This window comes from Opisthocomus hoazin, chromosome 3 (genome assembly GCF_030867145.1).
Source record: "Opisthocomus hoazin isolate bOpiHoa1 chromosome 3, bOpiHoa1.hap1, whole genome shotgun sequence".
Lineage (NCBI taxonomy): Eukaryota > Metazoa > Chordata > Aves > Opisthocomiformes > Opisthocomidae > Opisthocomus > Opisthocomus hoazin.
Window position 1 is genome coordinate 7,694,509 of NC_134416.1, and position 72,089 is coordinate 7,766,597.

At 40.7% G+C, this 72,089-nt stretch overlaps 1 long non-coding RNA gene across 1 annotated transcript; it reads left to right on the top strand.

Annotated features, from left to right (window-relative positions):
• The first annotated feature begins 29,058 nt into the window (after nucleotides 1–29,058).
• LOC142360812 (uncharacterized) lies at nucleotides 29,059–53,325 on the top strand. The gene is made up of 6 exons (XR_012763368.1): nucleotides 29,059–29,527; nucleotides 29,954–30,075; nucleotides 31,066–31,125; nucleotides 39,603–39,785; nucleotides 41,079–41,173; nucleotides 49,224–53,325. It is a non-coding gene; the product is annotated as an uncharacterized LOC142360812 (long non-coding RNA).
• Nucleotides 53,326–72,089: the final 18,764 nt, after the last annotated feature.

The window sequence follows — 72,089 nt, forward strand, 5'->3', positions numbered from 1 at the left end:
GAGATGTCATCCCTCTATTTGCTTTACAAGCAGGGCATTTTGGATCAACTCCAAAAAAAAGGACTTAAATGTCCAAAAAGATTAGTGGTGAAATTTAGGTGGTTAAGCTGCAAGCTTCTGCTCCTAGCAGCTTCACATTCATCTCCTTCTAAAACCTGAAGGGACATGAAGTTCATTGCTACACCAGGCTGCTGGGATTTCCATGACTCATAAGACAGAGATCCTCCACAGAAGGACCTCAGTTTTAATAGGATGGAGCAGTTGGGTGTGTGGCATACATCTCAGTCTGAGTAGGCTGAAGAAATGAGGGGTAGGACTCATCAGTCTCAGCTGAATTCCAGTGCAGACACCTGCATTTGAACTGGTTATCTGTGCTTGCGTTATCATCAATAGAAATCTGATCAATTCATTTAATGGAGTTTAGGATGCAATTCCTCTGAACAAATGTAGGCATCTGTTTAGGATGAGATAAATCACACCCTAAATTCCACTGTCAATATTACTAGATCTTCCCTGACAGTAAAGAGAACTGAAAGTGACTTGCTGAAATGCACATTAGCACCCACATTTAGTCAGATGAATCCTGTTGTAAAGGATGCCTCCTGAAAGAAGTAGTATTCTAAATGTTCCCAAAATGTGCCTAACCCAACCTGATAGAACTGTGCAGGTCACCAAATGGCTGCTCTCTTTTCATCTCATAAAGACAGAGAAAGAGGACTTTCCTCTAATTTATTTTCTCTGCAATGTGGTGGAAGAAAAGATGACACTTGAGACACAAATTCAGAGAAATTACATGATGTAGGTATCCACAAAAAAACAGACTCACCATATGAAAATCTGAGGTCAGGCCACTCTCAAAGAAGCAACACATTTTTTTCTGACATCTCCATGTTCTGACATCTCCTCTTTAGGAAGAGGCCTAAATAATTTTTAAGTGTTTTCCTATACATATGCAGTCGCCTTCAGAAAATCAGGCCAGCATCACTTCCTACAGGCTAATTTGTGTTACAGTGTCTATGCCTACAGCATAAACAGGCTGAAAATATTGCTGAGTAATTACATAAAGCAGGGAGCTCCAAGATGGACGTATCCAAGGATCTGAAGTAGAACATCCTGTCTAGCAAGCGGAGGGTCAAGCACTTAGCTCAGATGCTTCAGCATCTTGCGCCACACAGTGTGGCAGATTCAAACTATATTCGTGCTCCCATGACACTTGTACTGATCCATGCCAAATATCCCTCGAGGCTCATGTAAACTGCACTGCCTGATAACCTGGTAACAACTTGAGTTCAGCTGAGTGTATTGAAAAACCATGGTCACATTCTCTTAAGGCCATACAGTCTTATTGCACATGTGTACCAGAAGAACAATCTCATGTCTGTTTTCATCTCTGCTTTCTTCCCCCTTGCCCCTTTTTCTACTTAATTCATGAGGTAGTAAAAGAAATTAGAAGACACTGTTTTTTCAGCTGCCATATTCACCCTCTAATATGTCTATATTCTGAAAACTAGAAAGGCTTAGGAAGTGTATACCAATGGTTGTGATATTAAAGCTGAAATAAAAATAAAATTAAATTAAAAAAAAGAACCTGAACTATGGCTGGATGTACAGGGACATAAATATCACTCAGTATTTAACCAGAGCTTATGTTGTCTGGTGTAAAAATCCAATAAACCTGCCTCTTTAAAGGCAAGTTATTTACAGTGTTTTTCCTCCCTTAGGGGATACATTTACAAGCTCAATGCCAATAATTCTAGGCAGGAAATATTGTGATTACATCTGAAAACAGTGTTCAGCAACAGATGAATTAACTGTCCCTTTTGCTGGCAGATAACTCTATTTGTGTTCCTATAGCTATTGTTTCAGTTAAAAAGTAATTTTTAACAGTTTATCAGGGATTAGATGAACACAATGTCACAGAGACATAGAATAACTTTGGCTGGAAGGGATCTCTGGATGTCATATGTTTCAACCTACATGTCAAAGCCAGTCTAGTTGCAAAATTAGATCCACAGACATTCAAATATCAGAGTTTCGGGCATTCTGAGCACCTGCCAAAGACCTGTAACTGTCCACAGGTCAAATTCCAGTTCTAAGATTCTTTTGTATAAAATTCTTTTTGGTTCGGTATCCAATCAACCTTTACTTAAGGATTTGGAGAACAGATTGTAGAGGGCACTGCTACTGCAAGGTCTCAAACAACTTACATTTCTAGCTTAGTCTCCCAAAGATTTTGAGTATCCAGATGTGTTTCTGGAATGTGTTTCTGATTTGTACTTAGCAGAAGGAAAGACTTCTATCACCAGTCCTAAACAACAGCCCGTGAGAAAGAGCTTGAAATGTAGAGTGGATATTGGTCAGAGTCCTGAGGGAACCTTTCTGTATTGAATTTGGGTTTGACATCATTCCTAGCATGCAAAGCTTAAGGATGAGGTAATGATGCCTAAGGTGCCTCTAAACAAAACCAGTTTATGTTATTCACATGCCTAATCAAAAAGGCACATCTAGGCAGCCTGAGAGTCATCGGAGAGCAGCCATGTCACTTCAGCCTGCTTTCATCATCCTTAGATCCAGTTTCCAACTCTGCCACAGGTACACTTGGCAAAAAACCTAGTATGAAGACACACTATTGGTGTTTTGAGCTCTCCTTCTGTAGGCTCTGATGCAGAGTAGTCATCCCCAAAATGCAGGTTAGCTTGTGATAGAAGCTGGTATCTGAGTAATTGGATATGAGAGTGCATTTGGTTTATATGGCAAGGTTTTGGTAGTGGCAGGGACTTCTGCGAGAAAAGATCAGGGGCTGCCCCCATGTTGGACACAGCTGGTTCCAGCCAGCTCCAATGGACCCACCACTGGCCAAAGCCTACTTCATCAGCAAAGTTGGTGATACCTATGTGATAACATATTTTAAAAAGAGTAAAAACCACTGTATTTTGATCTGAAGCTTAATTCTACCCTCAGTGACGGTTAATCAGAGAGTCTGTCCTCAAGGAGACACTAAAAAATCATTGCAGTGAACAGATGTGACTGTCCATAGCGATAAATTTAAAAAGGCCAGGTCAATGGCTTGGGTCAACTAGCACTTTATTGAGTAATGCCTGAGGACGGTCAGGAGTTAGTTAAGATCATGGACTACTGCAACTAGGCACTTAGAACAGGGCCTCACTATTTTTAGTAAAATCACTGTTTTATAGTGTAGGCATGAAAACTGCTGTGCCAAATTACCTCAGTGCCAGAGAATGTACTTTATTCTGCTTTATTTACCAGTTTGGGTGATTTCTGTGTGAACAGTTAAGTTGCAGTATTTGTGTCACAGTGAAGGTGATCTCACAGCTTGGTCTCTCTCTGCCACAGGAGGTTCTCACTGCCTTTCTCTTCAGGTCTAACTTCCATTTTCATCTCCTCCTTCACATCAGTACTGGGGCTTGTTTGATCTCTCAGAGAAGCAGTTCAGAGAAAGCTGTACATTTTTCTACTGTACTTATTCTGTGGGTCACCTGAGGGTTTCATGCCCACAAGGATCACACTTACACAATTGCTTTCACAAAGGAAACAACCCACGGGTGCACTGGGCCACAGAAGGGAAAGGGAAAAGCAGTATGACTAGGAGACACTGAATCACTATTTCTTTTATCCCTGTTGTCACAGTGCAGCCAGGGGGGGAAGATAACCTAGAAGCCTGTGCTAATTTAAAAATGCCGGTGCAGTGGTGAAGTGTCTGGAGTGGTGTCCCCTCCTTCTGCCTCAGCACTCGGAGCTTTCAGTGGTGTGTTTTAGCCTTGCCATACAGTGAGCCAGATCAGGTGTCCACTGGTAACCAACTCTGCCTGGTGGGTTAGCCTTGGCACCCTTCCCCAGACACTTTCCTCCTCCCCCAGACACTCTCTCCCACCCCCTTCTCAACAGGAGAGGGGGAGAAAACAGGATGGAAAAGCTCATGGGTTGAGATAAAGACAGGGAGATCACTCACCCATTGCCATCACAGGCAAAACAGACTTGACTTGGGAAAAGTAATTTAAATTTTTTCAGTTAAAAAGAGATTTGGATGGTGAGAAACAAAGATGAGAACTAAAATATCTTCACACACCACGCCCTTTTCACCAGGCCCAGATTAACTCCTTCAGTTCAGACTCCTCCCCACCTCTCAGTAGGACAGGGACTGGGAGCTGCAGTCAGAAGAAGCTCCAAACAGCTTTTTCAAGCTGTGCCGTTTGGTAAAACATCATACCCCCCATAGTCACAAACTATCCTGGGAGTGACAGGCAGGAGCAACAGCCCCACTGTCACCACTGCTGGTTAATTCGGTTGGATGTCACACCAGGAAGTCCTTTTCCACTGAATACTTGGTGCTGCATTTTGTTTCAAATTCCATTTTATGACAAAGAGTCACAATTTTATGAAATGTCTTATCCTGTGTGCTTTCATACTGCTCTCTGATTGGCTGGCAGGACCTGATGCCAATTGTGATTTTCCTAGAAGTACGTTGTAACCAAAAGGCATGCCCACCATATACACTAAAGCCGCCATCTTTGACGATATCATACACCTATGTGTTTTCATACTGCTATGTGATTGGTTGGCTGCGATTTTTTAAAACTCTTATACTCACATGATCTCAGAACATCATGTGATTTGCTGCCCTATTTCCTTTGATCTGGGAAGTGCTCATATATGTCAAAATATAGAACAATTGTATATATTTATATGTATGTATAAACAACAGCTTCAATTATCTTTTTGTATATAAATACAAAAAGAATCCTTGTCTGGAGTCATCTCACTGTTTCATCAGTGCAGAGACCAACTGGAGTGTGCCTGGGCCACCCTAAGAACTAAAGACTGTAGTGCACTGGGTACCCAGGGTATATCCAGCCACACTGGACTGGAGCTTCTCTCGTAGGAGGAAAGACTGAGGGAGCTGGGTTTGTTTAGCCTGAAGAAGAGAAGGCTGAGAGGGGACCTTACAAATTCTTACAAATATCTGAAGGGTGGGTGTCAGGAGGATGGGGCCAAGCTCTTTTCAGTAGTGCCCAGCGGCAGGACAAGGGGCAATGGGCAAAAACTGAAGCACAGGAAGTTCCGTCTGAACATGAGGAAGAACTTCCTCCCTCTGAGGGTGACGGAGCCGTGGAACAGGCTGCCCAGGGAGGTTGTGGAGTCTCCTTCTCTGGAGATATTCAAGACCCGCCTGGACAAGGTCCTGTGCAGCCTGCTGTAGATGACCCTGCTTCATCAGGAGGGTTGGACTAGATGACCCACAGTGGTCCCTTCCAACCCCTACTATTCTGTGATTCTGTGATTCTGTGACTTTCACCTTCATATCTTACTTTTAACTTAAATTGCGTAGCTCTTGACAGAGTACTAGAGTACAACTCTCTTTGCTGACAGTAAGATACAGCATGAGTCCCTGTGGCTGGAGATGGCATCCCTCTCAGATGAGGCCATGCCACCGGTCTGTGCCCACAGACTGGGCACATGCAGCAGGTCCCAGGGTGCTCCTTGGCGGGGGCTGGGTACTGGTGCGATCACTGGGGGCTGCCTGCAGATCTGGCAAGGAGGACTTTGATGGGCTGCAGCAGTGCTGACTCTTCAGGGCCGGCTGTAAGGATTGTGTGACCAGTGATGTATCCATGAGCAGTTTTGCCTTTGGTCTGGCCCCATCTTGCCAAACCAGCTGCTGCTCACCAGTGCTGGAGAGCCAGGGAACTGAAGGCTGCCTAGTTGGTGGTGCTGGGACTGGCCAGCTCTGACTGCCTGCTGGAGGCTGTAAGGGAAGGCAGGAGGCCTACACCCCCAAGCATTTCCCCCGGCCCTCCCAGGGGTAGGAGTAACATGCCAATCCCACCCTGCGTACCCACTAATTCAAGGGCTGGAGCACCTCTCCTATGAGGACAAGCTGAGAGAGCTGGGTTCTGGAGAAAAAAAGGCTCTGAGGAGACCTTATTGTGGCGTTTCCGTGCTTACAGGGGGCTTATAAGAAACATGGGGATAATCTTTTTAGCAAGGCCTGTTGTGACATGACAAGGAGTAAAGCTTTTAAACTAAGGAAGGTTAGATTTAGACTGGATATAAGGAAGAAACTTTTTACAATGAGGGTGGTGCAATGCTGAAACGGGTTGCCCAGAGAGATAGTGGAGGCCCCATCCCTAGAAAAATTCAAGGTCAGATTGGATGGGGCTCTGAGCAACTTTATCTAGTTGAAGATGTCCCTGCTTACTGCAGGGGGGTTGAGCCAAGATGACCTTTACAGGTCCCTTTCAACCCAAAGTGTTCTATGATTCTATGCTATGATTGCCAGGCCTTGCATGGCCCCTGACTCTGGCCTGGGGGCACCCTTTATGAAGGCACCCTTAATGGACAACATTATGGATTTTCTGCACATAAATACTTGGGTCATCATCTATCCAGTGACATAGCACACATGTTGGAGGAGGGAAAGCAGATGCCACAACCACTGAGCATTTCCTTGGGTCTTTGCAAAGTGTCCTGGAGGGTTTTTTGCCCCAAAGGCCAGATCTGTTCCACAATATCATTTCAGGTTTTGCAATGATTTTCCCTGGCCTGTAGCTACCACTCCAGAAGGGTGCAAGCTGGACATGAACATTGTGCTTCCTCTCTCTTCTCAGTCTAGGTGTTTGAAATACTCCACAAACTCTCAAATGACACTGAATATTTATCTGTAGGTAACTGAATGGTCTCTGTACAGAATAATCCAGATGCTTAAAGTTAGGTGTTTAGTACTCTTTTAGAGTATCCTGTCTGATCCCAGCATGTCATTTCTCAGCCAGACATACAGAATGCCCTAGGCAGGGTGGCAATGTGAGAGTCCATTTAAATGTTTGACAAAAGAGGCTCATAGTCTCTGAAGACTGACCTAATATAATTCACGCTGAACTGTGTCCCATCTTCCAAGCCAAGTTTCCACTTGGCTTCTGTTCAGACCAGCAGTTTGTTTTTCCGTTACTTCATCAGGGATTTGTACCCCCAATTTTCCCACCTCCCCAGGACCATAATCAATGTGTTTTAACAGATGTGATGTTATAGACATGTCTGATGATATGCTGCTGACCACACATATGCAAGAAATGAAACGCTGAGCAATAGGTTTCGCTCAGGTGTAAAAAAACTTGACTAACAGGTTATAAGGGGCACTGGATCCTGGCTGGGCTTACACGGCCTTTGTCCTTCTTTGCTTGAATGCTGCTGTCCTTCCTATGCTCCTTCTCCTTCTTTTGACTGTTTCAAGTATGTGAACAGATCACAGCACACGTCTGTTTTCTACCTCCTTTGTTACACAGACAGGGCTTTTTAAAGCTTTCCATGAGGTCAGTGACTTGAGCATAAAGATTTAACACAAGCCTCCTCCCGCATCCACCCTCTCTGCGTAAAATTTATCTCAAAATGTAGTTTCCAATTCACAGGCCCTGAAGAATTGGTCATAGTTAAGATAGTCTTGTGAGATGTTTTGTACATTATATGGGGGTGATGGACCTTGTGTGGTCACAGAGAAGCACATGAGAATGAGAGAATGAGAATGCATGAGAATTCATCTTAACAATCTTCAAAAAATGGTGAATATTATACTGCTTTAAGAGTGTGTTTAGTGGATGGTTTAAAAATTCTTTTTCCTGATCTAGTCTGCAATGTCTTAGCTGTGTACCTCTGCTAGAAATTTTTTTAAAAGCACTGGCTGTTTCAGTCATTTTGACTTTTAGACCAATTGCCCATGCATTCTCAGGTACTTAAGATGTACTTGGGTAATGAAGATGTACTTAACACTAGTGCTGGGTGGCAAGCCAAGTTGCCATTTGCCTTCTGTTCAGATTGGCAATTCACTTGTTAGCAGCTTCAGAAAGAAGATTTTACCCCCCTAAATCTTCTGACTTCCATCAAAGTAAATGTCTTTTAACAGAAGAGATAGCATAGTCATGTCTACTGATATACTGCTACTGATCACATATAAGAAATGAAATCGTGGACAACCAATTTAACTCATACACAGAAAAATGTTATCAAAAGTATATGGAATGTGTGAGTAGTTAATCAGACTTCTTCAGCCTTTTTTCTTCTTTTCTCAAAAGCTGCTGTCCCTTCTGTGCCTGTGCTACTTTCTTTGAATAGTGTGGGCCCAGACAGCAACACAAATAGGTCAAGGCACACATATGTCTTCTAAGGAGTTATCCTTATTTGAAACCCTCCTGAAACTGCACCCTAATTTGATAATTTTTTTTTTATTTTATTTGCTTTGGAACTGAAAGAGGGAAATTCAGTTAAGACTGCTTTCATTCCATTCAGAATAACCACATAGTAATTTCGTGTGCTTAAGCAATACATTTTCAAATAATACCTTTAATTCAAATTATTTTTATTTAAAGTCTCTGTGTAGGCAAGCTTAAGAACTCAGTTGAGCAACTATTAAGAAAATTAAGGAAATCTGGAATAATAGACACACATGCAAAATTATATACTTGAAGTCCATTTCATCACAGTAAAACAGAAGATAACAAGAAAATTGCATATCTACTTATACATATATGAACAGAGTTGCACTTTACCCTGATGCAATGCAGTAGCAGATCACAACAGAGCATACCAGAATTCTCTTCATTTAAAAGCACTGTGAAAGAGCAAAGCATCAGGAATAATAGGAGTCCTTTAACTTGATCAAGAAGACATGCTGACAAAATGAAGACTGGAGTTAAAAAAAAAAGTAATACTGTGGAGATTACTTTCATATTGTTGTAATTGGGCTAGTCAGAATTCGAATCAGTCATGCCAAGAAACGAAGTCATGACATCTCAATGGAGTGTCCTGTGCACTTTGTAATGGTGCTTAGTTAAGGCCAAGAACGTTGGGGCGTTTTTTTAGGGGGAGGCTCTTTTGTGTGTTTTCATTTGCAAATAGCTGCTTATTTTTTTTTTAATGAACAGGACACTTCATTAAGAAAAAGTCTTATCTGTAGAGAGAATTGAGCAAGAAGGGCCCCATCCCTGGAAACATTCAAGACCAGGGTGGACAGGGCTCTGAGGAACCTGATCTAGTTAGTGGTGTCTCTGCTCGCTGCGGGGGGGGTGGACTAGATGACCTCTAGGGGTTCCTTCCAACCCAAAACTTTCTATGATTTCTATGATATACCAGAGTAGCGGGGCTGCTTCCTTAGAATGTAAGAGGTTCAAATACATTCCTTCACTCTGCCTAGTGCTGAGCAGTGACTGGAATGTTAGTTCTGCCACCTGAACCTTTTCCAAAGTCTTTTGGAATGTTTTTCAACATTTTTCAATGTTTTTCATCTTAAATGAATGACTTTGTTTATATAGTCTGTCAGAGCTGTTTTCTCTGGCCTTGTGAGAGACTACAGGTTTAATTCCTCGTCCTTTGCGTCTGAATCTGTTACCCTGTTAGGGGATTTTTTATGTACTTTGCACCTGTCTTCACAATTTTTTTCTGGGACAGACTTTGAAAGATGTGACTTTTCACCTGATTTGGAAGAAAAAGGTTTTAGACTTTATATTTTGAAGTCATTTCTTGCCCATCTGTAACCTAGAAATACCTAGAGCTGTCCCTAAAATAATGTATGAAATAGTAAGCCCAGATGAGTAAGCTTGCTTTCTTTCCTGTGCCCTTTCTAGATGAGCTGTTGTGCTTGTGTTTATTTAAATAACCATCTCAGACACTTTAAAACCCTTAGATGAGGGATATTCTTATGAAGAGTCTTCACATCCAGAGGTAATCCTTTGTGGAAGTATGATATCTTTAAACAGTAAGAGTAAATCCAGGAAGTCCCAAATACATGAGGGAAACGGTTACAGGGAGTTAGCAGGAGCTACAAAGTGGTTCTGTCAAAGAATCAATAGATAAAAATCGGTTAGCAAGCGGATATCTATCATATGTGGGGGGGGTGGGAAGGGTATGTAAAACTACCGATATTAAAGAATTTTTCTATTAATGTGTTTGCATTTGAAATATTTAATTCATAAATATAAAATAAAATAAAATAAGATAAAATAAAATAAAACAAAGTTTTATATTTCTTAGCTCAGACTTTCACTATAGAAAAAATCCATCTGCAGACTTCATGTTATCAGTTATGACTAAATCAGTCCTACAAAGATCCCACGTACTCTAAAAGCTGAGTTTTCAGTGTCATGTTGTTCACTGAAAAGTACTCAGCAGTTTTGCCCTTAATCTCTCAAGCCTCCACTTTGCAGCACATTGCACGGTGCAGAGGAAAAGACACTAATTCACATACACACATGTATAGCCTTTAAATCAAAATGTTAATTGAATAAAATGACTGTGGGGACCTAGTATGCACCAAATTGATCCCTCATTGAATTAATTCTACTTCATAAATAAAATTTAGTCTTAAAGGGGGGTAAACCCAGATAATACCTTCAATTTAAACTCTCCTAATACCTAGCTGTTGTGTAAAAGTCAATTAGTCATCTTCAGGCATATTTCCTCAAAATATTCCCCTTGGAAAATATATTTAAAGGATAACTGTGATTGGCATGTGGTATAAACAGATGGACACTAGTTTTCAAGAGCAGTACTTGTAAGTGCTGTGCGAAAGAGCTTGATGAATACCATACGTCAACATTTTATAATGAATCTCATACAAAAGTGGAGTGTAGAGAAAAGATCTTTACTCAACGTATTTCAGAAAAACGGGGGAGTTTTCTTTTCTTTTAATTTTTTATCCCCTCCTTTTCTATTTTTAAAAGTTATTTTACAGTTGAGAATAAACATGTTGAAGAATCTATGCACATACGCCCAGTCCAACAGAATAAATAAAGAAGAAAAAACTAAATAAGGTAAGTTTTACCCCAGATACACTAGAAAAGTAGAAATTGAATATAATTTTCATTTGAATAAAGAACATTTTCAATTTAACTTTTTGCCTCTGCAGCGCAGAATTAAACCAAATTTCATCCATGTATTCTTGGTCCATAACATTTTGGTGCACAAACAGTAGACATCTGCACAAGGTCCAAGTTTCTCCCTTCTACAGTTTAAGGCAAGATCCTGATCAGCTACTTAGATGTCTTCTTCTGAAATGTTCCCTGTCTTAAAATTAGGTTCCGATTGGCAGAAGGAGTTGGCATTCAATGTGTCATAGAATCATAGAATGTTTTGTGTTGGAAGCAATCTTATAGGTCATCTCATTCCACCCCCTTGCCATGGGAAGAGACACCTTCCACTACACCAGAATTTTCAAAGCCCTGTCCATCCTGGCCTTGAACACTATCAGGGAGGTGGCATCCACAGCTTCTCTGGGCAACCTGTTCCTGTGCCTCACAACCCTCATAGTAAAGAATTTTTTTCTCATATCTAGTCTAAATCTACCCTTATTTAGTTTAAAATCATTGCCCCTTGTCCTACTGACACTATTACACTGGAATATAGAATAGAATCATAATGTCTTAGAATCATAGGTTGGAAAACACTTCTAAGATCATCAAGCCCAACCATCCACCCAATGCCACCATGCCTACTAAACCATATCCTGAAGTACCACATCGACATGTTTTTTTAAACACCTCCAGGGATGGGGACGCAACCATTTCCCTGGGCAGATTATTGCTGTGCGTGACCACTCTTTCAGTAAAGAAATTTTTCCTAATATCCAATCTAAACCTCCACTGGAGCAACTTGAGGCCATTGCCTCTTGTCTTATCGATAGTTACTTGGGAGAAGAGACCAACACCTGCCTCACTACAACCTCCGTCAGGTAGTTGTAGAGAGCAATAAGGTCTCCCCTCAGCCTTCTCTTCTCCAGACTAAACAACCCCAGTTCCCTCAGCCGCTTCTCAAGAAAAAGTCAGAGGCAGTAATCGGGAGAGTGGGGTTGCCCCCGCTGCTCTGTGCTGTAGCAGGCCATGGCGCCAAGGCAGCGGCGCGGCAGCCGCCCCCACCCCCCCACCGCCAGCAGATGCACCAGTCCCGGCAGCATACTCATGATGGTGGTGGCCACTTCCCTCCCCTTCCTGCGACTGTTGGGCCTGCGCCACTCCACACAGATATAGATTCTATATTAAGTATCAAGCACTTTACAAGTGGCCTTGTAACTCCATTTTCCTATGCAATTCAGTGGGTTCCTTCCTCCTCCAGACCCTCATGACCAGATAATGGGAATGGATCTGTTACAATATGCTGACAAGATGCCTCAGGTATTTCCAAGGTTGTAAGAAGCAGTAGCATGACTCAACAACTGAGTGATGTATGCTAGCCTTATTGAAAGGTGAATTTCTAGTAGCAGAATGTCATCAAAGGACTTCTCCCTTAATGTGACATGTTCATCACACATTCCTCTGTGCCTTGTGGCCAGACATACAGAATGCCCTAGGCAGGGTGACAGAGTGAGAGTCCACTTAAATATTTGACAAAAGAGGCTCATAGTCTCTGAAGACTGACCTAAAATACTTCACACTGAAAACACCTGGCTATTCAAAGCAGTGAACTGACTGCTCTCAGCTACCTGGTTGTGTTTGTCTTAGTCAAGGTTATTATACAGCTTCATCTTTGTAAAATCCTGATGGATCCATATGAACAGGCTCCAGACTTTTTACATGAACCTCAAAAAGGAGCTTCTCCTTGTTGTTTTTCATAGTCACCTTACGATTGAGCACTTACTGAGAATGCATGAGACCTGTTTGATTTCTTTCTCTGCCTGCCTTAAACACATACATATTTTCTTGACAGTGAACATAAGGTTAGGTCCTGCTCCTCTCTAGAGGACAGAAGGAAGATGCCCTTTAATCACTTTACCAGAGGAAGGACACTGTAGGAAATGTTATGAGATCAGCAGGATACAATTTATGGGGGAGCATCAAAGAACCACAATGATCAGAGCACTTTTCCCCTCTCTCATTCAGAAGAAGGGAAATCTGATTTTGACTTTGCTCACTAGTTCTTTTCCAGTTGTAATGAGAACCTAGATAGTTAGATCAGGTGTAGACAGTGGCACTTCATTTCATCCTAATGATTCCTGCTTTTTTGGATTTACTGTCACCTTGTTTCACCTGGAGACAACGTGGTTTACTTCTTTCATATAAGCAATTCTGCAACTTGCTTTCAGATTAGGGTATTCTTTAGAGGAACAAGAGTTACAGGTCTGATTCTCTTTAATTAAAAGAAGGCACTGAACATGAGCTCTCATATGTTGGGTTTGATGAACCATCCCTAAGTTACAGAGGGGCTGAATGACGCAAACAGTTACAGCAGTAGCATCTGGTCATTTTGATGGAAATTTGATGGAACAAGTACTGCTGGACTGCAAAAGACAACCCCTAGGTATCTCTTCCAAATTGGCACTCTCAGTTTAGGGATCTCAATCCCTTATCTCTGGATCAATTTCTGATCTGGCTGTGGATGCACCTCAGCTTAGCTGCTTGCAGTAGTATGTAATCTAAACTCATACAGCTCTTTTTCCTTTTTGTCTCCATACTAGTGGTAGATAATAGAGAAGATATTTGAGAAATTTGAGCCAGTTGGTTGACTGAAATGAGCAATGACTTCAGCTTTGCCTCTGTTTTTTCAAGTTCCTGGAATAAGAGAAATATTTATGAGTTGGGCCAAATTCTGATCTCACTTATTTGGGCATAAAACTAGACCAAAATCATTGACCTACTTTTGACCACTGTAAACAGAGCTGAATGCTAGCTGATGAGGACAAAAATTAAACCATCATACTATATAAAACAAAATAGCAAACTTCATATGGTGATAAGTACACTCAGTACATACCTTATAAATATACTATAAATCTGGTTTGGCAGAAAAAAAGGCCCAGAAATGGTGCGCACAGACACACAGAAATTCAAAGGAATTAGGAGAGTGGAGAGAGATGGATCTAAGTAAATAATTCTCAGAAAAACACTTATTTATATAATTTTCCTTTGTTACGGAGCTGTTTGTGAAAAGACCCTAAAATCATCTAATATATTAGGTGTCAATTAAAATAAAATTTAAAAGGATCAAGAAACATTCCCCTTATTTAAAAAACAGACTAACTACTTGATGAAAATATTCGCACACTGTAATTTGTTTTTAGCTGATGATATGCAAAGCTGACAGATATAGAGCTGGATGCTGACAGAGGAAGTAAAAGATAAGGACAACAGCAGGACATGAAAGGCAATCCGAGGGCAGAAATAATGAGAAGAGATGGAAATAAAGACTCCTTAACCTTTCTGCGAATCTTCCCTTGCTTTTAATATATGTGCATTCTTACCCAATTTCAGGGAAATTTGAACAAGCAGGAAAAGAAATATTTCACATTCTCAAACAAGTGATTAGGATCTTCACTTTTTTTCTTTGTAAGTGAGCTTTGTAAAAAAGGCTTACTGTCAAAGCATCACAGGTTTCTCATTGTGAAGTTTCTGCACGATTCTATTCTCAAACTTACTTAATTTCTTCACCTGAGTAGATACTTCTAAAATCTTTTTCGCCCTATGTTATCCAAGGTGAAAAAGGCAATAAGGCATCATGATCCAATTGTCATGATCATTCTCCTAAAGGAGGCGAAAAATGCCTATAGTATATGCAAGTATATCCTGAACACCTAGAAAGGTGCCTCCTCTTGTTTACCAGGCCAGAGACAGAGGTTGCCTCCATGCTGTGTGCAAAGAGGAGGAGGACACCTGTTTCCAGCCCATCCATATGTAGAAAAGTTCGGGAAAATGCTTGGTTATCCTAATACTGCAGTTTGTCCTGTTTATTCCAGCAATTCAGAAATCTAGTGTTTCGGCTTTTTTTTTTAAACCCTCACTTGAGTTTAACTCATTCGTTTAATTTCCAAACACATTCTTTTCATTATAGATTTTTGTTTTAAAAGTAACAAAAACAGTGTAGCATAAAACATCAGGACCAAGATTTCTCACCTCGCGTCTCCTCTGTGAGCTATGGGATTGCATACAATTACGAAACAGAATTGAAATACCTCCATTAACACAGTATTGGTGTTTCAAAATTCGTTTTTGTCATCAGCAGTTTTTATTTATCATATTGGACTACAGCCCAGATACTCAAAGGTCTTTGAGTATGCAACGCCTATTGATTTCACAGCAAATAGTTTCTTTCAATAACACTGAAATCCCTTTTGAAGAACATAGGCCTCATTCCTGCCAGAGCCAGGTCTCTGTAGGACAGCAAGAATCCTGAAGCTCGACCAGCTTTGCATAAGTTCTGCAGGGTTTTGTTGTTTCAGAGCAATAACCTTTTGCTTTATCACAGCTCTTTTAGTACTTTCCAGTACTAAAGTGTGCTTTCCAGACATACACTCTCCTGGGTGCCAATTGGCTTACACTCTTCATTATTCTGCTACTACGGAGTGAAAATGCAGTTCATCCATTCTTAAAGAGTCCTATTTTGACACCAGCTCATAAAGTTTCAGTTGGCTGAATCCACTTCCTTTTTCTTTTCTTCATATGGAGCGTGGTAAAATTGAGTGTCTGTTTGGTCTAGGGAGCTGAGGAAATCACATCAAGAACTTTCACTGTTCATGCAGATAAAAGGCATTTTTTTAAATTGTTTTTTTAACAAGATTGAAAAACTCTGCCTTATGGCAAACTGCTAGTACTGAGGTGATCCTTAGACATCGACTTATGAAGAAGGAAGTGTGTTGTTTTAGGGGAGTACATGCAGACTGGCTTTCTGACAGTATGAATGACAGATTACAGTTTCTCTTTATCTCCTTCCGTCACTGAATGCTCTTCCTCAGATTACTTACTAAAACTGTTGACCAATGTCCCTAAACTAGTATATCCCACCCAGCTTGTCATGAATGGTCTCCCTTCTCACTTGGGGCTTTGGTACCACTGGCATTACTCAAACCTTTACTCTTCAGCAGTGGCACATAAAGGGTGTTGACTCAGTCAGTCACTGTTGATTTTATTTAGCGCAAATGTGTCACACAGTATGTTCCTCACAGCCTGTAATTTTGCATATTGTGTCACTACTGTTCATAGTAGCCAGGAACTATTACTTCCATGGGAAATCACAACAGCGAAAACTGACATCTCCCATGTTCTTGCTCAACTCTTCAGAGCATTATAGTTCTCTGATAACATAGAGGATGACACGCCATGACATTTTCCAAAAGCCACAGGGAAACAAGTTCTCTTCAATCAATGATATTCCTCTCCTTTTTTTTCCTGATCCTATATATAGATTTCCTCACACACATACACATACGCTGAAATTTAAGCCAGAAATTTCCCAGAGTAGAACCATTAAAATCCTGTACTCTTAAACATGATTACAAAATCAGACATTTCAGCTCAGACTGGATTCCATGAGTTACTTTGGGGTTTTTTAAGAAATAGGGAAGGATAAGAAGTGTGGACTTTGCCTCAGACGCTTTACAGTCTAAGACCTTGACTGAACAAACCTTCAGTTTGCTTCTTTGGTTGGGGTTTTTTTGGTATTGTTTGTTTGTTTGTTTTCTATTCTTTCAGACCAGTTTGCATCCTTTTTTTCCCTTTGACTCTGGATTTTTACAGCTCCCTTAAATCCTCACAATATTTCAGTCGCTGACCTTTAAGGTCCTCTTGATCTTTTGTCCATGAAGAGTAGCCCCATTTTTGTCTGTTTGTCCGTTCATTGATGAGTCCAGAGACTAGATACCCATCTGCATCTCTGGACCACAGCTGTCCTGTTACTTTCTCGTCCAGTGTGTCCTAGCAGTCAGTCTTCTCTGTCTCATCAGCCCTCTGGATCTGGACATCAGATTTCACTGTGTCTTCATTCCTCATGAAACCTCCTTGAACTCTACATTAAATCCAAAACAAGCTACTGCCATGTGGCACAGCTAATCTTGGTATTAATGGCCAGACCTTCAGCCAGTGTAACTCCAGTGATGTCAATGAAGCTAAACTAATTGGCATAATCAGATAACCTGGTCTGTTGTTACATCTTAGACAGAAAAGCAAGCTGTTTACCAAGTTTTGATATCTCTCTCTCCTTCAAGACATGAGTGACTCAACACGTGAAACATATGTAGACTTGTCAGCATCCTCTACACTTTCTGCCTTATATATTGGCAGCTCTGATCTTAATTTACGTGAACAACTGAGATGAACAACGGAAGATGTTTCAGTAACGACAACATTTGTGCTTCTCAATCAAGGTATGATGAGATTTAGACTTACTGGAAAGTTGGAACTAATCCCTCTGTTATCACAGTTTCTCTCATCCAAAAGATTTTGGAACTTAATGATTATGATGATCACAGAATCAAAGAATCACAGAATGGCAGGGGTTGGAAGGGACATCTGTGGGTCATCTAGTCCAACCCTCCTGCCGAAGCAGGGTCATCTACAGCAGGCTGCACAGGACCTTGTCCAGGCCGGTCTTGAATATCTCCAGAGAAGGAGAATCCACAACCTCCCTGGGCAGCCTGTTCCAGTGCTCCGTCACCCTCAGAGGGAAGAAGTTCTTCCTCATGTTCAGACGGAACTTCCTCTGCTTCAGTTTGTGCCCATTGCCCCTTGTCCTGTTGCCGGGCACTACTGAAAAGAGCTTGGCCCCATCCTTCTGACACCCATCCTGCAGATATTTGTAAGCATTTATAAGGTCCCCTCGCAGCCTTCTCTTCTTTAGGCTGAACAAGCCCAGCTCCCTCAGCCTCTCCTCGTAGGAGAGATGTTCCAGTCCCCTCATCATCCTTGTAGCCCTCTGCTGGACTCTCTCCAGTAGCTCTTCATCTTTCTTGAACTGGGGAGCCCAGAACTGGACACAGTACTCCAGATGAGGCCTCACTAGGGCAGTGTAGAGGGGAAGGAGAACCTCCCTCGACCTACTGGCCACACTCTTCTTGATGCACCCCAGGATGCCATTGGCCTTCTTGGCAGCCAGGGCACACTGCTGGCTCATGGTTAACCTGTCGTCCACCAGGACACCCAGGTCCCTCTCCGCAGAGCTGCTCTCCAGCAGGTCCACCCCAAGCCTGTACTGATGCATGGGGTTGTTCCTCCCCAGGTGCAGGACCCTGCATTGATTAACTTTCAAAGAATGGTGCTGGGCCTTGGCAGAAATTTTCTGTTGAATGTTTTAATTTCCTGTCAAAGTGTTAAAATTATGATTTTTCAGAAAGTTTGAAAGAAAGCAGGAGACTCTATGGGAGGTTATTGAACCCATCACTACCTCAGTCTAAAGAACAATCAAAGCTATTTCAATGATTTTGAAGAAGATCTACTACAAATAAAATAAGTTTAAGATTTTCAAGGCTAGCCAATTAATTAGTATTAACCACAAAAATCAGACATCAGAAATACCTCTGTGTAAATGTCATTTCCTCTTAAATACATTTTATCAACATTCACCTTTCTTTAGTAGGGCGTGCTGTATATCAGTGTTTCTGGTTCTGATGAATAAAGCAGAAAACTCTACTTACACTGCAGCTTCAAAGGAAGAATGGTCATAGGACAGGAAAGGACCTCTTAGATCAATGAGATTATTCCCCTGCCATCAGAGGCAAATGCATCCAGATCATGCACCCCCACTAACAACATTAGCTACGTTCTTATTTAAACTAAAAACATCCTGCTGCCTAACTATAAGTTTCCTAAAGTATAGTCTAAGCCAGAACAGGCTGAAATACCCTCTAAACACTCTTGTCTTCCTCATTAACTGGATAATTTAAATGGAGATTGAAATGACTGGAGGTACCTAGAGGATTAGCTTAGAATAATTACCTAATTTTTAGATGATCAAAATTATTAGTCATGAAAATTATGTCATAAGTTTTTTTATCCAAACTATTAATAGAAAACGAATTCAGAAATTCATTCTTTAGATGGACTGAAATGATTCTTACACTTTATAGCCTATTATTTGGGGTTGTTTTTTTTTGTTTACTTTTAGTTTTAAAAAAAATTTATCAACACTCTAGACAATCAAGATGCTCCCAGATTTTCATCCTGAATCCCTTCATAAAAATGGCTTTAAGCTCTTCCACATCCTTTGCCTGGCATTCTGGCATCTACCATTTATTGCAATTGAGGCATTATAGCATCATCAAAACTGTCTTGCTACGTTATAGTTTTGAATTTTATCAGCAATGAAGCTGTCCATTAAAAGAAATTGGTCAATATTTAAGAAAATATTTGTGTGTTATAGAGTTACTAAAGGAAGGAGTGGAAAGACAGTGGTGATGGGATGGAGAAGATAGCTTACTGATGCTACAAGGACCTGAACTCATTATATTCATATCAATAGATAAAATCATGACCCACGTGGCTCACCTAGCAGCATATTCTGTTCCAGTTTGAGAAAGCAAAAAGCAAAGACAGAACAACCACCTCCTCCTCTGTTGGCGAGATGAATATCCTCCTGCTTGTTCTGCGTTCAGTCAGTCACCTGCCTAACCAGAGATTTGGAAGCAGATTATAGTGTTCACACCCAGTGTTAGTTCAGCACTGTATGCATAGCTATATCTGCTGTATTCTGAAGCAGAAATTCTGCATTTTCCCAGAAGTGACAGTGCTCAGTGATTAAGATGGAGAAGGACAGTGTTTTTCAGGTGTGTTTAGCACTCTTCTAAAAGTATAGATACTAGAAGGTAGCTTACAATGAGAGGAGAGTTATGGTGTGAAGATGTCTTTCTCTTTGAGAAACTTGCACTAAAACCTATGCATTAAAGCCAGTTGATGAGAAGGCAGCATGAGAGATATGCCCAGGCACCATTCTCCCTCATGGACTCTTTCTTCTCATGTTTATTAACTTGCCTGTTATATTAAAGACTCCTTGTGGTTCTTGGCTGTAAATCAAAGTTCTCCTTAATCACCACCTAAGAACACACCGGAGAGTTTCCCTGATGTGTGATGCCAAGCAGCAGTTTATCCAAAGCTGCAGATCACCCTCATGTACATCGTGGCACCTGAAAGATTTGCAAGTAAGGAGCATACAAAATAAAACTTAAAAGCTGTGAATAAAAAATGGTGGTGAATCAAAATCACTTTGAAATCAGCAGAGTTTTGTAAGTTCAGCCAGCCTTTGATCAGATTCCTAAAAACAAAACAAGATGATGTGTTAATGTCTGAAAACTGTGTTGACATTTCCTGGCTAATCATAAGGAATAGATTAATGGTAATGCTATTGAAGGCAAATGATTTCAATGATCATAGGTATTACCTATGTGGTTTTTTTACATAGAATTATTACTGAATAGTTGTCATTGGATAAAATAAGACTTGGATTCCCTTCTTGGCTCTGTCCCTGACTTCCTGGACAAATCCTTTAAGCATTCTATGCCTCAACATCGCAATTCATGAAATGACATAATTGATGGTGACTACTCTGAGATAAATTTATTAAAAGCGCTGTGAAGAAGCTAGTCCATACTGCTAAATTGATGGAGAAATCTGCTCAAAAAAATCACAAAAGATGTCTTTAAACATCCTACATACATCATTTATTTCATTCTGTAGCAAGAAGACAAAACAAGCAGGCAGTTATTACGGAGGATCAAATTACTCAACTGAATCATGTGCTAAATTCTCTTTGATGACAACAGGTTGATAAGACTTGCAGTTCTCTGGCAAACATGAACAGTATTTTCCTGGTTTGTATCTGCCTTCTGTAAAACAGGGATTGGAATACCCCAGAGTAGTTGGTGACACTGGATAATGAGTGCCCAATATCATGAGTGTGTGTGTGTGTATAAGAATTCAACATTCTGGAACCATTTTTCAGAATATTGGCTAATAAGAAATGCCAAACAAATGAACATTCTCTGCATTTGGTGCAAAATCTTCTTTCCAGTCCATGGTCAAATATCCAAAGGGAAATTTGCGAGCTGTAAGACAATCCTATGTGCTAAAGAAACCACTACTGCTCCAAGCAGAACATCACATTTTAGTGTAATTGGCTACTATGCTTCTACACTATTATCAGTAAGTAATGACCAAACAGCAAGTGGAAATGTTGATCATGATTTAAAATGGCATTTTTACTGAAATTCTGTAATGAAAGAGGAGCTACATGGAGGATGTTGTATGTTGAGCTATTTAAATAGAGAACCATATACCTGGATAACTTTTAACAAGCATTTAGTTGGCTCTTTCTCACTGACTTTGTTGTTGTTGATGAAAAGAAACAATACATTTTGTCTTGTATAGAAAGGAAGAAGAGCTATCTGATAGTGACACTGGTTCAAAACAACTGGCTTACATTCTCAGTTTAGCAGCGTATTTGGGTGAGCCATATAAATTGCTCTTTCCCTAAAATTTCTGTTGTTGAATACATAGATTACAGATCCCACACAACCAATGGTCAGCGTAACCCCACATTGCTTGAGGTTCATTAAGAACCTTACCACCAGTGAATATAGAAGATCAAAGTCCTCTGTGTCAGCTTGTCTGTTTCAGTATTGCGAGGCTGAAAAACAATAATACTGGTAAAAATAAGGTAGAGCCAGCCTCTGAACACAAGATAAATTTTCCCTGTTTTGAGAGGTGAATCCTTATGAATCATCTACGATCCACATAGCTCCTAAGCAAACAAAGCTGTGTTTATTTAGAATTTGGTCCATGTTTATCACAGGAATTTTGAATATTGGATATACTTCAGGTTTGTAACAAAAGGAAAGATCAGTATCTTTCAGACTCCAAGTAACTTCTATCTATGGATTAGCAGGAGTAGCTTATTATATTGAAGAACTAAGAATAATATAAAGTGCATAATTAGTGCCCAAATATCTTCAAAGCCAAGTTTTCAACCATTTTTCAGTCATATTCTGATTTTGCTTACAGTTAGTCCCCTATATATGCATGCATGGACCTATATTTGTTTTCTCAATTGACAACTACAAATACCTCCTTATGGGCAGGTGTGTTTGAGTCCCTGAAAACCATGATCCTCTGTTTGTTTGTTTCCAATTTGTCCTAGTTCTTTTACATGCCTATTTTTGTAATATTTCAGTGGGAAAAAATTATCCATACTCAAAGCTTTCTAAGACTGTGGAAAAACGCCACTAGTGATTCAGTCTCTATGGCTTAAGCTTATCTAGTGTTCCAGTGTGTAAATCTTCTGTCTTCATTGTATTGCTCAGTGCTTTATTCATGCAAAACTCTCAATCATCCCCTTCGCGCAGCTAAGCAGTTGCTGCGTCCAAAGCCAATATAAAAATGAACAATTGTAGTGTGCTTAGGTCTGTTACGTCTCCCTAAATACCCCTTTCAGGACCATTTTCTAAACAAAGCTCTGTGGACACCTTGCTTATGAAATGCTACTTCATTCAATTGTTTTAGGGAACTTTGCTTGATCTATGCAGCTGCAAGAGTATTATTAAGAAAGCATAAGTCATGCTTTTGAGAGACATGAGCTGATTTCCTGAGATATGCATGCATTTGCATAGAAAACTATAGAGAAGAGTCCAACAGAGCCAGTTCTGATTCAAAGAAGCCTTTAAAAGTGTAACGCACTGCATTATCTGGAATTAGGGAAATAAAATGACCTTTTTATTTTCCTTCAGGGTGATTTAGTGTGGATATGTTAGACTGAATGACAGAAGCTGGGCAACAGTTCATCTAAATAGGGGTAGACATACCTTTAACCTCTGCCAAACACCCATGGCCTATTCAGCAAATTGCTAACAATTTTCTTCTTCATGTTTCCTTCTTCTAATTGCCAGTCTAAATGTGTTCTTATATACAATCACTATGAACAGAGCAATTACCAATTATACAGTCAATTAGAGTTTACCATGTTTTGAAAAGGCCAGGCAGAATCATCATCTTGCATAATCAGTTGTATTAAAACATTCCTCTTGATCAATTGCCCTCAAGATGCTTTGAATAAATCACATGAAGTGAAAGAAAAGAGCACAGGTGTCATTGGTGCCAGCAGCCACTACAGAAAGGTATGAAAAGGAGACTGAAGGGGAAAGGTTGCTATCCTGCTGTCCATTGCTGAGTGTTTCATAGCCATGATGGTGTTACTGAATCTTGAAATGGAATTCTCTAGGGCAAATAGGCTTGCGATACTCAGATTTTTATAAAGGGGAAAGTGTTTTGCTGTGGGTTTTGAGGTGTTTTTTTAAACTCCAAATATTTTTAAAAAATGAATTCTGTACTAAATTATGTTATCATTAATGTGATGCACAGTTCCAGTCTAAGTACCATGCTGTTCCCAATGCTGTCAGCTAAACCACCAAAGAGCAACATTATTTCAAATGTTCATCAAAGAATGTAGCACTGAGAGTGTGTAGTTATCCTACAGCCATGGAACTGTAGTACTGCTGAACTGAAGGCAACTGAGTGAATGGGTAACATGGGACACATCTTTGGGATCCATTTCAACCTCCTAATGACTCGAGAATTCCTTTATTTTTCTCTCATTTATACTAAAATAATTAGGAAGAAGTTCCTGGAATCCTCCTCGCTTACACTGATGCATGGCTCATTTAAGCAGAGTCAAGTCTACCTTTTTGTATATTTGCATGCATGCAGAGACTCAGTGACACAAACACTGTGCAAATACGTGTGTATAAACATAAATATGTATGTACACACACACATAACCAGACATAGTATATCTTGGAGTTTAGCACCAAGAAGTTTTGTCTAGAGGATTCTGCACAGGCAAAAAATTGTGTGCCCATACAGACTCTGCAATAAAAGTGCAATTAAAATTTTATGAATATTTTCATTTTAGGTATACTGAAGTAATAAAGCACAGAATTTGATCTGAGCCATAAACCCAGGAAAATAACCTTTCCACTGCTGTGGAAAACTCCCTTTTGAAATCAGAAACACCAAGGTGCCCATTAAGAAAAGAATGAATGTCATTCCACAGAACTAAATTGCTCTCCATGCTTCACCATCCTTCTGTAATGGAGGTGCAGGTTATACGCTTTCTGTCAACCACCTTGTTAAGAAAGAAATTGTCTGTGTTTGTGAAACAAATACCTCCCCTCATCTGTCTTTGTTCCTGATCATGAAAGAGTCATTAGTACTTGAATCCAGGCAGGAAGAATCTTCCCATCTATTTCTTCTTCCTAGAGCTTCTTGGAACCACCAGAGAATCAAAAAATATCTTTTAAAAATTTAACAAACTAAGCAAGTAAGTGTAAAAAACACTAGCACTCTGAGAATCGTCAATGCTTTGGGTCTCCTCTGTTTGCTCTTCCCTTCTGTTTTTCACAGAATATAATTTCTCATTCTTGCTATTAGTGGGGAGCAGAAAACTAGGGACAAAGGAGCAGTTGCTCAAATGATCTATGTTGTTTGTCATAATTATTGACAAGCAAAGAAGGTTAAAACTTAGATCTCACTGAATGTCTGGGTGAGAAGACTCATGTGCACTGGGCACAGAGAATACAGAAGAATTGATTCCTCCTCGCTGGATTCTCCCTCCAGCTGCCGTCACCTGTGCCTTTCCGCTGACATGCTTATTCTAGCTGAGTGAGATACAGGCTGTTGCCAAGGGCAAAGTCAGGTGATTTCAAATAGGTGCCCTATGCTCTGAAGATGGGACTGAGGACCCTCTCAGCTCCTGAAGCCATTCCTAGAGACCAGTCCTCAATAGCCAGTCTGTGTTGGAGTTGCATCGGTGTCTCAATCCACATGAACCGTACTGACGGTACCCAAAGCATAGTTCTCTTGTTCATCATGATTCTTCTGATTAATAGCTCCATTCAAGAAGTTAAAGAATATTTATCTTCTTGGCTGTCATCCTTACCTCATCCCTTCTAATGCAGATGTGCGTACTGCCACAAGAATTTTGAACACATATTAAGAAAATGTCAACCATAAAGGCACAGGTATAAGGAAAACCAGCTTGCTCTCTGTTGCAATGAATTAGGCATATTTGCATAGTTTGTTACTGTGTCTCGTTTTAGAACTGGTATCATCTTGCATCTCCTAATGAGCCGAATGGATGGCTAGTCACTGCTGGAAAACACCTGAAAACAGCATATAGGAGTTTATTAACAACCTGTTGATGCCCCCTTGATCAGGAAGCAGAGAAGAGTGTCCAGATGGTAAAAAAGATAAATCAGACTATTCAATCTGCTTGAAAGGCATGGAAAGCGTTACTTCCAAATGAAAGGCATTAGCTCACTTGATCAAGATGGCATTGGGAGAGTTTGTTCCTTCTTTTCTTTTTCAGGTGATACATATGAAGTGGAAAGCATCAGGTAATGAAGAAACTTGAACAAATTACTTTCCTTTTCAGCACATGTGCTGGTGTCAGCCCCAGACGATGAAACTAGCAGATTCTGATGAAGAAAGCAGAAATGTTGATTTTAATTAGAACAGACAAAGGCATTTTTCTTCCTGGATCCCTTGTTTAAAGGTTGGCTCTTGGCAGGCATGTGATAGCTCAGTGCACTAAGAGCACTGGTTACCAGGGTGTCCGTCACACAGGGGATGTGCAGCAAGTTCAGAACCAGACTTCGTGCCTGGAACTGAAACGCCTGCCAGAAGCAGATAGGTCATTCTCTTCAAATGATGACAGAATAATTACCTCCCAGTGGAGGGCTAAAATCTGCTGGCAGAACTTTTGGGGATTCTGCAGTTATTGCTTATCTGCCTGATTATTGCTGTACTGAAGTAGATCTTAACAAGTTATCCAAGAGTCTTCTGCATGACACTAAACCCAGAAAGTAAGCAATTTTGGAACTTGGATCAAAGACTAAAACTTAGCACCAGGATCCCAAAATGTAAACGACAAAATCCAAATGTACAAACAAAGACTTTTCTAAGCATTTTCTAAGATTTTTCACTAACCAAGCATAGGATCTTCCTAAGAAATAATGAAAGTCATACATGTGAAGTAACCCTTTTTATTTTATTTGCTCTTGGAGTGTCTAACATTAGCAGTCACTGGCCTTATGTCATTGGTTTTGAAGTGGTATAAGGGACAAATGCAAAAGAAATTAAAAATAAGAGAACATTCATCAAAAATTCAGTTGAATGACTGCCCAGTGGCATTGGGCCTACTCCAAGTGTAAGTGTTCTTTCTCATACTTTGTTTGTTTGAGGTCAGGGATTAGTTTAGATTAAATATTTTTTGTCATATTGGCTACACTGGAGCACACAACGGTGACAGATTTTATGTCTGGAGTGGTTTCACAAGGGAAACCGGTGCGGCAGTCCTGTTGTGCAGAAGAGTGCTATAAAAAACTGCTCTTGCAAGTGTAAATGTGGTACTGGATCTTGTCTTCACAGTTTGGCATCAAATGGAAGATAACGCATGCTGATACCCAGGGTTAATATCTTCACATTTTTTAGGACAGTTTCTAAAGTGGAAAACAAGGCCAGATACAGAATCAAAAGATAAATCATTGAATCATAGAATCCTTTGTGTTGGAAAGGACCTGTCAAGGTCATCTAGTCCAACCCGCAAATAAATGCAAAGATAGTTCTCTTCTTTTGTCCATATCAGAGCCTTGTACTGTAAATAGAGCATGGTTTTGATTTGACCAGGGAAGAGAGCAGTTTTACTGTTGCCTGATTGCTGTTTATGGGGCCAATCCCTCTCTACCACTCTAGTGTCTCATCTACACCTGCTCGTAATCACAGCCACAGATTTGTGATTACCCTTCCTGTAAGTTTCAGGGAATTGTCCTTTTCTAGCTGTTCCTTGAATGCAACAGTAAAAAAAGGGTATTCAAGTACAACCTTCTGAGAACAGTTTGAAATCAGTCACTAGAAAAGTTATATCCTAACCCTGATACAGTAGGAAATTACTTTGCACTCTCAGAGAACAGGGAAGGATGGCTTCGAACATTTACTGCAGCATTCCTCAGCGTGGGCCTGCAGTTGTTTCTGTGACAAAACAATCTGAAATCTAAGCAAGGTCAGATGCTTCGTTTGTACAGAAAGCAGACTGGAACAATGTGTAATTGTAGATATAAGCTGATAGATCTTGTAATGTTCTCATCCTCATTTGCATTCCTAACTAGACTGTGAAGAAGACCATCTTCATTTCTGGGAGGTCATAGATACTTAAGGTTAAATTAGTATGATGACGTAACTGATCTTTTGGAGACAATGCTTAAACACAATGCCAATGACTTCAAGGAGGAGAAAGAGTTTAAAGAGATGAAATTGTCCATTGGGGAAACAAACAAATTAGGGGAATATATTCAAATAAGTCACAGAGAAGTTGCAAATTAAAATTTCTCTCTATCTTTCCTTTTGTCTATATATGCATATGTATAAAGCAACATGAGGAAATGTAATCTCAGGGTGCTACATCATAACCTGATGTAAATTATCTCAGCTTCATTGATTTCTGTAAGACTATATACATGTATTATGAAGGGGAACATTAGCTGGTGGTTGGTTTTCATGGAAAGTCTGTCACCGGTCCATCATACACTCCTACAGTAACTCTTCTGAACTAAATTGCTGGGTAACACACATTTCAAGGTATCAGCAGAGAAATGTTTTGAAAAGTTCAGTCAGCATCTAGCAAAGAACTAGAACTGAATGTGAGAAATAATGTCAAATATTTTGCCAACCAGAACTTTACACAGTAAGGAAAAAGACAATGTGTATCTAATGTTCTGAAATATTCAATTGCACACAGCTTCATTTCCAAGTTTGTTCTGAACTATTCAGTGTAGAAAGAAGTGAATGTTTTATGACTTACATACAGAATGCTGCTAGTATTCTTGTTTTATTGCTGCTTCATAGCAATATCAGCTCCTCTTTTTTAAGCAATATTTCAAAGTGTTTCTGTTTCAGTGATAAGCTCATAGGCTGCCGATTTTATTCTCCAAGGTGTTCTTGTATGTGATTAATCAAGAAAAGACAGAATTTTTACCAACCCCATTTGCTGGAAGAATAAAATAAAATTAAAAAGGAACAAGCTCATGGTATAGGACAAAATTAAGTGCCTTTCATCTTGGATTATAACACAGAACTCTTGATACAAAGTGTCACAAATGCGCAGTTCAAGATTTCAAGTCCTAGCTGCATGGTGCATGACTCCTGCTGGAACAGAGTTCTCGAGAAGTCATATGGTACCTTTGAAATGTAACATTCTGTTATCAAGATCATTGTGGGACACTTTTAGCTAGAGAGCGCTTTTGAACAGGATTCCTCCATTGCCTGTTTCTTTATTTAGATACAGAGTTGAAGAGGGAGGGAGATGAGCCGATACTCAGCTGCCTTTATATCCCTTTCTAAATTTGTACTCTCCCCTTCCATTTCTGGTAACTATTTTCCAGGCTGACCCTGCAACAGTTCTGAAGCCTGAAGACTTCTTTCCAAATCTGACCAGGAAAATTAATTTCTGTCCTCAGAAAATATCAATATTTGAAATAAGAAATTTTATGTGAGGTTTTTTCTTTTTTTTTTTTTTTTCTCCGAGAGCTGAAAGACTTTAAGAAATTCTTTTCGGAGCAGGAAAATGGAGGTTTTCATAGCTTGTCAGCTACCTGCCAACAGAACACTCCTGTCAGTTTCACCTCCTGACCTCGTGTCAATTTCATTTTCTGCCAGAAGGCAGAAAGTGACTCCAGTGAGAATCTTCCAGGCAGGGAGCCAGAGCCAGATGCTGGTCACTTGCTTTCTCTGCCTCTCCAGTTCTCAGCATCCCCAGCCGTACCAAGCCTACTTCCAGTTCCCTAATCACTCACATGAAAGGTCTTTGACAATCATGTTTCCTTTTTTCCTTTTTTTTTTCCCTCAGGTAGATAATAGAAATGGAAACAATAGTCACAATTTTTCAACAGAAAACCCTAATGATTTTTTTCAGTTTCTTTTTTTTTCCCCCTATGGAGAATTTAGATTATTTCTTTTTTCTGAACGGATTGCTCTCTGATCGAAAATCATTCTGCCATAAAATTGACTATCAGCTCTGTTTCTTTCTTCTTCCTCTAATGCCTAAAAAGGGGCTTAGCTGACTCCAGAATATGTGGAATGATGTTTCATGATGTACTCAGTACGGCTGCTTGTGTTGGAAATGAGATGAAAGCACTTGAATCATTTTCCTTTTCAAATGGCAGTCTAATTAACATATAGATCAGCTGGCTAACACTTCCGTGAAATATGTACGGTACTTGTTATTAAAATACAAGCACTCTTTGAACTTCGGCAGTCACTTGAAAATTTTTAATCTTCTGATTCTGCCTTTGTTTGTAATAGTTTAGATAAGAAATTGGACTGCCAGGGTTCTAAACCTAAGCAATCATTTGGACACTCTTAATGTCATGGCTGTGCTTCTATTTGTTTAACAGCATATATTATGCATAAGGAATCCCAGTTCAAGGATTTATCTAAATTGAATGTGTTACAGTAGATGACAGCGAGAGGATTTCTTTCAAAATTAGCTTGTGTCTTTTTAGGCAGAGTGAATTATCCGCTGGTCCCATGAAGTCATCCACAATAGCTTTCACTGTCTCTTGGCAGCAATGATACCTTCTGCTGAGAAGAGCCAATCAACTGGAATATGCCTTTGTTGCTGGACCTGAAAACTGCGTGAGATTGGAGCATTATGCATGAAAAACAGGGGGAAAATCCTGATGCTAGTGTTACTGCTCACAGACCTGCGCATTCTGGATATAAAAGACAGGGTGAGTTTAGTGCTTGATTCGTGGTGGGAGAGAGGGAATATGCACGAGCAATCAATTGTTTAAGCCTGTAAGTGCTACACAATAGCTAAGATAAAATTGATTCTTGATTAGAATGTATTAAACAGATTTTTTGTTTAATAAAAAAAGCCCTGGTATAAAAGTTGATATCTATGAATATTGTTCAATTTACTTCAACATAAACAGGGACAACAGATAATTGTCAAATTGTAAGATTATTTTGTTTTAAGTTAACTTTCTGTATGTATTGTAATGTAGTTTGTGGATAAAAAATGTCGATATTTTTGTTTGGTTAGTTTGGTTTTGTATTTTTTTGTGTAACAGGTTTCAGTAATTTCAATGAGCAAATCACAGTGTGTTAATGGAAAAAAAATTATTTGGCTCTTCTTTTTTTTTTTTCTTTTGTAGATATGAAAAAGTTGACTAAAGTTCACTGTGGACTGCTCCAGTGGACATGTTTCAGAGCTCACCAGATAGGCAAGGAATTTAGTGATGTGTTTAATTCAAAGTCACTGGGATTTAGAACTCTGGTAATATTGCTAAATCATGTCCTTTTCTTTAAAAATGAAACTTGGTGTTGATTTTCAAGCTGCGTCTTTATTTCTGGGACTAGTTTTGCTCACAGGTTTTCACAGACAGAGAGTCACAAGGGAAAGTGATGAATGAAAGGCAGGTGCAAAACAGGAGGGACAGTTCATTTCACATGTCAGACTGAAGCCTTAGTTTGAAACTACAGTTCTTCAGATGATGAAAAATCTTCCAAAACCCCGAGTGAGGGTTAAAATTCAGTCCAGGAGTTTAAGATCTTGCTTTTCCAGATAAACATGAAAAGACCACTAAAAATATCGTTGCTGAATTTAATCACTTTTCAATGTCGAAACTTGTTTTGATCAGTGTCAAAGAGACTAAATTAAACAACAACTTTATCTTTCACTTCTGTTAGTATTCTAGGAGGTGTTCCAAAAGAATAGTCAATATACAACAGATTGACTTTAAATATACCCTATCTTGCTGTCTTTTTCCCCCTTAGGCTCACTCACCCTTACTGCTGCCTTTGCATTGCTAGCAGTGTGAGGACCAGCTGAAAGGATGAGTGCACACATGCTGTTTTCCATTTTTCCATCTGCAAATGCAGAAATCATGTTGTAATCAAGATGGTTAAGACATTCTCCATAAAGTAAAATCCAAGATGGGGAAAAATCCTAGATGCTTCTTTTGCTCCAGCACAACAACAGAGAATGCCATATATTTTATAGATATATTTCAATAATCACAAATAATTAATGGAAGCCAAAGGTTCACTCGTTAGTATGGGAATGATACACCACGATGCCCATATTTGAGGACAGACTACTTCTCTTAAAATTGGGTTACATGTTTCAAGCTGATAAGAGAATGTAAAACTAAATCTATGAGACAAAGACCAAAAGACCATGTACCTTCCTCCATCGACAGGTAAAAAATATCCCTGACAAACATTTCTCCTTCCCAAATACAGACCTTTTTTTTACATTCTCTAGGCACTATCTTTCATCAAAGGCGAGTTATAATCAAAGAAAGGACAAATCTGAGAACTAAAGGTAAGCTCCTGTTTTAAATCTCCATCTAATGGCTGTGAATATCGCTGTTAAAAATGTTATCTGGAGATCAAAAAGACACCTGACAATGAAGACAAGATGGCATAGTACCAGCTTGATATAACATGGTACTTGCAGTGGAAGAGTGCATTGCTGTAATTAAATACTAAATAAGGTTGATCTGCTTTTTAACTGAATGGTAGACAACTGCATTAGAGCAAATAATGCCAGATGAACTTTGATATTGGATAAGGGTTATCGTAAGTTGGCCGCAAAGTTTTTTAGGCTGGAAATTAGAGTTAGGTTCCAAAAATCTGAAAAGAGGAGATTTGGAACACAATTTCTGTGGGAATTATGGGAAAGGAAGCCCTAATTAATTTTGTGTGGAACTTCAAGAATTTATGAGTATGAATAGATGATGTGGTTCCTTGAGTTGTCAGGGAGTCTATTCAACAACCCATGAAATAAATCTGTGATGCAGGCTTCTCCAATAACAGCTGAATCATCATTCACTAGGTTTTGATTTCATCTTTAGTTGAGCATTTATTAGCATTGGGATGAAGGAATAGTCTGGATCAACATTTCCTGTGATTGTACTTTTAATTTGTCATAGACATGGTAGGCTTTGTGTGTGCGTATGTTGCAAATGAAGTATGAATACATGACTTTCATTAACTACCCTGCATTAATATTATTTTATTAGCAGCATTCTGTGAAGTCATTGCATACCAAAACAGCACTTTTTGGTCAGACAGCACTTTTTGGTGATCTGTTTGTGCAGAATTTAAACACTGGCCTAAAGAACAGTAGTCCTGTAATACAGTAAGAATGATAGCAAATATATTAAACAGCCGGATCCTTCTCAACTTCATAGTTTCATTTCTGGTAACTCTTTCTAGCCAGTGGGAAGATGAAGATTAGCTTGATCAAGTGTTCAGTGGTGCTTTGAGAAGTTACCTTCCTTTATACACTCAGACAGGGGTTATGACTAAATCCCTGTTTAGATGATAGCTCACAGAATATGTTCGCAAGTTGCAGTGGATTGAGCTCCAGCAGTTAGCTTAGCTCTTGATGCCTTTGTTTTACAAGATTGTTACTGCATGAGATGCTTAGTACAGAGCGCTTTCAAGTGAATTAAACCAGAAGGTTAGAGGGACCATAATTTAACTAAAGCACTTCTTGTGTGCCTTGCCTTCAGAACACCACATTTTTGGATTCTCACGTCTGTGCTGCTTGGGGCTGACAACCTAGGGAAAAAAGTATTTAACCTGTAAGGGTTAACAAATGAACCTCAAATAAAATATATCAGCCTTCTGTGGAATGGAAAAAAAAAGGTGAGAGAGAGAGAGAGAGGGAGAGAGAGAAATCAGTTTTAGCAGAAGGCTGCCCTGTGATGCCAACTAATCTACCTATCCTGAGCATCATAAATCACTCTGAAAGAAGACAGACTTCAAAAAGTAATTGTGGCAAAACTGTATGACTTCAATGTAACAGAAGAGGCTACATAATACATTTATGGTTGATGCTGCTCATAAGGAATTTTTTCATAATATTTATTTTCTCTGTGTCTGCATTTGTAGTTTCATGTTCGTACTTAATAGATGCTAGGCAGGGAGACAAATGCTCATGATGCTTTTCCTTTAAATGAAGGAGAGAAACATGATATAAAGACCAATTAGGCTTTCTGTCCCCCAAACTTTTCTCCATAGAAACATTCTTTCTAGATGATAAGTCTATATTTCACAATCTAGATCAGATAAAAACTTTTTAAGACTTCAATTCCTGTATAAGACAACTGGATTTCATCACAGTATCTTGAACTGTAAATCACAGTAATGGTAGGTTTAGCTGCAACAGTTGATCTTAATACTACTATTTGTATTACCTTCTGTTGAGGGATACTATCCTAACATAGGAAGAGTTAATTGGGGTATAAAATAACTTCTCAGCTTTGGTGAAAACTGATTAATCGAGTTGATTATGATTGTATTACGAACCCAGCTGTAGGATGTGAAGGCTGAGAAGAGATCATGTTTCATTTAACAAACACAGAGATATTTTTAACAAAAAAATAAAAGCGAAAGAGGATGCTTAAATATTCTTCCTTTTTAGCGATCTTCAATATAACTTTCCTGTACTGATGTACCAAAACCCATGGCATCTCCTACTGAAACTCTTCTAAGCAGTGTGCACAGTTACATATGAGGTAGTACCAAGCTTTTAAACCACTACGACTCCTCTACAACAAGATGGTCAGGTCAACCTTTTTTTTCACTCACTTTTTTCAACCTGTGGCCAAATGTTCAGTTGAGGGGGGGATAATCTTAATCTTCATCCACCCAAAATTTAAACTAACAGATAGGAGAACACTAGTTATGCATGTCTTGCTGATATAATACCTACCAAGAATTCTGCAGTGCAGTTTTAATTTTTCTTCTCTTAAGACCATTCTCCTCCTAGAGATGGTGAATTATGACTTCAATAGGGAAAATCACTGTCCCAGTTACACATATCTATGAGTTCCTATGATACACTCTGTTTAGGTTGACTTTCATAATATATAGTGCTGCCTATTCTCAACAATAATGCTCAGATTCTGATATGTTGGGTACATGGGAATATCCAGAGCAAGTGGAAAGCAATAAAACTGATGCTACAATTTGTCACCTTCTATTTTTATTTTGTCTCCAAGCTATTTTGAGGTGATTGGCACGTTTAATTCTCCTGCCAAAATCTGTCAGTCCACTGCGCTTCTTCTGTATTGGAACAAGAAGACATCCTGTTGAATCTGGATGCCCTCATTAATCCACGATACGACTGATACCACAGTTATGCATGGATACATATATAAAAATTCTAATTATACATGTTTCCTGCTTTTGGCTGGGATAGAGTTAATTTTTCTCTCAGTAGCTGCTGTCTTTTGGATTTAGTATGAGAAGAATATTGATAACTGATGTTTTTTACTTGTTGCTAAGAAAACAAAGACTTTCTTCAGTTTCTCATGTTCAGCTAATGAGTAGGTGTGCTGGAGCTGGGAGTGAACATAGCCAGGAAGCTAGAGCAAACCAGCCAATGGAAGTATTCCATAACATACATGGACTGCTCAGTTCATGAATGGCGAGTCACTGAGGAGCAGGGAGGTATCTTTCTCTCTCGTTTCTGTGAGCCTGAATGCTTCCTTGACTGGGAGTTTGAGCTTTTTTTGAAATGTAGTGAAATTCATGATTTCTGAGTTCTGTTATTGCTGCTTGGGGTCTGACCTCAAATCAGTCACTGGGTTGTGAGAAAATTGTATTGTATATAGTTTGTTTTGCATATTCATTATTATCTTTTTTTTATTATTAGCATTAGTATTTTTCCTTTGTTGTCTTATTAAACTGTCTTTATCTCAACCCATGAGTTTCCCCATTTGCCCATTTCTCCTTCTCATCCCACTGAGGGGGGAAGGGGAGGGGTGAATGAGCAGCTATCTAGTGCTCAGTTGCCAGCTGCTGGGTTAAACTACGACACCTAGCACTGCCAAGTCCAACACTAAATCATGTCCCTAAGCACCATATCTACATGTCTTTTAAATACCTGCAGGAATGGTGACTCAGCCACTTTCCTGGGTAGCCTGTTCTAGTGCTTGACAACTCTTCACAGCCTAAAGAGTGTTCACAGGTTTATGGCACGAAGATGCCAAAGATGTATTTTTGGTGAAAATTTTTCTGCCTCTGAGATGATCATGATCTTTGTTAGCTGTATGTCTGAGGCTATTCCAGAAAATTTTGTTGTTCAGTCTCACAAAAACATACAAATAAATGCTCTGGTTGTATGTTCAGACATCAGCTTGAGGAGCTCAGATATGCTTGGTGCAGGAAGAAGTGGTCCTTTGTGCAATGACTGTTTAGCTTACTATTTAAATGGATTTACCTGTGCTTTAATACCTTGGCTGGGGACCAATAATCCTTTTTTATATTTCTCTTTTCCATGAGTTTGAATCCTCTCTTGCCCGGGAGTTAGAACTTTTCCAGGAGTTCAGTCTTTTTCAGGAGTTTTCAAAATTCTTGAAATCCATGAGTTCCAGGTTCTGTGATTGCTGTTTGGAGGCTGGCTGTGAACTGGTCATCGGGTGGTGAGAAAGTTGTATTGTGTATAGTTTGTTTTGCATATTCATTATTGGTAGTAGTATTAGTATTTCCTTTGTTGTCTTATTAAACTGTGTTTTATCTCAATCCATGAGTTTTACCTTTTGTTCATTTCTCCTCCCCAACCCACTGAGGGGGAAGGGGTGGGTGAGTGAGTGGCTGTCTAGTGTGTAGCTGCCAACTGCCAGGTTAAACCATGACAACATGCACATATAGATGGGCATATACAGCAGATTTCTAGAGTTAACTACTCACATAGGTCCTTCTATCAACGTTGAACTTTAAATCATTTTCATTCTGAATCTCCACATATGCTTACGCATTTTTTCTTCTATTTGAATTCTCTTATTCCTTCTTTTTCTGTACACCTCTCATGATCTTCCTTTGTAGGTTTTTTACATTCTGGTTGATGTCTCTATCCTTTCTTTCCCTCTGGCTATTTACTATCTGTTTCTTTTAACAATCTCTTTTTTGAGTGTAACATACGCAAATTTGTGTTTGACTAACGGTCAAGCTCTGTTGATACATATGAAATGAAGCAAAATAAGTTCTCCCAACCCTTATAATAATTACTTGTATCTCTGGTTAGTTATGACTTCTTCAAGTTAGTAAACAAACCTTGAATTTGACCTAAATTTTATATGCTGGTACTGTCTTAATATAGTCTTTGGCTGGTACAAATCAAAATAAAGGGTTGTTAAAGGGACTGGTTCCGATTCAGTTGTGAATGTTTCTGAAATAGAGTAGGAATGATGTCCTTGTAGAGAAGAGGTTTCAGAACCACTTCAACAAAATCTAATTCTTCTGTCAGTCTAGTAGTTTTGTGCATTGTTTCTTACCTTCTTGCCAGTGATGTCTGAGTTCATGCATGAAGGGCAGGACGAACTGGAGAAGCAGAGTTTCCAGCTAAGGTGTGCCAAATGACTTGAACATGTAGCTGATAATAATGGCGCCATAGACCAAATGTAGTCTAAAGAAGTCTTTATGTTGTGGAGTTCTCTAAAAGTTTGTCAAAGTAAGGCAATATTGCAGCCAGTCACTCCCCTGGGTCCTGCACACACTTTTGATCAAGATCATTTTTCGGGGTGAAAATGTTAAAAGACATAATATGGGGGGAAATCATCCTTCCTAGTCTTCTGTTGTTTCCATATTCATGAGTATCATCACCATTCTTTCTTTTACTATAAAGGAGACAGCGATTTTACACATATCACTTTACAATTGTTCATTATAGGCTTAAGTTTCAGAAACACAAAAGAGACAAAGAGATATAAAGAGACATGAAGAGGTTAAGCTTTGGTTACTAGACAGGTACAAGCATCCTCTAATATTTGCCTATATATATATTACTTCAAAGGAAATCTTATACCAATTCAGTCATACAATTCTGTTATTCATTTTTCCACTCTCAAAGATTCATATACTCATGCTTAATTAATTTCTCTCAACTGTTAACCACTGTAAGTACAGATGACACTTACTTAGTCTCTTTTATCTAGAATTTTCATCCTCTCTTCCACTTCACCAAGATTCCTCCTCTGTACTCACAGACTTATCTGAAAGGGCATAACTGAAATTAACAATACTATTAAGTTGAGCTATTTCTCATCATAGTGATGTCTCTCATAGGATCCCCATAAACATCCACTGCAAACATTAGGCTATATTTTTGACTCTATTTTCCAAATCTTTAGTAGAGATTGATGGATATGTTTCTTCTAAGTGGGGCCACTCTGACAAAGGAGTGAAACCAGTGTTGTTTAATATCTTCAGTCTTGTTTAGTATCTTTATCAATGACCTGGATGAGGTCATTGAGTGCTCCCTCAGTAAGTTTGCAGATGACACCAAGCTGGATGAGAGTGTCCATCTGCTTGAGGGTAGGAAGGCTCTGCAGTGGGATCTAGACCGGCTGAATCAATGGGCAGAGGTCAGTTGTATGAGGTTCAACAAGGCCAAGTGCCAGGTCCTGCACTTGGGTCACAACAACCTCATGCAACACTACAGGCTTGGGGAAGAGTGGCTGGAAAGCTGCCCAGAGGAAAAGGACCTTGGGGTGTTGTTTGACAGCTAGTTGAACATGAGCCAGCAGTGTGCCCAGGTAGCCAAGAAGGCTAATGGCATCCTGGCTTGTATCAGGAACAGTGTGGCCAGCAGGAGTAGGGAAGGGATCGTGCCCCTGTACTCGACACTGGTGAGGCTGCACCTTGAGTACTGTGTTCAGTTTTGGGCCTCTCATTACAAAAAGGACATTGAGGTGCTGGAGTGTGTCCAGAGAAGGGCAGCAAGGCTGGTGAGGGGTCTAGAGAATAAATCTTATAAGGAGTGGCTGAGGAAACTGGATTTTTTTTAGTATGGAGAAGAGGAAGCTGAGGGGAGACCTTATTACTCTCTACAACTACCTGAAAGGAGGTTGTAGTGAGGCAGGTGTTGGTCTCTTCTCCCAGGTAACTAGTAATAGGATGAGAGCAAATGGCCTCAAGTTGCTCCAGGGGAGGTTTGCATTAGATATTAGGAAAAATTTCTTTCTTGAAAGAGTGGTAGGCACTGGAATAGGTGTCCCGATCCAATATCGGGGAGGTTTCGATGCGATCCCAGGAGGCGAGATTAAGACGCAAAATCAGTCATACGCCATGCAACCTTGTAAACTTTATTTTCGGTGAACCGGGAATCGGAGGTCTGTTAGGGACCGCAGCGGGGGGCTGGGAGAAGACAAGACAGAAAAAAAAAAGAGTAAAGGCGGAAAAACCCCAGCGGGTAAGGAAAAGAAGTGCAGGGGGAGAGGATCAGTTACCACCACCACGGATTCGACGATGTCCAGCAATGTCCGGTCAGCTCAGTCTCTGTGCAGGCATGGAGACCCTGGCAAGGGCGGAGCCCAGCAGCGACGCAGCGAGGAGCAGAGCAAGAGAGCGGCGAGGAGCATGTGCTGCCCTTTTATAGGGGCATTTGCGCATGTGCAGAGCATGTCCGCATACATGCAGTTCCTGCCATGAGTGTTGCCCACTTAGACAAGTCCAATCTTGCCTGTCCACGCGCTACTCTGTGCACAAGCGCTTTCCTGCAGGTCGTTCTGGCGGTTTCTTTCCAGAGGCCAGCAAAAGATGACAATGGCAATGTCGAGACAAAACCAATTTGTAGCGGTTTTCTACTGTAGAGTTCTTCTACAATAGGCTACCCAGGGAGGTGATTGCGTCCCCATCACTGGAGGTGTACATAAAAACATGTACCTGTGGCACTTGAGGATATGGTTTAGTAGGCATGGTGGTGTTGGGTTGACAGTTGGACTTGATGATCCTAGAGTCTTTTCCAACCTTAATGATTCTGTGGTTCTATGATTCTATTCTATGATTCTAATGTAACAAACCACCCCTCAGTCTCAGGAACTGCACACTACCCCAACAGTCTTGATAATGATGCCCAGCAGGGAATCCTTATTGTGGAAATCACTGTGACCATACTCCAGATAACCTCCAATTCACTCTTGATATAGACACATCAGAGTTTATGCAGTGTTGAAACTGTAGGATGTGGTAACTTCAGATAATTAAAAATAACACCCGTAACAATCATCTAATAAAGTGATTCACGAATTCACCTTATTTTCACACATGGACTTTGACACCTAGCTGTCATTGAAGCTCCTAGTAGGACCCAGAAATGCTGGGTGCCCTCTCCTCATGTTTATCAGTGTCTAAGTAGATGCCTGGGAGACAGGGCCAGGCATGTTCTTTTATATTATTGTCATACCTTGAAGGTACACCTGATCGGTCAATCCACCTGTAATAGCAGAAGAGCTATGACAAGCAGTGAATCCTTTTCCCAGACCCAAGGGAGCAGAGATCAGCAGCTCCCTCAGATTTGCAGCATGACGAAGAAAGTAACACAAACAGGAACTGACAGGAGGAGGAAAAATGCATTTGCCTGACTGGGAGATTGTCATGTGGCCAGAGCTGCAAAACAGATGGGAGCTTCTATGACCTTGCCTGCTCTAAATATATCACTGGACATATTTAATTAAAAACACATCAGATTAAGCCATTTTGTTATATGGGAAAATGTTTGAACCCCTCAGGTGCAATCCCTGTTGGAAGAAACACAATAGGGACAAGATTCTTCATTGCAGCAACAGAAATCAGCTGCAAAAATAGTTTAAAGCCCTTCCTACTGGGGAATTGGACAGGCGTGAGATAAGAAAGTGCATTGGCTTGTGCTCTTTTATTTCTCTGGTCAGCAAGAAGACAGAGTAACTTACAATAGGTGTGAAACACCCAGTTGAGACAAGTTATGTTCATGTCATTCCTTTATTTCCCTATTTCCCTTATAACCTATGTTTCTCTTGTATCAACCAGTTTTCCGATGCAATTTACTCTCTCTGGGACTGGCTGAAACTCAGAATAATTAAAAGCCACATATGAGGAAGATTTTGTAAATGGGGAGACAAAAAGAACAAGACATTAAGAAACAAACACCCCATAATACCACCTTGCAATAAATGCTGCACAATGTAATCAAGAACACCAATTTCTCTTGAGGTATTAAAATTATTTTTAATTCAATCTTTGGAAATGAGAGACTATTCATTTAATCTGAGACTGTACGATTTATTAAAAATGGCTGTTAATGTTTGCTAGTAGTATAATTTACCATATGTAAATTTCCCTTTAAATTCTTTTTAAAGGGATGCAGTCCTTATGGTTAAAGCTATATATGCATATTTGCACACATATATACACACAAAGTATGAACATGTACTGCACATGCATCCATATATGTGTGTGTATATGCATGGTTGGTTTTCTAGACATTATTAATATATAAAGGCCTTAGAAGTCCCTGTCCAAATACTCCTTCTCTGGGCAGACGACAGTCAAAAATATGAAAGTGGTTTAAAAGAGTACCAGTTCCTTTGCCACAAAAACTTATTAATAGGAAACAAATATGTGGGGTCTAAGTCACTGCTGACAGACAATAACTGTTTGGGTAATGCTAAAGTAAGCTAATCACTTCAAATACATTAAAGATGCCTCTATCTTTCCCAACATAAACAGAAAAAACACAAAAGCATAAACAGTGGCTGCTACAAATTCCATGAAGAAGTGAGATTGCCCATAGTAAAACTGTGACCAAGGGAAAGAGGAATCCACAGTTTCCTAGTAGATCATACTGAGCATCAGGAAATAAGAAGTAATCTTTTTTTTTAACAAATGCAGTTCTTACTCTAATTGTATCTCCTTCTCCTAATGAAATGTTAAAGTCAGTAATGCAGGGATGATAAATCTATATAAAATTCTAATGATACCTTCAATAAAACTTATACTTACATTGATAAATATGCCTTGGTTTTTTTGGTATCCAAAATGGTCTTAAATTATCAAAGAAGCTCACTGAATACATTAACATGAGATTCCAGAGATTATTAATATTAATCATGAAATCTCTGTGAAGAGTACATTAAGGATCTGATGTGAACTGACAAAAGCAAATTAATTTCAAGTTAAACTTGCTGCCTTGTCCTTAATTCACTTTTGGGTGTCTACCAGTGGTGTTGGAATTGATGTAAAGTGGCATGAATGTTTAGGATGCCCATTGGTGTAGTGGCAGAGGGTAGAGTCTTTGAGCTGTTCTCTTAATTATGTGGAGGATTGCTCTGGTTGGTTCCCACGGATCTAACTCCGACCTTTAAATGTTAAGTTATGAAGTTTCAAGTGTTTTCTTAAAGGTCAGTCCAAGCAATTAAAAATACAGTGCTGCATAAGACTGCTTGGGGTTTTTTGGTTATTTTAATTATAATTGCCTACCTTTTAATACTTCTTTCAATTTTCCAGGTTTGGGCATCTTCAGATTTTCAGCTCCTATCTTTAATTGGAAACAATGTTCTTCTCTTTCTCCTTCCCCCAGAAAATTGATTTCTAAGGATGAGGTGCGATTTTTAATTACTCTATTAAACATTTGAACACTTGTCTTTCAATAACTGTATTCCTATTTCATGATTTGAACTGGAGAACATGAATAACTGTCCTCAAGCAGACATTAACAACAGACACAGAGCTGTCCTTAAAACTCCCTTGTACGTAGAATGCTTAGGGGGCAGATCAACATACATTTTCTTCAGCTGCGGAGTTGGTTTAAGACACCTCCTATTTCAGCCTCTGCTTTCTGATTTGGCCAACACTTCACTTTAGTGATGTGATACAACCGTTTGCCTTATCTGGTGAATTATAGCACTTTAGTGAACTCACATACTTCCCAAATAGTTTCTGCTTTTCCATAATTCAGGTTATTTTGATGATGCAGTGTATGGTGTTCTCCAGCATCAGTTACTTCAGCACAAGATGAGAAGAAAGGAGCTGGACTGTGAAGGAGCCAAAGCTCCTTCACAGAAACTCGTCAGAAACACTTTGGTGCAAAAAGAAGCCTTTCATGTCATGAAGCTGTGAGTTTATAAAGGTGCAGGCACCTGAGAGTGGAGGTGCATTGTAACACAATCTCACCGTGTCAACTGCTAGCATGATAATGTAATAGCCTCCCTCCATAAAGCAGTCAAGCAGATTTAAACTAAATTCAGAAAATCACCTCAGGAGGGGAAGGGAAAAGAGGAGGGGGACCACCTAGTGTCAGATTCTAGTCTGATGCAAATTAAAAGACTTAATGCGATAAATCCCTGAGCAAAAGGCTTTTATAATGGAACCAGCAACATTCCCTCCATTTTAGCAGTGCTGCCAAGCCGTGCCATATGAAAGCATAAAAGCAATCATCTGCTGTGTTTGGTCGAGATTCAGCTCCCTCCTTCTTGCTTCATGGACCACATACAAACCATTTTGGAGACCAACTGACATCAATAATTAGACCCTCCCTCACAAGAACACACTGACAGGTACCTCAGGCAGTTCCAAGTCATTCCGTTCAGATTTATGCAACCTCTGTCTTGAAAAAGCGTCAGTCCAACCTTCCCTCAACCTACCCACAGGGCAGACCATCTATGGATTTTTAGTCGAAAAAGTTGGGAGCTAAAAGAAATTTCTCAAGTAAGGTAAAATGCAGCTACAAGCAGAAATATAAAAAATAAAACCTCAGAGTTCATCAGTGGCTTCCAGGAGCCTGAAACACCATGGAAGTGAATTAGAGTCGCATTTAAAAACATTAAAAATGCAAATCCCAGAGTTTAAACTAGGCAAAGTATGACAGAAAACATGATTTTTAGAGCAACTCTTTGTCTTCACAGTAAGACTCTCACATTAGTCATTTCTAATAAATCATTGAATCAAGTTATCTCTTCATGACATGCTACATCGTATGGAGAATGAGGGCTCAGAAGTCATAAGTAATGGGAAATATATTCCTGTTTCAGTTTCTGGGGATCCCTGAGCAGTCAGGCAGTTCTCCGTTTCTCCTTCTGTACACTGAGAATTGTAGACAACCTTGTCTTCGCCATTTCGGCGAAGCTACTGAAGGTGAAGGGTTCTGGAGCAGAGGCTCGCGCCGAGGGACCCTTTCTCCGGTGGCAAAACCGCAGCGGCGAGGCGGCAAAAAGCGCCGAGAGAGAGAGGAGACCCCAGCCCCCCCCCCCCTCAGCGGGAAAGCGGGAAGTGCCAACGAGCAGCAGCTCTGACTCAGCGGGGGCGGAGTCGAGTGTGACAGCGGCCAAACCCCCTCAGGGATAAGAGCAGCCCCCAGGGAGCGCGAGCGACCAGGAGCGCGGGCGAACAGAGCCGGCAAACAGAGGCGGCGCAGCAGCCCGGGAGCGGCGCAGCAGTTCGCGCGGGCAGGGCGAGCGGGGAAGGCGACTGGCAGGGTACAGCCGCCCCTTCTGGCAACTCAAGTAGTGGGCATCGCTCTTCCAGGAGATACTCTAGCCATGGTTACCACCCGTGGTAAAGCTGTGGCTCGAAGCAGTGTGGGGACCCAGACGGAGGCCCCATGCAAGAACGCGGGTGTCCAGGTCTCTGGCTGCAGGGAGTGCCTGAGCCTGGCGCTCGTACCGGAGGACAGCAGAGACAACGGCTGTGTTCGGTGCGAGCAGGTGAATGACCTGCTCAGCCTGGTGGCAGAACTGAAGGAGGAAGTGGAGAGGCTGAGGAGCATCCGGGAGTGTGAGAGGGAGATCGACTGGTGGAGCCGCACCCTACCCTCCCTGAGGCAGCGGCAGCAGGAGGCGGCTCCACAGAAAGCAGAGAACCCCCATCCCTCTTGCCACCGAGCAGAAAGAGGGGGCCTAAGAGATGGGGGGGAATGGAAACAGGTCCCTGCTCGGGGGGGCAAGCGAATTTCCCCCCGGCCTCCCTCACCTGCTCAGTTGCCCTTAAGCAACAGGTATGGGGCTCTGGAATGTGAGGGACTGGCCACAGAGGATGTGGGTGAAGGTGAGGCTCCATCCAGGGGGTTGCCTAGAACGAGTCAGACAGCCCCACGTATTACAACTGCCTCAACTAAGAAAAAAAGGAGGGTCATTGTCATAGGTGATTCCCTTCTGAGGGGAACAGAGGGCCCGATCTGCCGACCAGACCCATCCCACAGGGAAGTCTGCTGCCTCCCTGGGGCCCGGGTTAGGGATGTTGCGAAGAAACTCCCTGGTCTGGTGCGGCCTTCTGATTACTACCCCCTCTTGGTAATGCAGGTTGGCGGGGACGAGGTAGCAGAAAGAAGTGCCAAGGCCATCAAAAGGGACTTCAGGGCACTGGGGCGACTGGTTGAGGGATCAGGGGCGCAGGTGGTGTTTTCCTCCATCCCATCAGTGGCAGGGGACAGCACTGAAAGGGGCAGGAAAACTCACCTGGTTAACAGGTGGCTCAGGGACTGGTGCCATCGGTCAAATTTTGGCTTTTTTGATCATGGGGAGGTATACACAGCACCGGGCCTGCTGGCAACAAGTGGAGTTCAGCTATCACAAAGGGGGAAAAGAATTCTTGGCCACGAGCTGGCGGGGCTCATTGAGAGGGCTTTAAACTAGGTTTGAAGGGGGAAGGGGATATTGCCCAGCTCACTAGGGATGAGCCTAGGCTTAGAGTGCCAAGGCCAGGGGTGAGATTGACAGCCCAGCTCAAGTGTGTTTACACCAATGCACGTAGTATGGCCAATAAACAGGAGGAGCTGGAAGCCATTATACAGCGGGACGGCTACGACTTGGTCGCCATCACAGAAACGTGGTGGGACAACTCGCATGACTGGCATGCTGTCATAGATGGCTACAGACTCTTTAGGAAAGACAGACCAACAAGGAGAGGTGGGGGAGTTGCTCTATATGTGAGGCAGCAACTGGAATGCATTGAGCTTGGCCTGGGGGCAAGTGAAGAAGGAGTTGAAAGCTTGTGGGTTAGAATTAAGGGACAGGCTCACACGGGTGACATTACGGTGGGTGTATACTACAGGCCACCCGACCAGGAGGAGGAGGTTGATGAAGCCTTCTACAGGCAGCTGCAAGCAGCCTCACAGTCACAGGCTCTGGTTCTCATGGGGGACTTCAACCACCCTGACATCAGCTGGGAAGACCATACAGCTAGGCAGGTGCAATCCAGGAGGTTCCTACAGAGCATCGATGATAACTTTCTGATGCAAGTGGTGGAGGAACCAACAAGGAAAGGCGCGCTGCTGGACCTTGTGTTAACAAACAAGGAGGGACTGGTGGAGGACGTGAAGGTTGGAGGTAGACTCGGCTGCAGTGACCATGAAATGGTCGAGTTCAGGATCCTGCGTGGAGGAAGCAGGGCGATAAGCAGGATCAAAACCCTGGACCTCAGGAGGGCTGACTTTGGCCTCTTCAAGGAGCTACTGGGAGGAATCCCGTGGGCCAGGGCTCTCGAAGGCAGGGGGGTCCATGAGTGCTGGTCGCTTTTTAAACAACACTTCTTCCATGCACAGGAGCAATGCATCCCCCTGAGAAAGAAATTTAGCAAAGGAGGAAGGAGACCTGCATGGTTAAACAAGGAGCTTCTAGCGGAGATCAGGCAGAAGAGAAAGGTGCATGGCATGTGGAAAGAGGGACAGGCCACTTGGGAAGAGTACAGAAACGTAGTGAGAGCATGCAGGGATGCGACGAGGAAGGCCAAGGCTCACCTGGAATTGAAGCTGGCAAGGGATGTCAAAAACAACAAGAAGGGCTTCTTCAACTACATCAGCAGCAAAAGAAAGGCTAGGGACAATGTGGGGCCGCTGCTGAATGAGGCGGGTGTCCTGGTGACGGAGGATGCGGAGAAGGCAGAGCTAATGAATGCCTTCTTTGCTTCAGTCTTCAGTGCTAAGACTGGCCCTCAGGAATCCCAGGCCCCGGAGGTAAGAGAGGAAGCCTACAGAGAGGACGACTTTCCCTTGGTCGAGGAGGACTGTGTGAGGGATCGCTTAAGCGATCTGGATGTCCACAAATCCATGGGCCCCGATGGAATGCACCCACGAGTGCTGAGGGAGCTGGCGGATGTCATTGCTGAGCCACTCTCCATCATCTTTGAGAGGTCCTGGAGGACAGGAGAGGTGCCCGAGGACTGGAGAAAGGCCAATGTCACTCCAATCTTCAAAAAGGGCAAGAAGGAGGACCCAGGGAACTACAGGCCGGTCAGCCTCACCTCCATCCCGGGAAAGGTGATGGAGCAGCTTATCCTGGAGGCCATCATGAAGCAAGTGGAAGAAAAGAAGGTTATCAGGAGTAGTCAGCATGGATTCACCAAGGGGAAATCATGCCTGACCAATCTGATAGCTTTCTACGATGACATGACTGGCTGGGTAGACGAAGGGAGAGCTGTGGATGTTATCTACCTTGACTTCAGCAAGGCTTTCGACACAGTCTCCCATGATATCCTCCTGGGGAAGCTGAGGAAGTGTGGGCTGGATGAGTGGTCAGTGAAGTGGATAGAGAACTGGCTGAATGGCAGAACTCAGAGGGTTGTCATCAGCGGCGCTGAGTCTAGTTGGAGGCTGGTGACAAGTGGTGTCCCTCAGGGGTCAGTACTGGGCCCAGTCTTGTTTAACTTCTTCATCAACGACCTGGATGAAGAGTTAGAATGTACCCTCAGCAAGTTTGCTGACGACACCAAACTGGGAGGTGTGGTAGACACACCGGAAGGCTGTGCTGCCATTCAGCGTGACCTGGATAGGCTGGAGAGCTGGGCAGAGAGGAACCTGATGAGGTTCAACAAGGGCAAGTGCAGGGTCCTGCACCTGGGGAGGAACAACCTCATGCACCAGTACAGGCTTGGGGTGGACCTGCTGGAGAGCAGCTCTGCGGAGAGGGACCTGGGTGTCCTGGTGGACGACAGGTTAACTATGAGCCAGCAGTGTGCCCTGGCTGCCAAGAAGGCCAATGGGATCCTGGGGTGCATCAAGAAGAGTGTGGCCAGCAGGACAAGGGAGGTTCTCCTTCCCCTCTACACTGCCCTGGTGAGGCCTCATCTGGAGTACTGTGTCCAGTTCTGGGCTCCCCAGTTCAAGAAGGATGAAGAGCTACTGGAGAGAGTCCAGCGGAGGGCTACAAGGATGGTGAGGGGACTGGAGCATCTCCCCTACGAGGAGAGGTTGAGGGAACTGGGCTTGTTCAGCCTGAAGAAGAGAAGGCTGCGAGGGGACCTTATAAATGCCTACAAATATCTGAAGGGTGGGTGTCAGGAGGATGGGGCCAAGCTCTTTTCAGTGGTGCCCAGTGACAGGACAAGGGGTAATGGGCACAAACTGAGGCACAGGAAGTTCCGTCTGAACATGAGGAGGAACTTCTTCTCTCTGAGGGTGACGGAGCACTGGAACAGGCTGCCCAGGGAGGTTGTGGAGTCTCCTTCTCTGGAGATATTCAAGACCCGCCTGGACAAGGTCCTGTGCAGCCTGCTGTAGGTGACCCTGCTTCGGCGGGGGGGTTGGACTAGATGACCCACAGAGGTCCCTTCCAACCCCTACTATTCTGTGATTCTGTGATTCTGTGATTCTGTCTGATGACTACAAATCCCTATCAGCAGAAGCATACCGAGGAATGGATGCTAGGTGTCACAATCACCACAGATGAAGTACTTGCTGACTGGATTATCTAATTACTAGTGAAAAAAAATGGGAAAAGCATATGGATACTCAAAAGCATCTCACATGACTGCTTAGGTGCCTAAACCAACTGCTATGTGCCCTCAGAACAACTTCTTCCCACATATTTCACCTCCCAGTGAAAACAGCAAGGCCAACTTAATGATCTTGCACAAAGCTCCCCTGCACAAAGCTAGACACTCCAGCTAAGGACCTGTTCTCAGCCCAAGTCTTTCTGGACTCAGATGTCAAAAACCTGTCCACCTTATCAGGGGAGGTAAGGTCCACATGCATACTTGGACCATGAGCATACCGAGAACCCACTGCACAAGCAAGAGTTCAGGATACAGTTTCAATTCTTCTGTAGCTTGAAATGGAGGGATAGCAAGAGTTAAACTACTGTTAGGCACTCTGGAGGCACCTTCATATCTAAACACAGACAAAATGTAAAATGTTAGCCAATGTAACACTCAGCTACAAGAAGGGCCGGAAGGAGGATTCTGCAAACTAAAGGCCTGTCAGCCTGACCTCAGTGCTGGGGAAGATTATAGAGTAATTCATCCTGAGTGCACTCACCGAGCATGTGAAGGACAGCCAGGGCATCAGGCCCAGCCAGCATGGGTTCATGAAAGCCAGGTCCTGCTTGACCAAACTGATCTCCTTCTATGACCAGGTGACCTGCCTAGTGGATGAAGGAAAGGCTGTGGATGTTGTCTTCCTGGACTTTAGTAAGGCCTTTGACACTGTTACCCGTAGTATCCTCCTGGAGAAAATAGCTGTCCATGGTTTGGATGGGTGTCCTCTTTGCTGAATAAAAAACTGGCTGAATGGCCGAGTCCAGAGACTGGTAGTGAAAGGAGTTAAATCCAGCTGGTGGTGGATCACAAGTGGTGTTCCCCAGGGCTCAGTTTTGGGTCTGGTCTTGTTTAACATCTTTATCAATGACCTGGACGAGGGGATTGAGTGCTCCCTCAGTTAGTTTGCAGATGACACTGCTGGGTGTGAGTGTCGATCTGCTCAAGGGTAGGAAGGCTCTGCAGAGGGATCTGGACACGCTGGATCGATGGTCCAGGTCCAGCTGTATGAGGTTCAACAAGGCCAAATGCCAGGTTCTCCACTTCAGTCACAGCAACCCCATGCAACGCTACAGGCTTGGGGAAGAGTGGCTGGAAAGCTGCCCAGTGGAAAAGGATCTTGCGGTGTGGGTCGACAGCCGGCTGAACATGAGCCAGCAGTGTGCCCAGGTGGCCAAGAAGGGCAACAGCATCCTGGCTTGTATCAAGGAAACTGTGGCCAGCAGGAGTAGGGAGGTGATCATGCCCCTGTACTTGGCACTAGTGAGGCCATACCTTGAGTACTGTGTTCAGCTTTGGACCCCTTACTACAAGAAGGACATTGAGGTGCTGGAGCTTGTCCACAGAAGGGCAACGAGGCTGGTGAGGGGTCTAGAGAACAAGTCTTACGAGGAGCGACTGAAGGAACTGGGGCTGTTTAGTCATGAGAAGAGGAGGCTGAGGGGGGACCTTATTGCTCTGTAGAAGTACCTGAAAGGAGGTTGTAGTGAGGCACGTGTTGGTCTCTTCTCCCGAGTAACTAGTGATAGGACAAGAGACAATGATCTGAAGGTGCATCAGGGGAGGTTTAGATATTAGGAAAATTTTCTTTACCGAAAGAGTGGTCAGGCATTGGAACAGGCTGCCCAGGGCAGTGGTGGAGCCCGCGTCCCTGGAGATGTAGATAAAAACGTGTAGATGTGCCACTTGAGGATATGGTTTAGTAGGCATTGTGGTGTTGGGTTGATGGTTGAACTTGATGATCTTAGAGGTCTTTTCCAACCCATGATTCTATGATTCTATGAATAATTCTTTAGGCACAGGAGGAGAAGGTGAGGTACAGCTCATGGGAAAGCTCTCAAAGTTTTAGCCTCCATATACATTTGATCCCTTTTGCTGCAGTTCTTAATCACCTTTTTTTTTTTTCAGGGGATAACTTGCAACAGAAGACGAAGCAGATCTTGTGCTACTTGAGATGATTAAATATTTTATCCCAGCTGTGTCTTCTTCATTTTGCTTTGGGTTGGCTTCCTGCTGAAGAGAATCACCTCTTTCAATACCTTACTCCCTTGTGTCCTTCCTGGATAACCTGATTGAGGATTTAATTGCATTAGGAGTTCAGCATTCATACATGTGAAAAGTTTGAGGATTTTCTCATAAGTCATTTTAAGTGAAAATCTTTGGCAGCATAGAAGCTGTACGTTAAGTGCAAAGATTACTCTTGTAACTCCTGAAAGACCTTCCATTGACTCCAGTGGGCTTTATATGCTATTTTAAGTAGAAATCATTATTAGTGAGTTTGAATTCTACGAATGAGGTGAGGCTTGGGAATAGTGTTAATGTCTTTCACTAGACCATATTACACAGCTGAGAAATATGGAAATAACAAGCCTTTCTTTCTGCATGTAAACTTGGTTTCACTTCTGTCTTTCTAACTAATCATGACTCCAATAGTTTCAGGAAATTTAGTACGAAGTGTAGTGAAAGTAACAGGCTATTACTGATACAATTGCCTATCACTTTGGAGGGATTTAAAATGTGTGCACTTTAAAGCTATTACCCTAAGAAGAAAATTTTCATACTGATTCACAAACTGTCCAGCTCCATGAAGATCAAGTAATTCTCTAAAAATAATTTCACCATGACTTCTTCTTGCTATTGTTGCTGCAGGTGAAAAGTACATCTCTGTCATCTTGAAGGACCGGAGAGACTAAAAGGTTATCTAAACAGAAAAGGTACCCAAGAAACTGCCCAGGTCTCAGATCTGCAGTAGCTCCCAAGTTCCTCACAGTCCAGCTATAAATGAGTTGGTATCTGAGACTAATTTCTTGCATTTTCAATGAAGTGAAAGATGAGGGGATTGTCCTACCCCATCTGTAGAACTGCAAATACCTTAGGATCTTTTAGCCCTGTCTGCTCTCATGCAAGATTAATTTCCCTGAATTCTGATTGTGTGTGAGTTAAAGATATAATCTAGTATATATTTCTAGGATCTCGTTATGATCAATGAAGTGGAAAAAGCAGCACATCTACAAAATTATTTATCTGTCCTAGGATAGGATGACTCATCTCTTGGAAGTAAATATTTCTCTCCTTTGACTACAGATGAATGATAAGCTAAGATGAGACATCTACCTTTAGATAGCTTCAGTTAGAACAGGTAAATTCTATTCAAAAGCAAAAATTTCTAAGATGGATTTTCATTAACTCTGAGGATATTGTCCTCATATACAGGAGTGTTTTAGATGCCTTCCAACCTCTCATTAGTATCATAATGTAATATTTTTCTTGTGGTAAATATCTAGACCCCACAGTGGCACAAGGAAAGGAAGACAATATATAAAAATTTATCCAAAAAGGAGAACCATTTGCTGTATAGAGGGAAGATGTATCACATCTTTGTGTACCATCAGAGTGATTAAGAATTCCCTCAATGCTTTCCCCTTTGCAAAACACACTATGGTTCCTGTTGAACCTCTTGGGGTGAAGGGTAAGGGCAATTTCTCATTCCCTCCTCTTCTCACTCAGCACTGCATGGATTATAATGATAATGAGCATCCTGCTCTTGAAGAAGTTAAGAACATCAGCTGGTGTTGGCAAGGTGGAGGGAAAAAGCTGTTGAAAATAAATAAGTAAAAGACAACTTTTTTTTTTTTATAAAATATTTAATACATAAATAAGTCTTATGATGTTGTTGAGAGAAACAGTAGCAGGATGGGAGAAGAAAATATGATCTAGTTCCTCATTTCTGGACGCTTAGAACTGGTTGTAAGTTCATGCCTTTCTATCACTATTCATCAGTTTTTCATTCATGTAGTATAATTAATAAGAGCATGTGCTTAATATTGGTCAACATAAAAACATATGAAAAAAAAAGAAAAGATACTCCTGATTACTGCTAAATAATGATGTTGTGAATGTAGACTGTCTCACGATATACAGAATAATACATCCTGCCCCACTTCCAGGGCCAGACAATAGTCAAAGTTGTTACTTTCTGGTTTTTTACAAAATGTAAAATCTTTTCCCTTCCCTTCCCTTCTCTTCTCCCCTTATCCTTGACACTGCCCTTGCCCTTGCCCTTTTTTCTGAGTGAATGTTTAAAATAAAAATCACAAAAATTCAACCACTAAGCCCTTGTCTGTAGCAGCACAGATTTAGGAATGAAATATGAATTGTCACTTAGTAGAATGACAGAGTGGATTATTTGTTTATTTACAGCTGTATTTTCATCCCCAAAACATTAATGTTTCATGAGTCCATTAATAATATTATCTTTGTACCTTCCAAGAGAAAGCTGCACAATGCCTTAATGATTCATAATAGCACTCTTCCAGTGAGGTATGTAAGCATATTGGCTTTAAGCATAACAAATAGTCTCATCAAGCCTTTCCTCAAAAATAAGAATGGTCTAGTGTTTTGAGCAAGTGATTAGGATCTGACATCTGTGTTCAATTCTGTCCTACACCTTGTAGCAATTCTTTGAGAGACAGATTTTAGATGGCAGCTAAGGGTAGGAGTCATCTGAACCAGCTTTGACCATTTAAAATTGGCTGTCCAATTTAATATACTAGCCATAGAGAATATCTCTATAGTCAATGGAAATGATAGAAGCATGTCTAGAAACCTGTTTTGCATAAATCATCACAGCAGTCTTAGAATGGGAAGAAAATAATCATTTTAAGAGTATTTTTCTCTTGCTTGCTTCTGGCTGTACAATGAAGTTAAACTACAGATCTCTGTCTCAAAGGATTAAGTCAGTTAAAACATATTCCCTGCCAGTTGCTAAAAGATCAATGTACACATAAAATAACATTTACATAGACACCCACCAAAATCACTGAGGACTGAAGAGCACAAATAATTTTAAATATCTGCCTCTGTCTTTTTATGTACCTCAGTTTCCCATCTGTAAGACAAAAATAAGAGATTCCTACCCTCCCAGGAGCAGTGAGCACAAAGCCATTAAAGATAGTAAATCTTTTTTGCGTAAGTAGATTGAAGGTGCAAGGTGTGTCCGAAGCAAGGTACTCTGAAGCCAAGGCTAATCCCAAATCCAGGAGAAAAAAGCATGAGGGCAAGAGCGTTTATGCTTTAGTAATAGTCTATGTGGCTGAAAAAAGTGGACAAATCCCTGGCCAAACCACACCATAGCCCAAAGGCTATGAAGCATTTTGGCAGTATGAAGCATGACTGAAGTAAGTATTTAGCATTATTATTACAGCTGATACACTGCATCTTTTGCCAAATATATAGCATCAGCTATGTAAGTAGGACATAAGATTAAATCACTTGACTAGTGGCTAACAGATCTGAGTTTTGACACTGTTTAGCTTTGATACTGATTCCATGTTTGCCCTGTGTCATTTCCTGTCTCTGCCCTTGAATCCAAGAGCACCAAAGAGTATAGAAAAAATCATGTATGTGCAATGGGGCCATTGTAGGGTTCTTGCTTTTGTGTATTTAATGTAAAATAAGAAGTTCTATACAGCATGGGTTTTGGTGTTGTTTACATCATGTGTTCAGAGTTACTATAGCTTAGGCCTGGCAATATACATAAGTATTAAAAAAGAACAACAGACAAAGGGGATCAGTCCCTTAATACGTTACACAAAAACAGTTATCAGTGGAGAAACACAAATGAAGACCAAAGGAATTGCTGGCTAGTACAGTCATCATTTGGGTAAAAACTATATTCACTGCTGAGAGCTTACATATTTCTTGTTAAATAAAAACATTTCCTTTGTTTTGACAGAGGGAAGGTGATTAAATCTCTCTTGAAGCAGGAAAGGTTATAATCCAATTCCCAGTTAGCAGTTCAGTTCTATGCCTCAGTAGCCTGTCCTCTATTGAAATTCTATCACCATGAGTGCATTTTGCCTGCTTGGACTGCAAGACCTTCACAGTGATCTTAGCAAAATGAAGCCCTGATCATTTTGTTCCTTTATGTGTTGTTATAACACAAATAAAAACAATATTAGACAATGATAATACTTTGTTTCCCCTGGTTAATTCTTTCATTCACGTTCTGTATGCAAAAAGCAAAATAAAACTTTCTCAGAAACAATAAAAATAATTGAATGATATCTGTCTTATGGTTATTCACCACCTCCTTATTCTACTAATGTAACCAGCTGCTAAATTAGATGACACTGGGTTTATCAGTTGAAAGGGAATCTGAATGGCTTTGTAATTCAAAAACAGGATAACATTTCTTCTTTAAGTAGTATCACAGCCTAATGCTACCTACAGACAAGCCCCTTTATTTATAATACAGCAATGTGGCATAAATTAAAGGATTAAATGCTTCCTTGTTGATGAAAATGTAAATTGCTACATGCTGATTCCTTGCTCACAGAAAGTCTCAATTTGTTTTTACACAGGAACAAATTTAGACTGTTAAGAGCTGATATGCTCATGGAAGGAGTCTTGTTCTGCAGCAGGTTTGCTGAAAACAGCATTCACAACCCTCCCTAACTCATCATCAGACAATGGCCAAAAGGTGGTTCCGTAAGGACTGATGATGAGAAGGATTTTCCTGTGTTTTTAGTTTCAGTTCCCTCAGTGTAGCAGCACCCTAAGCAGTCTTAAAGGTTGTTCCAGAATTTCACTGTGCAAATATTAAAACACAAACAAAGAAAAAAACAGCTTCTAATTTTCACCCTCATATTAGCAAAAGCCGTTTCACCGTTTGGCTTTGTGCGCATTGCCTTTCAGCTTAGACAGCTCTGTTCCTTCCCTGATGATTATTGCCATTCACCAACCTTGGTTTCATAACACTTAAAATCAGAGCTGGTTTGGTCCCCTTTTATCGGGTATGATCTCAGCTTCCCCTCATCTCACAGACATGCTCTGCATCTCCTCTAGTTTGAGTTCATCATCTCAATGACAGAGTGGCTACTGAAACAATGAAGAAAGGACACAGTATATTTCAGGTGGCCTGACAGGGTGAGCTTCTATTCTGAAAGCATTCCGCATCAACTTCTTTACTTCAGAAGTCCGTATCAGTTAGAGTGAACTCTGAGTCTCAAAGATTATGATAGTAAATTCAACATGGCTAGAAACAGTCTCAGACATTGAAGCCCATGGGAAAGAAATCCAATTTCTTTGTCATCACGCTGTCTTAATCTCTAAAACTAGGTAGCCCATTGGGAGTGGTTATTGGCCCTTGCTAACTCCTAAACCATATCTGTGAGCTGTTTGAGACAGTTACAGCTTGCAGACACTAAAGTCATACCACAGACAGTGTGAAAAATGTAGTGATATGAACAACCAAGCAGCAATGTCCAAGACCATTTCCTGGCACTGTTTAATTTATTGCTATGAATTTAGCCTACACCATATGCCACCTCCTCATACGATCACTTCCACAAAGATAAAACTTTTTGATCTGGAGTCACTTGAACATCCACTTTTCATAATCTATACATGAAACAAGGACTGGTTTAGTTCCTCCCTTTGCTGGAATGGAAATGAGATATCTTATGCTCTGTTTGCAATGAACTTGTCATCACAGTTTAGAGCAGATTTTTCCTTGTAGTAAATGCACAAAGACTTCAAGAGGTATGAACTTAGTTACTGCTGAACAGCACTTTATGGTCATGCTTGGTGAAAAGCCAGCTTTAATTATAAACATTAAGGTTCTAGATAGCTGAAGGAACAGAAAGGTTCTGAGGAACAGGATGGTCTTCAGCTGCCTAATAAATTATTTTTTTCACTTGGCTAAAGCCTAGTGCAATTGGAGATGCCCTGCAATATCTGAGATATCCTTGTGGCAGATATGACACAGGGCCTGTAGAAGACCTGAGCTGATATGGAGCAGTAGGTAGAAATCACACTGAATGCCCTAAATGCTAGACACCTATGTTTAGGCACCTGTATCTCTTCCAAAGTGTCCTACAACATCACAGTGTGAAGCAGATAACATCAAAATCAAGCCACTGACAGTTAAAATCAATGAACTTCAAAATGGAAGTTAGTACTTACATTTTGGTGGATGAGACAAGTAAATGACCATATTAATTTAGCAAGCGACTATTTAAATTCTCCCCTCACCTCTACTTCCAAGGCAAAGTGCCTTTTCTAAAGCAGGATAATTTTCTATGTTATTTGACATTATGGAAGAAATCACTGTGTGGAATTCCAAAATCAGTGTTAACATTAAATCGGATTAAATAATTATTCCTGGCCTCAGATTAAACTTCTGCTTGGTCTGAGGCAATTCCCATTTCTTCTGTGTGTTTATAACAACTGATTAATTAAATACCTCTAAAACCATAGCTAGTTAAGCAGTCACTCCTGTACTTAAGTAACCACTCCCATACTAGGAATATTATGCATGGACATAGTTCATTTACACATTTTGTCTTCTTAGTCTCCCTTTTCCACCAAAAGCTCTTCATAAATACAGTTTGTGATCTCTAAAAGAAATTGTCTTCTCCAGAAAGAGCTTGATAGTCATGAACATAGAAAAAGGAACAAAAGCTCAATTCCATGAAGGTTAAAGCTTTTCCAGTCCAGCTCCTCCTTTCTATATCCCTTTAATTAAGAAGTTGCTCTTATTTATCCATGAAATCATCTTTTTATCTTACAATCTATAATGAATTAAGACATTACCTGGCAATTTCTTAATTTCAGCAGCCCATTTAAGCACAAACAAAAAATCCATGGTGGCAGAAACTGTTTTACTCAGATCTCTAACTTATCTAAATGCTTTGAAAATTATCCTGTTTTGGAGTTCTTTGCTACTTTTATTTTTTTATGAGGTTCTGAGTTTATCCTAATATAGGCAAAGGGAATATCTGAAATCTCAGCAATATATTGCATTAGAAAGAATCCTCCCCTGCACAACTGTATATATACCTACCTATAAGTGACTTACGGTATAAACCGTTACAGACCTCCACAAGGCCATCCAAATGGTCTGGGTCATTACAGTATTAATCGAGGCTGTGGTTCAGGCTAGCAGAGTAGTACTCTGTCCTCCATCCTTGCAGCATCCTCTTTGAGAGACCTTGTGGAAAGAGGCAGGACAGTTAGACAGGTTCTCTTTCAGGAAAAAGTGTTTGACTCCCTGTATATAGAATCTGTTGTGGTGCAACCCCCACCACCTCCCCCCCCAATCTTGCAATCCCAGAACTAGTTAACCATGCATCCTTGCTCGTAATGAGCAGGCATGACCGGCCATTACCTCAAAACCAGCCAACATTGTATTCTTGCTTACACTGCAAGGACAGTTAGCTGGTGTGACTGGCCATTTGTCTTGCCTTTGAAAAAGAGCATTGAATTGGGACGACTTGCCATTTATCTTGTCTTTGTACAAGAGCAGTAAGTTGGGCCAATCAGGCACCCCCTGACCTCACCTTGTAACTCCTGGAGCCTGGAATTGCACCCGTCTGATAAATGTCAGAACTGTACATTCTGGGTAGTACTGGAATTGTATAGTTGCTGTCTAAATATCAAGATTGCATCATATGGATTGTGACCAAGACAGAAAATAACTGATGCCTAAAGTCAATCATCTTGAGACTCTATAAACAGCTGCACCAAGGAAAGCCCTTTGAGGTCTTCTGGTCTGCAGTGGGCTGCACCCAGTAACTGCCTCTGAGTATGAGGCTTCTCAGAAGACTTCGAACTCTGTCAGCATAACCTGGGCTGATCTCCATGAGATACAAACTTTGTGTGTTGAGAAAATAATTTGATTTAAAGTATTTCACTGATCTCAAGGAGAATTTTTATGATATTGTGTGTGAATTAATTCAAAACATAATATCCTATCACTGTCATTTTAATAGTAATTTCTTTCTAGTCACTCTGTAAATGCTAAGTTAACCAGTGATTAATAGCTGCTACATTCCTGTGATTCTCTCTGTTACTAAGATAACTGCTAAACATATCCCTTAGACATAAACCATTGTGGTCTAAGGCTGGTTCTGGATCCAGCTGCACCTAGGCTCCTCTCTGAGAAGAAGTTTAGAAAGCAAGGGTGTCCAGTCCAAACCTTGTGACTCAATGGGAGGGTCTCCCTTATGCCTTACACTTTTCTTTTACTCTGTTTAAATCATTCCACTTAAACCTTCTTCAATTTTGTATTCCATTCATTTAATAAGTAATACAGTGAACCTTGCCAGTGAACTTTGTAAAATCACATTCTATAAATTTTGAGTAAAATCTTTTCTTGCAAAACTTTTGAGTGATTATTTAAGCGACCTAACCACTCATTCACGACAGATGGTTTGGGTTGGAAGGGACCTTATAGACCATCTAGTTTCAACCCCCCTGCCATGGGCGGGGACACCTTCCACTAGACCAGATTGCTCAACTTCCCATCCAACCTGGCCTTGAACTTTCCCAAGGAGGGGGTATCCACACGTTCTCTGGGCAACCCATTTCAGTGCCTCTCCACCCTGATAGTGAAGAATTTCTTTCTTATATTGAATCTAAATCTACCCTCTTTCAGTTTAAAGCCATTGCCACTTGTCCTATCACTCCATGCCCTTGTAAAAAGTCCTTCTGCAGCTTTCTTGTAGGCCCGCTTCAAATACTGGAAGGCTGCTCATAGGTCTCCCAGGAGCCTTCTCTTCTCCAGGCTGAACAGTCCCAACTCTCTCAGCCTTTCTTTGTGACAGAGGATCCCTATGACAGTAAGTATCAGAGGTATCACCCCTCTAATAGTAGGTATGAGAGGCAACACTTTTCCCTTCAGCCAATTCTTGATGCCCTTGACAACATTTCAAATGTAGGGCATATCAAACTGAAACTACTCTGGAATCAGGTATGGACTGAGAAACTTGGGCTGCTACATTCCTGGTGTGCCAGCAGCTGCTCATCCCACCACCTCATCCACGATGTGAGCAAAACCAGTGCTTGGTCCTCCTTCCAGGTGGAGGAGTCAACATTTTCAATTCTATATAAGCACCTATAGCACAGCCAAAACTCAGGCTTTTCTCTTTGGTCACATTTTTTGATGCAGTTTTCACAAGATACCCTCCTGCTCGAAACTAGATGCTGGTTTTGATGATGCGGCCCAATACGTTCTTGCAAAAGACAGAAAGGAGGCAAGTCACAGAAGTTTGAGTACAAGTCCTACTAAACACTTATTTCAGTCTCTATTTATGTGAATGACTCTGTAAGTGTGACTGGAGATATTCAGTAAAATACCAACATTCTAGCAGAGTAAATAGATAAGACAGGTAAATGTTACCTCTGTCTTCTCTCGTCACTGGGAAATGTTGTGTGTTTAATATAACGTTTTGCCATTGTCTTTATTCATTATAAAAAAATAGTTTTCTAACAGAAGTCAGAGAACAAAGAAAATGCTATCAATCACAAACTATTTATGCCATTCATTGATTAACTGATGACTACAGATGTTTTTTCAATGCTTTAGATTACTTTGAAGTTTTCCTATTTATTTAATGATGTAAACATACCTGATTTAACTACATTTATGTCACTTTGGAATTCTTTACCTTTGGTAGTGGGGAAGAAGAAAAAAGAAACCCTGCTGTATTTCTCATAGAAGGTCGATGTGTGATCCAATTGACCAAAGATAGATACAAACCTTATCCATAACTAGACCTAACTGAGTCTTTATGGTCTCATTTATATTCAATTAAGAGAAACGGGCACAATTAGTGCTGTCAATCTGATGCTAAAGTAGACATCTGTAATAAATCAGATGAATTGTGGCCTTGAGATGCTTCTTTCTCTTCATTGGCTTTAGAGGAAGAGGGAATTACCTAGCTCTTGTCTCTGTATTGCCTTATAGACACCTGAAGACAAGTGAGATAGATAAACCTACTCTAGTGATCTAGCTATGACATTATAAAAAAGGAGTCTGACCAATTATTAAAACCTACCTATAATTATAGGGATTCAGCAAACTGTTTTATCTTAACATGAACACCATTCATACACATTAACTAATTTGAAAAACAGGTGATCATATGATCAGATCCCATAATGAGTAAATTTATATTTCTCCATGACACTGTATCATTCAGAGTACATGTTCATGCACACAGAAAAAATATTCAAGTGGCATATTAAACATTGCTGTTTTGGACTTGTACCAATGGTTATAAAATGGTCTATGGAGCAAGAACATGCTCTGCTGCAAAGAATGGCAGTCATCATAACGAACCCTCCGGTGTTTACAATGCAGTTTAGACAACAGCTACAACTACAGTAGTGCTAACTGTGCCAGATTACCTTCATGTGGATAAAGAGTCACTTCAAAGCATTGAGTCATTTAAACTATTTGAGAGACTTATCGTCTGGAGTAAGAAGCGTTTAGCTTTGTGCCATCATTCCTATTAAATAACTGACAGGCATGTGGAAGTGTTATATTCTGCTGGCTCAGAAAGAAGCAAAGAAGTCCATTTCTTCTACACTGCATATTCCAGAAGATAACACCCTGTAGCAGTGATATCCTTAAATTTTTAAGCAGGTTCTTTGTTTTGCCTCAAAAGAAATTAAAAGTGAGAAAAGAGAAACAAGACATAAAGTTTTCCAATTAATTTATCAAAAAAGGAAAATAATTTCATGAACCTCACAGTGTTTTCCAAGCTTCCTTATTTGTGACCTGGTGTACATACTGATTAGTTTGGCTAATCCCTTAAAGACAGCATAAAATGTGTGTGACTGGGAATTCCACTTAGACTGTAAGATGCAGGTATTAAATATGACTCCTGCATTATCACTGCCTTAGCTATTTGCCAGATTTTGCTTATATAAAGTTGCTTGCCAGAACACAAACAGGTAAGAAAACAAAATAAGGAAAAGGTGACTCACATTAGCACTTTATTTCTTCAAATGAGCAAGAAATCCCCACTAGGGGCAGGGCAAAAGAGCCACTTTATAAAGCCGTTACTAATACTCTCATGTGTATTTTGTTCAATCAAAAATTATCCTGTGCTAAGGTCATAGTTTTAAATTGTCTTGATTAGATGTGTGATATGTTCAAAAGGAAACTGTAAAATCTTGAGGCATGAACACTTACAGCTGTCAATGCGAACTGAATCTTTTTTTCCATGCAGTGTGCACAGTGACACCACATCCTTTCCAGTGAAAAGAAAGGTTTGGTTTGTTTTCTATTTTTGACTGGCACTCTTGGCACAAAAAATGGACATTCTTATTGTGCAAAACCAGCAGTATTCTTTTTATATACATGTTTTTGGTTTTGTATTCAGTCCTAAAAAGCAGGAACCTTTTAAATAAAAATATGAATTGCATTTTTTGGGAGGAATTTTTAAGTCTTGACAATTCTACTGGATAATACCCTAAATAAATAAATCAATTAAATAAGCCAACATCCTCTGAATCTTGCTCTGGATATCTGAAAAGGAACTTAACTGTTGAGATTCAAATAGCATTAATCACAGAATCATAACATTACTCATTGTGTAGAGCTTCAGGTATTCTCTATGGGAAAGAGTTAATTGAAAGATTTGAGAAGCTTTGTTAGGTATTATCATGTTAAGGAAATTGTTCTGTAATACTGATTTTTGTGGCCTTGTACAGTTATACTCATTCAATTTTTATCTGAACATGAAATTGTTCTTTCAGAGTTCATTTGAAAACCAAAGGACTACATAAAAAGAATTTTTGTATTTTCACATTTTAATGATTTTCCACCAAGAATCCCCTGGCAGCCTAAAACATTAATTGAATGAGCAGGCCTGGCATATAGGCAAAGTTTCTGTCTCATAAATGAGTAAACTGATATAGACAGACTGAATGGCAGAGACAGAAGCTGAGGTCCTAGCTCTAGACTGTCTTCAGCTAGACCAGTATTGAAACATGTTTATAATTTTAAACGTGTAATTAAGTGTTATTACTGTTAAATCACTTGCTTATGTTCGGACTGCACTAGAAATTCATGCAAACAGTACTTTACTGTTGTCTCAATTTCAAGTAAGAGATCAAGGAAGAATGTGGTAGATTTCAGTGTCACTGCTTCTCCAAAAGTATAGTCAAGAATGTTGACAAAAATTACTTAATGAAATGATTTGAGGAACATGTGGAAACTCATTAATAGTCTAGAAGCTACTTGCAAGACCTTCAAACTTCCACAATCTGAACAAAGGGACCAGGAATCTTTATCCTAAGGGTCTATTTGTATATCTTGATCTTTCTGTTTTAATCTGCTATTTGATTTACTCTGCTCTCTGACCTCTAAGGCCTCTTGATCACTCTAAAACTTACTGATTTTTTCCTGAACTTGGACCTATGACTCAAAACACTGCAGTCTTTCTTGTTCCTCTTTTCACCACCAAAGAGAGCATGGGTATTCTCCATGAAATTTAGTAGATATTACAAGTACGGGAACTAATATTTCTCTTCATGAAGATGTGCTGCTTATGCTTATCTTACTGGGACTTGAACCTAGCTTGATAAAGTTCAAAATACAGATTTGTGTGTACAGCCACCATTGCAAGTATTGAGAATGTGATTGATTAATCTGACCTATTTAGCTGTCAAAAGGTCTCACTGCAAATTTTGAGACCCCTCTCAGTAATCATCGGGGAAAACAATATTCTCCGAAGAGCAAATAGTTTCGTCTGTTGCCCCTGATAGTTAACTCCTGTAACTTCTGTAACTTGCTTAGTGGTTCTTCAGTCTTTAGCTCCCAGCTTGTGGTTCTTCAGTCTTTAGCTCCCAGCTTGTTTGTACTCAGCCTCTTCTTGTGCTTTAGTTCCCAAATTACACTATTATTAACATCCAAATGACCGTATTAAGGATAGAATAGAATAGAATAGAATAGAATAGAATAGAATAGAATAGAATAGAATAGAATAGAATAGAATATTCCAGTTGGAAGGAACCTACAACGATCATCTAGTCCAACTCCAACTGCATATTTAAATTACCTTATCATGAAAGAACCAGAGAGATATCGGTTTCTGTTACCTTTTTAATTTCCTTTTTTTTTTTCTCTCCACAAATTCTGCAACTTGGAGGCTTTGTATTTTGTGGCAATGTATCACCCATGCTTGCATTACACTGTTTCATGCTGGTTCACTTATGGTATCCAATCGCTGGCAATCAAGGATCTGATTAAATTTTTTATCTTTGTATTGTTAAGGGAAGTAAAAGAAGAAAAGGAGAGACTGAAGCATGTGATAATTAATCAAAATGTCTGCTATATAGACACACAAAGTTGTGTTACTTATACTTGTATTCACAGGCCCAAAATGCCATTTCTTTACACTTATATGATGAAAGGGAAATAGGTCTTTTCCTAAAGGAAAATAGGTCTTTGGCATGGAGGGCAAATGATGTGGCAAGGTTTTACGCCTAGAGAGAAACTCTTTCTCCCTAGAGAACATGGTCTTGTCCATGCTACTTGATAGCACACTCACAGTTTGTCCAGTTTTGTATTGCGTTGGCTTGTGCTGCCAAAGTAGTAGGTCTGGGTATGGGATAAGACTCGTTTTCACAGACCAAAGCTGTGCCAGGGGACATGCTGGATGATCTTATATCAAAGACAACAAAAAGGCCTTCTTGAAGTACATCATCTGCAAAGGGAAGGCTAGGGAAAATGTGTGGCCACTGCTGAATGAGGTGGGTGCCCTGGTGGCAAAGGATGAAGAGAAGGCGGAGTTACTGGGCACCCACAAATCCATGGACCCTGATGGGATGTACCAACGAGTGCTGAGGAAGCTGGCAGATGTCGTTGTCTAGACACTCTTCATCATCTTTCAAAGGTCCTGGGGGACAGGAGAAGTGCTTGAGGACTAGAAGAAAACCAATGTTACTGCAGTTTTAAAACAGTGCAAGGAGGACCCAGGGAACTACAGGTTGGTCAGCCTCACCTCCGGCACTAGAAAAGTTATGGAAAAGCTCATTCTGGATGTCATCACCAAGCAAGTGGAGGAAAAGAAAGTTATCAGGAGTAGTCAGCATGGATTCACCAAGGGGAAATCATGCCTGACCAATCTGATAGCTTTCTATGATGGCATAACTGGCTGGGTAGATGAAGGGAGAGCAGTGGATATTGTCTGACTCAACTTCAGCAAGGCTTTCGACACCGTCTCCCATAACATCCTCCTAGGGAAGCTCAGGAAGTATGGGCTGAATGAGTGGTCAGTGAGGTGGATTGAGAAGTGGCTGAATGGCAGAGCTCAGAGGGTTGTCAGCAGTTCTCAGTGTAGTTGGAGGCCTGCAGCTAGTGGTGTTCCCCAGGGGTCAGTTCTTGGAACAGTCTTGTTCAGCTTCTTCATCAACGACCTGGATGAAGAGTTAGAGTGCACCCTCAGCAAGTTTGCTGATGACACCAAACTGGGATGAGTGGTAGATACACTAGCAGGCTGTGCTGCCATTCAGCGAGACCTGGACAGGCTGGAGAATTGGACGCAGAGGAACCTGACAAAGTTGAAGAAGGGCAAGTGCAGGGTCCTGCACCTGGGGAGGAACAACCCCATGCATTAGTACAGGCTTGGGGTGGACCTGCTGGAGAGAAGATCTGCAGAGAGGGACCTGGGTGTCTTGGTGGATGACAAGTTAACCATGAGCCAGCAGTGTGCCCTGGCTGCCAAGAAGGCCAATGGCATCCTGGGGTGCATTAGGAGGAGTGTGGCCAGCAGGTCGAGGGAGGTTCTCCTTCCCCTCTACACTGCCCTGGTGAGGCCCCATCTGGAGTACTCTGTCCAGTTCTGGGCTCCCCAGTTCAAGAATGATGAAAAGCTACTGGAGAAAGTCCAGAGGAGGGCTACAAGGATGGTGAGGGGACTGGAACATCTCTCCTACGAGGAGAGGCTGAGGGAGCTGGGCTTGTCCAGCCTGAAGAAGAGAAGTCTGAGAGGGGACCTAATATATACTTACAAATATCTGAAGGGTGGGTGTCAGGAGGATGGGGCCAAGCTCTTTTCAGTATTGCCCAGTGACAGGACAAGGGGCAATGGGCACAAACTGAAGCACAGGAAGTTCCGTCTGAACATGAGGAAGAATTTCTTTGCTCTGAGGGTGACGGAGCACTGGAACTGGCTGCCCAGGGAGATTGTGGTTTCTCCTTCTCTGGAGATATTCAAAACCTGCCTGGACGAGGTCCTGTGCACCCTGCTGTAGGTGACCCTGCTTTGTCAGGGGGGCTGGACTAGATGATCCCCAGAGGTCCCTTCCAAACCCTGACATTCTGTGATTCTGTATGTGTAACCCGCTTTGGTCAGATTTTCTTTTAGAGACACATCTTTTTCCTTCTCCATTCCTGTAGCTGAACACCGTAGCAGGAGTGGGGCAAAATTACAGGTAAAAGATAATCAATTCACACTTAGATAGTAAGTTGTGCTATGAAGAGGGAAAAAGAGAGAGAGGCTACATAACTAGCTAGCTAGTATGTGTTGCATATAACATACTATTAGCATCAGGGAAACTGAGAACAGGAAAACAGAGTGGGTGTCCACTTAATGGTTTCTGGGGATAGTCCAGATTCAGTAAATTGAGTTATTCCATCCAGAAATACAGAGAAATTCAAAGCAATGGACAAATAATAGGAACTGATGGCAGAACTTAATCAGCTTGTATGTCTTTATCAGGTAGACTCAGATTTTAAGGGATTTTTGAGAAAGTTATGCAGGATATGTTTTCCTGACTACATTAAAGATGCAGAGATGCCTAAAGTTAGATTTCTGAGAGTAATTAGATTTACTGCTTTTCCAGTTAAGTCTTCTAGATGATTGTGACAAGTTTATTTTCCTCTGATTTTTTGAATAATCTGCCTTTAAACATATGAATCACTGGACAAATTAAATGTCTTTTCCTGTAACAACAGCCATAATCTCAATGCTTTGTCTGGAATCTCGTTAATACTGTACATTTGGCAAGCAAATGATTCATGTTGCATTAAATTACATTTCTGTTTTCCTGGGCTACCTCTTCAAATTTTCTTGACACTTCAATTCATTAAGCAGATGGAGATGGAACACGTGACTGAAGTATTTTGTTCAATAATACCTTTCATTGCCTGCAAGCCAGTGTCATCCACTGCTCTTAGAGGAGGGTTGTTTCACTTCAGCACCTTTCCTAATAACTGGTTGAAGGCTCCCTTACAGAAATCCATTTGTGGCAATTCATGCATAGTTGATTAAATACCTCTATTTAACCCCACCTTTCTCTTGACAAATGCAAAGAAGCTGAAACTGGAAAGTTGTTGATTAAGATGATATTGGACAATTAATTTTGCATCATAATAAACTTTGACCCAAGCAAACGCTTCCTTTTTCTTTTAATCAGCCAAAATGAAAAGTGATCAAATAATTACATATCCTTATCTTCCAATCAAGCTGTAGGTAGAGATGTTGAGAGAAAATCAAGCAGAATATTAAAGAAAGTAACAATAATGAAGCAAAAGCAGCAGAAGAAATAAACTTCTTGAAATTAATAATTCTATTGTTTTTCCCCTTACTTCAGTATCAAATAAAAAACATGTGAAGTCCTCCTGAGATGGCTTCTGTACTCAGCTTCATGTCAGTGCCACTGGGACATGCAACATTATTCCTGACCTCTGTGTTCATAACTGAGTGAAAAAGACCCAGCATTTAGGAATGATTCTGCATCTGATTTTTCAGAGGCTGCTTGTTTTGTGTCATTATTTTCCACAGGGGGAAAAAATATTTCATGAAACCTTCTGTGCACAGGTGGAAAGAGGGTAAAAATGAGGGTAAAATGGATAAAACAAACTTGCAGTGTGTTGCATTAAGCACCACACAAAAGGAATGTTTATATCTTCTTAGATCTCTCAGTACTTGCTTTTTGAAAAAACGGTATGAGCTCTAGACTTCTTCAACCATTTTGGATCCTGGGTAATGATTTTTATCTTACTCCTCATGGGGTAAAACAGTACTGAATTTAATAAAAGGCCAAATTGAGATTTTGTATCGTTTTGGTTTTGGAGTTTTTTTGTGCAGTCCATAATAATGAGTCAGTCCTTCACTGGGTAAACCAACGTTTCTCAAGCTGATGATCTTGCTAAGCAGGAACATGTGTCTCTAGCAATGGCATCTGTGCATGACAGTTTGGCAGTCTGGGGTAGTGCATGGCTCATCAGCAAGAGTGCCCCTCCTCCTGCACCTCTGGGGGAGCTCTGCTCGCCTCTTTAGCCGAGCTGGGAAGTGAGGACTTAACTACTCATACCCTTCTACAGTACATACCCTACTACTCTACCCTCTCTGCAGTGTCATCTGAGGTGTTACTAGACGTGCCTACCCTTCAGCTACCAGAGTTATGTACATATCTTAACTAGTGATGTTCCAATTAAAGACTTAACATTAACAGGTTCTATACTGGTCAGTATTACCTGCCTTCTTTGGTTTTGACAAGTAGTAGCTCCATGTGTTCTGATTCAACTACCTACGGCTACAAAGTGAAAATGTTCAGAGCAGGGAATAATAAACATAAATAACCCTATTTGTTTAATAAGTCATTAAAACAGAAATAGGTCTCAGTCAAAATTATTAAAGTATTCTAGGAAGAACCCCTAGATTTTTACTCCGAAGTTTGTTAAAAATTGCTAGGAAGAGATGTCCTTTGTAATTAATTGAATGAGCTTGGCTGTCTGTGGTTCTGAGTACTTCATCATAGAATCATAGAATGGTTTGGGTTGAAAAGAACCTTAAAGATCATCCAGTTCCAACCCCCCTGCCATGGGCAGGGACACCTTTCACAAAGGTTGCTCAAAGCCCCATCCAGTGTGGCCTACTTAAAGTGTGAGCCTTTATTGTACTCAGTACATATCTTTATTATACAAGAATACAATGTTACTGAAATGCATTTTCAGATCAGTGAATGATCATTAATATCCTTAGTATTAAAATGCCTTTCTAATGCTAGGAGTTTTCTTTGAATTTAACAGTTTCAGAAAGGTCCTCAAGTAAATTTTGTTTTATTTTGAACACCAAAATAATAATTGCTGCATTTAATTCAGTGTGTAATAAACTATTTATTTGACTTTTTATAAATTTGTTTCTTCCTTTTATAAAATCCTCCTGCAGATATGAAGATTTTCGTATTCTTTTTACGATTACCAGCAGGATATGCAACATATAGTGTGAGGTGGGACGGAGTACATTGTTCTCTCATGAATATCACTTTTGATCGAATTATTAAATACACAGTCCTGCCATGCAGACGAGCAGGGTGTTTGTGATGCAGTGATGTGGATATTAATGAGCATCTTGCCTTGCATCTGACTTTGACTGAACTTTTCCTCACCTTTACTGTTTGGAGAGCTTTGCATCAATTCCAGTTAAGTCCTTGCAGAACTCATTTAATTTCTTTTACATGACTGACCTTTCTCACACATGACTGGCTGTCACAAGCTGAAGAGACTGGTAGCTCTGGGTTTCTGAATCTTGAGCCATTAAATTGTATCAAGAGGCATTTTGCTGTAGGATAGGAAAGAATCCCCAATTACTTAACTCATTACATGCTTTAAAAATGGTCCTGAGAGGTCAAACATGGACTTTCTAATGCTCTTTGGGGTTTTTGTTTGTGGTTTGGTTTGGGTGGCTTTTTTTTGGGTGGAGGGGGCGTTTACATTTCTCCCTCATCTGCCCCCAACTTAATAATAAAAATATCTAGAAATAATTACTAATTGAATAAACATTCAGTTTAAATGTCCAGAAAACTTCTTTATCTTTAGGAGATACAGCGGGATACACTTTCATCAACTGTTAATAATCCTTATTTACACTAGTTGTATACCTGATCTTATATTCGCTGGCTTTTCTAAATCAATGTACACTGTTTCACTTTAAAACCAGACAGTTTTTCTGGTGATGAATGACTGAAGTTAGTTTGATATTTGTACTATTCTTTTCATTGCAGTCATTCTAAATGGACCATATATTCTATTCTTTCTGCAAGAGTACTGTTTTTACTGATCTAGTCTAAAATCAAAGAAATTATTTTAGGAATAGTGATGTGGTCAATATGTTCAAACTCTGGGTTTTTTGTTTGTTTTAGATTTAGGTTAGGATTCATCTCACATAAGGTAACATTTCTAAAACTTAAACATCTAGTCTAAGCTAGTCTTTACACTGCCTCTATTGCTCATGAAGAGAAACAGACTCCTCTAGAGGATAATTTGTCCCAATTATCTTGGATATCATGGGTTTTGATTAGTGGCTTCTGGTAATAACTTGTTTTTCATTAAAGGAGCCTGCATGAGTATCTTAAACTTGATGCTTAACATTTCAGTGGTTAAGACTAGGTGATGCAGACTCACCCCATGGGTTGTGATATACAGATTCTCTTTAAGTCCAGTACTGTATCAGATTTTTCAATATCTGAGATAGACAAACCATAAAGAGCATCTCCAGAGGCCTCTCCTCAGTATCCTTCATGCTATTGATTAACTTGGTAACTTTTTAAGCTTCAAAGATATTACCATATTGGACCTAAGTCCAGCTCTACACTAATTTCCTGCATGACTTATCATAGAAATCCCAAGATGAGGACTGTTTGTAGCTGGTGTCAAAGAAAAATCTGCCACAATATCTGCTTAAGAAGTTAAGCAACAAGGACACCCGAATATTAGATTGTTTGTTTTGGATTTTTTTTATTTTGTTCTGTTTGCAAAAAGCCCTGGAATGACATTTATGTGCAATCTCAGTGTGATACTAGAGATAGTAATTTTCTTTTTTTCACAGCTACAAGGCAACAGGAATTAAAACTGGTGAGATTCAGTGGGATGACTTTAGTCAACTATCCATCAAAACAGTTCAACTGGAAGAGCAGCTCTTGGACAATAGCCAGAGAAGTAAATTCCCCGTCTATGCCTTAATATCTGACCAGAAATCTATGGGGATACATGTAGTACATAAAAAATATCAAACACTTTAAAACATTGGCTCAGTTTCTCTGCCCAGCTAATGGATATTCTGTGACTTTCCATGCCACACCTAAAATTAAAGCCCTCTTTCTCTATGAAGCCATCACTGAAGAAAATACTGTAGGGTATATTTGTGTTCTAAGAAAAAAATAAACAATTCCATGTGGCCTGAAGAAGACACTAAAGCTTACATTTTATCCTTCAGAGATAGGTCAAAGAGATATAACTTGATATTTCCTTGGAACTATTTTGTCAAACTTTTCACTGAAAAAGGGAGATTTACTCAGTATTTTTTAAAATAAATCAGCAAATCACAATACATTTCTACTTCTTTATTTATCCAGTCTGAGGGCTAAACTGGCCTATGCAGAGCTGGGCTGTTAAAAATGAGCATCAATACAATTATTTGTTCACATATTATTCCAAATCTTTCTGCAACCTTGATATGGAGCCACTGGATTCTTATAGTATTTGATACAGTGGAATTATCCTGTGATATAAAATGACAAAAACTGTACAATAAGATGGATCACAGATGAGCTTTAGACAGAATCACATTATTTTTGTAGAAACAGAAACTATGGAATAGTTCAGTTTCACATGACAGTTAATAAATATTTTTAATAATTTAATAACCTGTTTTTAATCAAAGAACTGCTGGGGAACATATTATTTTCTTCATAAGAGCTTTTCTTTGAAAGTCATGAAGTTCTGCACCGTTATGTTAGCCTCCTGTTTCCAACACACAACTCGTTTTCACTCCGGTATTGATGTGTGGCTCTGTGACACATTGACATGGAAAACTTGCTATATGAGCCACAAACAGGGCAAATGTTTGGAGAACGGTCAGTGTACAGCCACAAAGCTGAGGTCAGGTGCTTCTCTGTCACAGACGCACAGCAAATTTGAACCCTCGTTGTTTATCTGCCTGCAAGTGGTTTGGCATTTCCCTTTTTATCATACTAACCTTATGAGCAAATGCAACAGGAAAAAGGATCTTGAAGCTGAGGTCTTACAGAAGTCTGAAATATTTTGAAGAGATAAAACACCCATAAAGAACTTACTGCCACTCTCCCAACCGAAAACGAGTGGACAGATTGCCAGCCACTGGAAAAATTACTGCCAAGGACCGTCATGAAAAATTCACAATCATCTCACCCTTTAGTAATGTTATTAGGGGAGGGGGGGGCGGTTGCTGTTTTTGTTGTTGTTATTTTTCCTAAATTTAATCGTTTTTATTGTTTCTTGATATGATCTGGTAATTTAGAAAGCATTGTGATTACTAATTTTTCAAGGTGGTTGATCTGCTCAAGGGTAGGAAGGCTCTGCGGAGGGATCTGCACAGGCTGGATCTATGGGCCAAGTCCAGCTGTATGAGGTTCAATAAGGCCAAATGCCAGGTCCTGCACTTCAGTCACAACAACCCCATGCAACGCTACAGGCTTGGGGAAGAGTGACTGGAAAACTGCCCAGAGGAAAAGGACCTTGGGATGCTGGTCGACAGCTGGCTGAACATGAGCCAGCAGTGTGCCCAGGTGGCCAAGCAGGCCAATGGCATCCTGGCTTGTATCAGGAATAGTGTGGCCAGCAGGAGTAGGGAGGTGATCGTGTCCCTGTACTCGACACTGGTGAGGCTGCACCTTGAGTACTGTGTTCAGTTTTGGGCCACTCACTACAAGAAAGACATTGAGGTGATGGAGAGTGTCTAAAGAAGGGCAAAGAGGCTGGTGAGGGGCCTAGAGAACAAGTCTTACGAGGAGCGGCTGAGGGAACTGGGGCTGTTTAGTCATGAGAAGAGGAGGCTGAGGGGGGACCTTATTGCTCTCTAGAAGTACCTGAAAGGAGGTTGTAGTGAGGCAGGTGTTGGTCTTTTCTCCCAGGTAACTAGTGACAGGATGAGAGGCAACGGCCTCAAGTTGCATCAGGGGAGGTTTAGATTAATTATTAGGAAAAATTTCTTTACTGAAAGAGTGGTCAGGCACTGGAACAGGCTGTCCAGTGAGGTGGTAGATCTCCCATCCCTGAAGGAGTTTAAAAAACGTGTAGATGTGGACCTTGAGGATATGGTTTAATAGGCATGGTGGTGTTGGGTGGATGGTTGGACTTGATGATCTTAGAGGTCTTTTCCAACTTATGATTCTACGGTTCTATGATTCCCACAGATAATCCCTAGGAGACTTCATAGGATGAGTAATCCTTATTGTATCCTTATTGATGAGTATCCTCATGTTATTACTGCCATGGGTCAAACATGGCAACAGGTTGCTCAGAGACGCTCTAGACTATCTGTCCTTGGAGATGTTTAGAACACTGTTGGAGAAGGCCTTGAGCAGCCAGATCTAATGTGGAATTCATGCATTCCGAGGGTACCTTCCAACCTAAAGTATCCTGTGATTTTATTATATTTTTGGGGCAGTGAATTACCCACAGAAGTTAAGATGAGCCTGGCAACATTCAATTCATCAGGATCAGTCTCCAAGGATGATGATGGGATGAAACCTTAGACTCTAGGCTTTAAATAGGTATTTGTGCCATGGTTTTGCTTCATCATTTATAGTGAAAAGTGCTGTCTTTCACACCTCATTTTAAACTATTGTATGGCCAGGAAACTATACAGAAACTTAGAAGGCCTTTGCATTGCAAGTCTCCTGATGTTTAGGAGTGCTTTGTTTTTCAGGATTTGCAAATTTTCAGGATTTGCTTCGCTTTTCCTGGGCCACTGATTTACCACTTTAGTGCAAAGGAGTGTTATATTTACTCTGTTGGAAAGTACCACCTGTCAGAGCAAGACACAGAGCTCTGAAATCCCAGTGAATAGACATGCAGCCCTCCTGAATTAATTGTTTGGTTATATGTTTTCCTGTGCCAAATCTTTCCTGTTCCCTGTCACAAAGTAACACTCTCAATAATATGAAATTATTCACTTTCCTGGAGTCACTGTTCAAAATTAGCTGTTATAGGTT